Source organism: Cardiocondyla obscurior, linkage group LG08 (genome assembly GCF_019399895.1).
Source record: "Cardiocondyla obscurior isolate alpha-2009 linkage group LG08, Cobs3.1, whole genome shotgun sequence".
NCBI lineage: Eukaryota > Metazoa > Arthropoda > Insecta > Hymenoptera > Formicidae > Cardiocondyla > Cardiocondyla obscurior.
In genome coordinates this window covers 598,990-671,078 of record NC_091871.1, presented here as the reverse complement: position 1 = coordinate 671,078, position 72,089 = coordinate 598,990, and the positions used below count along the sequence as shown (strand labels likewise).

Sequence of the window (72,089 nt, the reverse complement as noted above, 5' to 3'; positions counted from 1 at the left end):
ATGTAAAGCGGTGAATCGACGAACGTTGCGTATTCACTTCCATTCCGTCGTATGCGTAACGTCGATAGAGAGAGAGAGATTGTCATCGTCGTCATGAAACCATCAAAGTATAAACCGTCTTGTTGGTGCGAGAATGCGAGTCGCATGAAGGAAGATAAAGCTACGCAAACGGATCCTAGATTGACGGATCACTTATTGAACAGAGGAATGACGAATCGAGTGACACCCTCGGGAAACACAGTGGTTGATGCATTCACGCAAACGGATAAGAAGTCGCGAACCGAACGACTTCAGGAACGCGTGACGGATTTTGTCTCGAAGCATTTAAAAAAGTAATGCGATTTAAAAAAGAGGGGGAAATTAACAAAACCAATGAATTTGCTCGCACGTATTCAGTATTGTAACTTCCTTCGATTGAGTCGCATCGTCAAACGTCATCATCATGTCCACACCAACGTTCGTCGATCTGCAAGGTTATCCCATTGGACGACGTTTCGTCGTGAAGGAAGCGGCGGTGCTGCGAGGTGGTGCCGTTTTCGCGCATTACGTCTTTACGACTCCTATGTCGTGGGGTGCAGTATCGCGAGATGACAGACGTCTCGTTACCTGGCTGGTACGAAATCATCACGGTATAGCGTGGGAAGATGGGGACGTTCCATACAGTCGGGCTAAACGCCTGATCATCAGAGCCCTACAGAATGAGGAGGACTGCTACGATCACGCCATCGTATACGTTAAAGGACTCGAAGAACGCGATTGGCTGCAAGATATGCTCGAAGAGGATTACTACGGCGACGACTATGATGATATCAAATTCTACACAGACAATCTGATCGTCAGGAACATCGAAGAGGATTTTGAAAACATTGAATCGCTCAACGATTTGGACGATTCGAATACTTTCCGCTGTAGAAGACATTGCAAAAATTGCGCCGTACAAAATGTATTTAAATTGTACAATTGGTGGCGTAACCATCAAAATGATGACGTATAATTTTGTATAAAACTTTTTTTGTATCACATATCTATACATGTACGTCTTTCGATTATTTTACCCTCTCCCCAATCACCCCCTCTCTTAATTACCCTCTCCAAAAATTTTTCTAACTGCGTTTTATATTCCCTCACTCTATGCAAAATTTAATTAATGAAAGAGGGGATTTTTCGAAACCGTCCTCGACTCGAGGTACCCTCAGATCGTGCGATCAGTACATTCTTCGCTTTGGCCGCAGCAACGACTACACACACCGCACAACGACTTCCTCTACGACTACGACTGCGAATACGATGATGTATTACAACGAGAGAAATTGTTACGAAGTGCGTCGAAATGATTGCGGTGCTGAAGCCTCATCTAGCGAGAAAAAATTTAACGAGTAAGTTTTTTATTCTTATAAAATTAATTACTTCCAATTAATATATTAATATTCATAATTGCGTTTATTTAATTCCCAGCATCTCGCCAAAACGATACGTGACGCGCTTACTCTGCCGGCGATACCCACTGACTCAAACGGGATACAAATATCTCGAGATCGGCGTAAACGTTGGTACGCGTTGTTTTGCGGAAATCATCATAGGTGATAATCGAGGAGACGAATTAACCATGTCGCTCGACACCTGGAAAGAACTGTGCGAGGATCGATGGACAATTCTGAATATCCTTCACGATCGACCGAAGCAACCGTACGACGTTGCGAACATAGGTTCGCTCACAGTACGAATTTGCCGCATGAACGAAATGAAACTTGTACGACTCGAATCGATCGACACACGTATGGCCATGACCGAAATTACGTTCACGCGAATGCTGGATTTCGATGATTGCGTCTCTTTGACTTTCAACGTACTTAACAAAGTCCTACCGAAGATCGACGACAAATACGAGCGATTTTGTAAAATCGCTTCCGCATCGAGGAATCGCACCGAGGCAGTGAGCGCTATACGCAGCAGCGATTCTTTCGACGAACAACAAATTGTAGATTGCGAACTACTTGCGCTTGTAATAAATGTATAAAAATGTGTAATATATTGTAACGCATATTCATAAAATAAATATATACTTTTGTAATCGGCACGTATCATTTTTAATCGCTTCTATTCCATCCTTCATTTTATTATAATTGTGAGTCCGCCTCGTTCGTATGCAACATACGTATCTGAGTGAGAGAGAAATAAGATAATAAGGAGGAGCGATTAGCCGGGGGTGTACGTGCAGCGTCACCCGCATTCGAATCGTATGAGCTTGTACTAAATTGTTGATAAACAATAGGCGGCGCGAACGGGTGCGAGCGAGTCGTAGTCGATGGTGACGAACGCGTGAACGAGAGCGAGCGAGAGGAAACGATAGGCGGCGCGAACGGGTGCGAGCGAGAGGGAACGATGGGCGCGCGATACTTTGGGATCCTCCGCCGCCCCGCCGCTCGCCGCCGACGCCATGACTAAGACTCGCGTGATCACCCCCCCTCCCTTTTCACATTTGAAAAAATGACCCCCCCCCTTATTTCCCCTTTGCAAAAAATCCAACCCTTTGAAATTCGCGATGCCGCAGGAAAATACCGCGGCGCGATAACGCACTTATCTATTTTAAAAATATCAAATTACGTAATTAAAATATCAAATTTCATAACTTTTATGTTATGGTTATATTTATAAACAATCTGTTCCGAGAATCGCAGACAAAGGGGCGATTAATGGAAAAACACCCCTCCCCGCGTGACGTCATTACCCCTCGCCCTAGGTCACACGGACACACTAATACGAATTGGTCCAGAACTGGCCTATACCCATCTACTAATTTAATTATTAAAAAATAATCATTTTTAGTGGAATCACAAAACCTCAGGAGTATTAAGAAAAGTCGGGCTCGCCGTAACAAGCAGCTGCGAAATTTGAAGAATCTCCTGCAGAGTTTCTTCGTTCAGTATTTACTCGCGGCGGCGCCAGGGGAGATTAAACCCGACTTTCCCCGTAGAAGAGGAGAGAGGTCGTGGACGCCTCAATCTCCTGCTCCCCCGAATTCGCCGGCTCCTGAAGAGGTTCCCCAGGAGGCGAATAATTCCGGAGAATCGGCCCGCTCTTTGAGTCCCCCTCACGTTAATGAGCCTGCAAGAGAATCCGAACCTGAGTCGGAGCAGTTCCGCTCTACGACTCCCTCCTATTTTCCGGACATTTCCGTTTATTCTCCTGGAGCTGCTCCTAGAGCATGCTTCTCTTCTATCCCGTCCCCGATACTTTATCCCGGGGAACCCGAGGAAGTCGACTCCGTTGCTGAGGACGACACTGTCTTTTGGCAAGAGTCTGACGGCCCGGGACGTTCCCCTTCCCCCGCCCCAAGTGTGGAGTTTCTCGGAGGGCAAGAGGAACCGAGAGAGATAGATGATCCTCTCCTCGAGCTTCTCCGGAGGACTTGCACTCCGTGGACGGATTCCGTCCCAGAAAGGGCTTTCACCATAGGCCCTGATTCCTTTGATCCTGAGGAAATCAGGAGAGAGGCCAGCAGGGCATCTCCTGACCAAAATATCCTCATATTCTATCCCGGGGTAGAACACCCTTTCCTAGCTCCGATCAGGTTGATTGATCGGGTATTTCCGAGATCGTCGGCCAGGATCTCGGAAATCATCGAGATAGACCTCGAATAATTTGTTTATAAATTCTTGTTTTTTTTTGTTTCTTTAATTCAATTCAAATATATTTTTATGTAAATTTATTCCAATTACTTTTGTCTGTACATCTGTGGCGGATCCCTCCGACGCTACACGTCGGATGACGCCACCTCACACGTTACCGACCATACGAAGAAGAAAGCAAATTCTAGTACCGCGGTCTTTCTTCTAATAATCATCTCCTCCATGAACGGACTTTGTCTCGGGACTTTACCCGGCTAACTTCCGGGACTCTCCCGATTTACCTTCCTTATACAATAGCTCTGTAGGCTCGTTGCGTCAGCCGAGCCCTCAGAGTCCCTCCGAGTTTCATAGCGAGCACATCGCTGAGCTGTCGTCTTCTACGACACTTTGTATTTTGTATTCCATTCGTTCTACCGCGTTCCGGTTTGTGCATCGAGTGCATGTGTGCGAAACACTCTGCGTTCTCAAGCCTGGCCAGGCTCTGTTGCGAATCACAAATTGTGAACGGCGAACCACGAGTTGCGAACCGCAAGCTGCGAACTGCGAGTTCCTTGCGCTTGCTGCCGACAGCATTCTTCCGCCGCTGCGGAATACAGATAAGTTTAACGCGGTCTATACCGATCCGCTTTTATTTCCTCAAATGAGAGGATTGCTTCTTTTTATAATTTGTACTCTACTTTTTATTGTGTTCATTATCGCTTGTTATTTTCTTTATTTGTTTATTAAATATATTTGATTTTGTTTGTGAATTTGTCAAGTGTCTGCCTTTATGTTTTAAATTGTGACCCCCTTATTCTGCGCGACTTGTAGCGCCGGCTGGATACCGTCAACGTCCACACATCTACCTTTCCAATTAAAATATCTATTATGTTGCTCAGAATAAATTTTTCGTTTTGAAAGTTTGAAATTTAATTACTTGATCCTTTATAATGATTGATTTTTTTGTTTTAAATAAAAAAAATGAAAAACTTAGATCTCAGTAATTGTTGAATATCCCCTTTAAATCCATTTGTTGCGAAATCACCTCCGGTTCTTTCCCTGGAAATAAGAAGAACATTCTTTCCCTTGTTAAGTCCTGTAACTCCACATCTCCTTTTTCCGACACATGGTTGATAAAGTAGATAATGAAAAGTATACCGAATGTATTGGTATCAAAGGAGAGGGTTCTAAGTTTCCAGAAAAATAGTTTTAACTGACGGAATATCCTGAATCGCCAGATGTATAAATAAAAGAAGGAACCTGAAACAATTGTACAACAGATGTGGAATATAAAAATCAAAACGAAAGGATTTGTCAAAATATTCAATAAAATAGCTCGGAAAGATTTGGAATATCTTAAACTAACAATAAATGTCTGGCGGTACACAAAGGAAATTCGGGAAGAAAAACAATTTAGTAAAATCAAATTTCGCCGTGGATCTTAGGGATTAGAAAACGGAGGCAAGAAGCCTGTAATAATAAAAATGGGATACGCGGCCGGAAACTATAAAATTCAGGGAGCAATTGCACGCTGCCGATAAAAGGAAGTTATCTAAACATTTTCGAATCTGTTATCTGGAAGCTTGGAAGGGCTAAAACCATGTAGAGGGGAGCTCATAAACATTTTCTCCTGGACCAATAGATATCGGGAACTCCTCACCAAAAATTAGAAACTAAGGGCGAAAACTTAGAAAATTAAGGAAACTGAGAGAAGGGCGACCAATAATTGTAAAGACGGAAAAGTGGAGGAATAAGCCTAACGAATAGAATTAAAATTTTGGATAAGACTAAGAATCTGGCGCTGGTCCTCCCCTTTTCCGAGCTTATAAAACCGAGCGCTTCGACGACGCTCGCTCTCATTCTGTTCTAAAAATCTTATTTGCTTAGTTTGCTCAGTTATTCTAAAAATTTTTAAGTGTTTGTGATTATCTTGTGTGGACGAAATAAAGGAAACGTCTCGAGAAATCATCCGAGAGAATTTGAAGCCATCAAATAATAAGTGTCATCATTTATTTATCCCCATATTTCCTTTAATTTTGAAACGGTTCCACTAAAATAGTTTTATTTAATTCATATATATACTTTTATATATAAAAATGAAAATTGAGGGAATGGTCAGGGTGCCGTTCACGCTTTATTGTTTCGCTATCTCTCTCGAATCCTCCCGTTTTTCGGGTGCCTCGACCTGTCTAGCGGGCTTCCTTTTGTCGGGGGTTGCGATATGCCGCCAATAAATGGTGACTATCAAAACCTTGACTTGAGTAAGGCTCCCTGATTCGGCTAGAGGAACCAGAGAAACTTAAGGTGACAACGGAGAGATCCGAAAGGAGCTGTGAGACGTGATGCCCAGGCATATTTTCCTCTCCATAATTCATTTATTAATTTAATTCATTAAAATGAAATCCTTTTAGTGGAATCATCGAATTTAAGAACCCTTAAGAAAAGCCGGGCTCGCCGAAATCGGCAAATTCGGAATTTGAGGAGCCTAATCCAGTGCTTCTTCGTGCAATACTTATTCGCGGCGGCGCCAGGGGAGATAAGAACCGACCCTCCCCGAAGAAGAGGAGAGAGGTCGTGGTCGCCTCAACCCCAGCTCCCCGACTTTACCGGCTCCCGAGGAAGTTCCCCAGAACGTTGAGAAACCCAGGGAACTTTCCCCTTCTCCGAATCCGCCGAGAACAAGCGTCAACGTGACCGAACCTGAGCCTGATTCGGAGCAGTTCCGCCCTACGACTCCTTCCTATTCTCCGGACATTTCGATTCATTCTCCAGGAGCTGCACCTAGAGCATGCTCCTCTCCTATTCCGTCCCCGATACTTCATCCTGGGGAGCTTGAGGAGGTCGACTCGTTTGCTGACGACGATACTGTCTTTTGGCAAGAGTCTGACGGCCCAGAGCCTTCCTCCTCCCCCGCCCCGAGTGTGGAGTCCCTCGGCGGACAAGAGGAACCTAGAGCGATTGTAGATCCTCTCCTCGAGCTCCTCCGGAGGACTTGCTCTCCGTGGACGGATCCCGTCCCCGAAAGGGCCTTTACAATAGGCCCTGATTCCTTCGATCCTGAGGAGATCAGGAGAGAGGCCAGTAGGGCATCTCCTGATCAGAACGTCCTCATATTTTATCCCGGGGTAAAACACCCCTTCTTAGCTCCGATCAGGCTGATTGATCGAGTATTTCCGAGATCGTCAGCAAAGATCTCGGAAATAATAGAAATCGATCTTGATTAAGCATTATTATTTTAGAATTTTTATGTTATTCCCCGCGTACTTTTGTTAAATAAAAAAAAATGTTTTCTTTTAACTTAGTATATTTAATTAAAATTTTTATTAGTTTAAAATCTCTTTGTTTACTATTATTATTAATTTAATTATATTCTATCATCTCTATTCAGCATCAATTGGAAAAATAAAAATGTTAAATTAAATCTCGCTAAAACAGAGTTCTGCAATTTTCCTTTTTAACGCACCTTTGAGCTCCATTTATTGCGAAAAACACCTCCGGTTCTTTCCCTGGGAAGAAGAAGTAAAATTCTTTCCCTCAAAAGAACAAAAATCGCGCTAACTCAAATCTTTTGTCGTTCAAATACATTCCTAGCGCTTAATACGCGTGGCGTTGTCTCGCACGCGTCACGCAAGAATTGGTAGTTGCGTCTCTCTCTCTCTCTACCCTTTACCTGCTCTCAATTTATTTCCTAATCATTGAGAAGCGGTAATCCTTCTACTAAAATTATTCCTAAACCTGACGTAACATACTACCGATTTTTGGGGGCTCGTCCGGGATAGTGAGCGTGGTTTTTCGCAAATGGAGACCAGAGCAAAATCCGATAAAGAAGAAGTAGATAAAAACTATAAAGCTGCGGTAGAACAATCGTCTAAACCAAAACAGACACAAACTCAGATACATACCTCGACACCTACTGTGTCCAAAAATCCACAACCTAAACAACCTATTCCTTTACAGACCATCACTGAAAGCGTATCTACTCCTTTGCCTGATATATCCGAGGTAACGGAGGGATCTACAATTAAATTAGACGATACCCGAATACCCCTGGCGCCAAAGCGACTACAAGCGTATTATAGCAAGGTTGAACCCGTAGTAGAACCTAAGAAAATGGCGAATACAAATCCGTTTGCCACATTAAAATACGCGGTAGAGGTGGTTGCCTTCTTAGATGGCAAAAACATCTCCATAAATTATTTTGTGGAAGGACGTGAGGAGGCAAAGAATATGTTGCCTCCCGAAGCCGAGGAACAATTCGCGAAAGTAATTCGAACGCGGATAACAGGCGAAGCTCGACGAATGATCCAGGGGATGGAATTTGATACCGTGGCTCAATTAACCAAATTTTTAGAGAACATTTTTGGACAAGATAAAAATGTTTATCAACTACAGGGGGAATTGGGCAGAGTATATCAAAAAAACGAAGAAGACGTAATCACGTATGCTAACAGAGTGAGACTTCTGGGAAACAGAATAATGGACGTGCACAAAAGAATGATTGATGATTATGAGCAATTAGCTGAAATTAGAAACACTTTAGAAAAAGATGTATGCAAATGTTTTATACGAGGGTTAAAAGCAGAAATAGAGCAAAGTGTTTAGATGTGCATGAAACCGTCAATGATGCTCTAAATATAGAAAGAGAGCTACGTGAAATTACCGAAATACGACACGGTAAAGTCTCAGCCACCCCTAAATTATCGAATACAGATCGTTCTCGAGAAATTTGCCAGTTATGCCTCAAGGAAGGGCATGTTGCCTCGAACTGTAGGAAATTAACGATATAAACAGGAAACCATTTTAATGCCCTAAACGAGATTTTAATTTGTCAAATTTGTAAAAAACGCGGACATAGTGCCGAAAAATGTCGGTTACGCGAAACCAATAACCGCCGGTTTATAAACTTAATTCAGGAAAATAAATTCAATTGTCAAATTTGTAATAAACCCGGTCACAATGCAAGAAATTGCAGATTTAATAATGGCAACAGTAATAATAACAATCAAGTCAGAACAACATTAATCTGTCAATGGTGCGACAAATCGGGGCACACCGCAAATAATTGTTGGAGGAAACAGCAAGAGTCGAGAACAACTGAGCATAAAACACGAATAACGTGTCAAATATGCGAAGGATTCGGTCATTCAGCCAAAGAATGCCGAAATAATGCGAGGCAAAACAGCTCTAAGGAGGTAGAGCACTGCCGCTACTGTAAAAAAGAAGGGCACATGTTAGATGATTGCGAACTAAGGATTGCTAATAACAAAAGGCGTAAAGCAATAAGTGCGGGAAACGCCAGTGGCCCCTCAAAGATGGGTGTGCAGCAGGGGTCCGGACGGATCTCACATCCAGTGGTAACTCTCCGGAAATGAGTCAAAGAATAGAGCCCGAAATTCGCCCGGTCACCGTAAACTTAGATAGGCATAGTCATGTACCCACGATTCAAGTAAAATTAAACAATCAAAATCAAAACGCGACTTTCATGTTAGATACAGGTTCATGCCCGAATATAATTAAAGAAAATTTAATTTCAGATAAATTAAAAATCGATTACGGAAATATTTTGAGATTGAACGGAATAAATGATTATCCGGTGTATACTCTTGGAAGAGTAATAATGCCGTTATTTAAAAAACAAGTAATTTTTCACATTGTATCAAAAGATTTTCCAATTTCTCAAGCCGGAATATTAGGTAATGATTTTTTCAAACAAACAAATTCGCGAATTGACTATGCTGAGGGACATTTAGAAATATCAGGGGAAAAAATTTCATTTTCTACTCCCGAAACAATTATCGCTCCACCGCAGGCCGAATCTCTATTCTTTGTACGAATTTCAAATCCAGAGATTGAGGTCGGATATGTACCGCGAATGAAAGTCGTTCACGGTATTTATCTGGGAGATACCGTCGCCACCAATGAAGACGGAAAAGCTTATCTAAACATAATCAGTACACTGAGCGAACCTATCGAAGTTCAGGTACCTACAATACAACTACTACCGTTAAGCGAGATGCAGGTAGGAAACATCGAGAAGAATAATAAAGAATGGCAGACCGTTGAAATGTCACGAGACTCCGAGGTCAAGAAAATCTATGACGGAGAAAATCACGATAGCAACGATCTCTGTCATCAAGACTTCATCGATGGAAAATTTCTTGAAGACAAAATCCAGAAGAAAATTAAAAAGAGAGAGGAAAATAAAATAAAAATTACACAGGAGAAGGATGCGAAGACATCGCCTGGTAAGAACCTTAATGAAATTAATAATGGGGGAAATTTCCAAACCCCGTCCAAAGAAGAAAAATATATAAATTTAATTGCCCAGAAGAAGGATGCCAGGACATCGCCGGGAAATATAATAAATAAAGAGGTAAATCTCCAAGCCTCACAAATAGAATCTAAAATTTCCAAAGATTCAACTCCTGTCAATCACGAGAAGGGAAATTTCCAAATCTCACTACGTGATCTGACCTCCTCCAGTAATTCTAGAATGGATCCATTGAAAACGATAAAAGAATTAAAATTTCCGCGAGTCAGAGAACCCGGAAATAATGAAGATACTCCCTTTCACATTACCTTAGAAGAAATAGCGAAGAAGTTGCATTTATATGATAAATGTAAAGTTAATAATAATAAAAATAAAATAACGATAAATAAACCGTCTTCAAGAATATCAACCTCCATGGAAAAACAGTCTCAACTAATAATAGAAGAATCCACGACCTCCCGTTTGGATAAAAAGAAAAGGAAAGATAAAATTAGTGCGCAATGCCTAGCTATAATAAACGAGCAAGAAAATAAGCGCCTTTCTGAGATAATGAAATTACTGCGCTTAGAACATGTAAGCGCCACCGAAAAGGAAAACGTAACGGATCTCATTAAAAAGAGCCAGGCAAGATTTCACATACCCGGAGAGAAGCTGACCTTTATTCAGGTACTGCAACACCAAATACCCACAACGGATGACCAACCTATTAACACCCGGCAGTATCGCTTTCCACAAAAACATAAAGAGGAAATAAATAAACAAGTGGACGAACTGTTGAAAGGAGGGATAGTAAAACCTTCACAGTCGCCGTATAATACACCCATATGGATCATGCCAAAGAAAGACGATTCACAAGGAAATAAACGATGGAGAATGGTGTTGGATTTCAGAAGCCTCAATGAAAAAACAATTGGAGACGCTTATCCATTACCTAACATCGTTGATATACTGGATCAGTTAGGCGGTGCTAAATATTTCTCCGTCTGTGATCTAGCTTCCGGATTTCATCAAATAAAAATGGATCCGAAGGACAGTCATAAAACGGCTTTCACAACTCCGTTCGGGCATTATGAGTTTGAAAGAATGCCCTTCGGATTAAAAAACGCACCTGCCACTTTCCAGAGGATAATGGATCTCGTGTTAATGGGACTGCAGGGCCGAGAATTATTTGTATATATGGACGATATAGTCATATATGCAAAAACATTAGAAGAACACGAACGAAAATTCAATCAATTAATACAGCGGTTGCGAGAGGCGAACCTGAAATTACAGCCGGATAAGTGTGAATTTTTAAAATCAAAAGTAACTTATCTCGGTCATGTAATTAGTAAAGACGGCGTAACGCCAGATCCGAAAAAACTGGAAGCCGTCAAATCATTTCCGCGACCCAAAACGCCTATGAACATTAAACAATTTCTAGGTTTGGCGGGATATTACCGCAGGTTCATACCTAACTTCTCAAAACTGGCTAAACCATTAACCGCGTTATTAAAAAATGACACAGCATTTAAATGGACTTCAAATCAAAAGGAAGCATTCGAATCGCTGAAGCAAAAATTATGTGAAGAACCCGTATTACAATTTCCGGATTTTTCACAACCGTTCATTTTAACCACGGATGCCTCAGGTGTGACGTCAGAAATTAAAATTTCCACTAAATAAAGTTCCTAGATCCTAGTAAAATCGATTCGACCAATAACACGAGAGTGAAGATTTTCAACCTGGTCTTTTGGATAGACGGTCCCTCTCTGTAAGAAATAATCTATGGTAGACTTTAAGAATAATAACCCATATGTTAATGATAAAACAGAACGTACAGCGACATTCTAAAATATTTACGCATAATGTCAATTTAAAGGAACTTGATTACATTAATACATAATTTTTCCATATATTAACAATTCATGAGCCGTGCGCGACTCATTCTCTTATACCACCGTATATTCTCGCGCTTTCGAAAAACTTGTTCTATTAAATTGATAAAATGCAACGCGTTCTGCCAAATAATTATAGATTATTAGAATAAGTATTTTTCCTTTGAACAAGAGCCAGCCAAGAAGGCGCCAAAAGCCAAGAGTGCGAACAATAAACAGCCCAAGACATCGGATCCTCGAGTCGCACACGCGGTCCCTAATTGCTTAATTTATGAGATACACAAAATGGAGGCGCCGCGCTCTATCTGCTGACATATGATAAACACTACGGCTAAGCCGATGTCTCTGGCTGACTATTGATCACCAAAGGAAAATTCCATTATTAAAACTCTAAGAACACGTGGAATAAACTAAAATTCAATAATTTAATAATTTAATGATTGTAGAAAGTAACATTCGTTTACTGAATTTTGTAATATTAAATCTGTATCACTTTCGCCAGCACTACCACCTTTTCTTAGAGTTTACCAAATTTAATACTTTTAGTGATACCGAACGATCCTATTTAAGGATATTTTACTTAAGTATTGAAATTACTTTTAAGAAAAGAGATCACCCATGTTACCATATGAGAGCACCCCAGTACATGTATTCAGCGCCTACCGAATGGCTAACTGGCAACCATGCTTGTCAGCCGCGCTGCCATTCCACAGGCGCAGCATTGCGATAATCATAAGCGCGCCGATAATTATTAATTAAAATTACTTGTCACAATTATATCACGTCCATTGTAAATGCACGTACACACGAACGCATACATCTTTCTCTTTGCAAAATTGAAATTAAGAATATTAACGAGTTTACTCTCATGTGTACCTGCATAATTTTTATAAATAATTATTTTAATATACCCGCAAGATTTATCTGTGACTCTGAATGCTTAAAACTTAAAACGCGTGAGAATAAACTTTTGCACGGCATTAGATCAGTCGCCAATTCTAGGAACGCATAGTTTCGCGATATCTAACAATAACATTCAGAGCTACAGGTTTCAATCGCACCGCTATCAACGCTAGGGGACCGAAACCCCCCAAATTAATAAACAGTACATGTACGAAGAATTCCATACGATTTCTCCGCCGCTAGCCGCGTCATACCGAAAATCTAAGACGCAAAAGGCCCCCTTCCCTGTCGTCTAATGCAAGGGATGCTAGACCTATATAAGCGGGCCCGCGGCCCGAGCGAGCGTTCAGTCTTTTTCAAAAATCCAAGAACGTGTGTAATTGCGGAAGCTACCCGAGGGTCACGAAGCCGCTGTAACCTAATCACACTGCGTCTGTCTGGACCAACCATCCGATTTGTAAAGGCGCCGTGTCTTCTTTTTAATAAACTCAAAGTAAGTTGATTAAATTTTGAAATAATTCTTCCCATCTCTAAACTCGATCCTCTTAATATTAAGAAAAATAGATGTGACTAATTATTGGTACATCTACAAGCCTTAGGGGCTTAAAGAGAACGATTAGAGCGTAAAAGTTAATATTGGCCGCTAAGTCGTTTTTCTCTTCCTCCTCTGTATTAAACCATACCTTTGTTTCCTAACAAATTATCAAACCGATTGCTCAAAAGTGCAGATTTGTTTTTCCGCTGCGAAGCTTGCATTACGACCTGAGGGTTGTCTGCAGTACTCGCCATCTCAAAATACAAATCCTCGCATTTTGCAAATCGGATCCCTCCCATTCCTCAATATTTGCTTAATAGTATAGATTTGTTGTTTCGCTACGAAATGTGCATCACGACCTGAGGGTTGTCTGCAATTACTCGCCATCTTAATTAACAAATCTTAACTTTTCGCAAATCAAGCCTTTCTTATTTCAATCATTAATTGCTTAACAGTGCAGGTTCGATTTTCGCTGCGAACAGTGCATCACGACCAAAGGATCGTCTGCAATACTCGCCATCTTAAATACGAATCCTGGCATTTCGCAATTAAATTTCCTTCTCCTTACAATCGTCTGTATCTCAATATACCACGATTCCATCTTTCCTTAAAATCGTCTGCAAGCATGTGCATAATCGAAACGCAGATGCACAATTGCATTACGATCTGAAGGATTGTCTGCAAATACGTGTAACTCCACCTCGATCTGCACACTTTTGCATTACAATTTCCCTTCTCTCCAATTGTCTGCGAGTAATGTGCTTAATTAGTATTTTGACGCATAGCCGCACCACGATCTGAACGGTCGTCTGCGATTCATGTAATTCAAAGACAATAGGCATACCTTCCGCATCACAATTCTCCTTTCTTATCCCATAAAATCATTTGCTTAATAGTGCAAGCTCGATGAAAATCGTCTGCATTTACGCATTATGATTCTAGATGGTATGGAGGAAAAAATATAGAGGCGGAAAGAAAAGGCGCGAAAGGGCGGAGATTTATCGGCGTTTGAGGGAGCTCATCGCCGCAGAGAAGGAGGCCGCCAACCATCCTTCAAGTTCTCCCCCTCCCAGTTCGTTCGGGGCACCCGAGAAGACCGCCCCGAAAGACCCGCAGCCTGGGCCATCGAAGCCCAGAGGCCCTAGAATTCTTACCATTCAAAAGGGCCATTTTATTACTGTTCACCGCCCTCCCCGAATAATCGAAACCATCGATCTTACTACTTCCGACACCGACGTGGAAGTCCTGGGCGAAAATCCTCCCAAAACAATAGACCGATTATTCAATAAGATAATTAGCAATTGTACACCTAAGGAGAATAAAAGCTAAGTTAAAAAAGATCTACTCTTGTAACTTCCTACGATAAGGCAGAAACGGCTCTTGCCATCCCGGGGTATAATCGGTGCATGCAGATTGCCCCTTAAACTAAAGAAGAGCAACTCCAACCTAGACCCTAGGGTACCTAGAGTGGAGAATTAAAATATCGACGCTCTGGTCCTTTTCACTATTTCCCTAGAAATCCCTAAATCTATAAGCCGAGACGTCACAGAGGTCGTAATTTTTGGTGGCAACGGTGGGATAGGAAGATTTCTGCCTTAAACGTTAACAATTCAAAAAGAAAATGGCTTAAAATCAATATAGTCTTCGTTCTCAAGGTTCCCAACCTCCCTCTGAAACCGGGGAAGCTTCTAACGCCGAAATCGAATTTATTCAACAACGGTTAGATAACAAAGAAAAACAATTGCAAGAACAACTGAATGCCTTAAAAGTAAGACAACGGGAATTAGACGACCGCGAAATCGCGCTCCATCAAGAAAGAAACGCCGCTGTTAGCATAGAAAGCCTTAGCGGAATACTAAACTCTTTGCAACAAGACATTGCTTCTTTACGCGAAGACACCAGTAACTTAAACAGACTACCTCAGCAATTAGATATCCTTCAGAGTCGAGTAAACGCTATTGCCGAAGCACCTGTTAACCGCGCTCCTGCTCCATTACCAGGACCTCCTTTTAATCAAACGTTTCCCATCGAACCTCGCAATGCACGACATAGCCTGCCGGCAGAATCAGTTTCACCTATTCGCTTTAAAGACGTAATTGACACAATCCCTCGGTACGACGGGCATAAAATGTCGGTATTTCAATTTTCGAAAATCTGTGAACAAGCACTCCGACTTATACCAAGTCAACAAGAACCTTACTTGATTCAACTAATAATTAATAAAATGCAGGGACACGCTTTCACCGCGGTAGAAGGCATTAGTTTTCCTTTTCTATCAACATTGACTGCACATTTAAAGAAAATCTTCGGACCGAATAAATCGCTTAATCAATATCGCGGAGAGCTAGGAAATTTATTCATGACTACAAATGAAAATATTTTTGATTACGTAGAAAGAACAAAAAATTTAAGATCTGCTATAATTGATGAAGAAATTAATGCATATGGTCCCTTGCGTCAAACCGACGAAGAAAGAATCGATAACGAAGTGCTTGGAAGTTTTATTAACGGATTACATCCCGATTTATTAATTCGTGTAAAATTAGAAGGTAATTATGAAAACCTAGAAGACGCTATAACCACCGCGATACAGTTGACTCAAACCTTAGAAACAGAAAATCGCCGCAAGAGATCAACTTTTTCTATAAAACCGAATCCAACGTCGCGTTCGGATTTCACTCAAAAGTACAACAATCAAACAGAACGACGAGTAAATGAACCTACACGCATTGCATCCCCTTCTAATACACCATTTATTAAACCTCTCATCCCAGGTCAACCAGGTCCTAACAGCCCAACCGATAAAGTATGCCGATATTGTAAAAACCCGGGACATCTTATAAATGAATGTCGTAAGTTAATGTATAGACAACAACAGTCGGGAAACGACAATCGGAATTACAAGAATGCGGGAAACGCGGTTCGCGTTCCGGAAATGAATGGCGCACGCCAGAACGCGACCTCATTAGAGCGCCCCTCCTCACATCAACATTCACCTTTGAATCAAAGCCACATCCGCACCGTCCGCTTCCAAGACCAAGCAGGAACTTCGTCCCTTCCCCCGATAGAAGAGTAGACGAAAGAATAAGAGCCAGCAAAACTTCAATTATACAACTATCCTCCTCTAATTTAAACGAGATTTGTATTTTCATGCTCGACTCAGGATCAGATGCCAATCTAATAAAGCAAAAATATGTAGATTCAAGTGTCACTGTAAATGAAAATGATACATTAATTTTACAAGGAATTTCTGCTGAACCAGTAACTACATTAGGATCCGTCAAAATACCTTTACTCGGGCAAATATTAAAATTCTATTTAGTTCCTGACAATATAACTTTCACGCAACACGGGATTCTAGGAATAGAATTTTTAAACAATGCGACACTTGATTTCAAAAGAAAATGTCTTCACTACAACCATATGACGATTCCATTTTCCGAAACAAAGTATTTAAATTTAAAACCGCGTAGCGTCACTCCATTTTTCGTAATTATTACCAATCCGGAATTAGATACGGGATATGTCCCTTTAATGAAAGCTATCGACGGTGTTTTTCTTGGCAACGCTATTGTAACAAATGTACAAGGAAAAGCTCACTTACCGATCTTCAATACCACTGAAACAGAATATTTATTAGAAGTCCCTTTCGTGACTTTGCAAGAATATGAAATAATTAATAATCTCGAAACAAAATCTAAAGTTCTCGGTATTCGTGATTCGCTTATAAACGACATGAAAAATTGTTATGCCTTTGAATCCAATGATTACACACTTTCGTCGGAAACAGAGCAAAATTACAATATTAATAACATAAAAAACGAAAACCGAGTTCGCGATAAAGATTCTTATAATAATTGTGACCGGGCGAAACTCACTTTTAATTTGCTTCGCACAAATCATCTAAATTCCGAAGAATTAAAAACGCTCCGTGAATTGATCCAGAACAATACCGATAGATTTCATTTACCATATGATAAATTGGAACACACTAATTTTACCAAACACTCTATACCCACTATCGATGATATGCCCATTCATACGAAACAATACCGCTTTCCTCCGGTACATCGTGAAGAAATAGACAAACAAGTTCGAACATTAATATCCGACGGTATTATTGAACAATCTACATCCCCTTATAATTCACCTGTATGGATAGTACCTAAAAAGGCAGATTCGGTCGGTAATAAAAGATGGAGGATGGTAATAGATTATCGACACCTTAACGAAAAAACGATCGGAGACGCTTACCCTCTGCCGAATATTACAGATATTCTCGACCAGTTAGGCAGCGCGAAATATTTCTCCGTTTTAGACTTAGCTTCAGGGTTCCATCAGATTCCTATGGATTCCAATGATGCCCACAAAACTGCCTTTTCTACTCCTTATGGACATTACCAGTTTAAAAGAATGCCATTCGGGCTAAAAAACGCTCCCGCTACCTTCCAAAGATTGATGGATAACGTACTTTCCGGTCTCCAGGGCAATGAACTTTTCGTTTACATGGATGATATAGTTCTTTACGCCCGATCCCTTCAAGAACATAATATAAAATTTAATCGATTAATGAAACGATTACGCGAAGCAAACCTTAAATTACAGCCTGATAAATGCGAATTTTTGCGAAAAGAAGTTGCCTATCTCGGTCATATTATTAGTTCCGATGGAGTTAGACCAGATCCGAATAAAATACAAGCAATTACTAAATTTCCAATCCCGCGGAATCCTAAAAATATCAAACAATTCCTCGGTCTAGTCGGGTATTACCGCAGATTCATACCTCAGTTTTCTAAGATCGCTAAACCTCTAACGGACTTACTAAAGAAAGACAAACCATTTCTATGGATCAATATACACGACCAAGCATTTAATGTGCTCCGCGAAGCCTTGTGCAAGGAACCAGTATTACAATACCCAGATTTTACACAACCGTTCGTTTTAACAACAGATGCCTCCGGATACGCGATCGGTGGAGTTTTAAGCCAGGGAAAAATAGGTAAAGACCTTCCTATTGCCTTCGTTTCTCGTGTGCTCAACAAAGCTGAACAAAACTATTCTGCAATAGAGAAAGAATGCCTTGCTATTATTTATTGTACACAACATTTTCGTCCTTACTTGTACGGGAGGAAATTTTCCATAATTACCGATCATAAACCATTAGTTTGGCTAAATTCTATTAAAGATCCATCTTCGCGACTTTGGAAATGGCGTTTAAAATTAGCGGAGTACGAATATGAGATTCAATATAAAAAGGGGAGTCTAAATTGTAATGCCGATGCCTTGTCACGTAATCCACCTCCAGTCTCTTCAGAAACTCTTAATTGCAACCCAATTTCCGACTCCCTCAACTATGATGTAAATAAACCTCTGTCTCGTAGTAAGACAATGAGAGATTTAACTGAAGTTGAACTTCCTTCCATGACATCCACATTACCTACAGAACGAATCCATTCTACATTACCAAACCCTGAAGAACCCCCTGATTCTGAGGAAGAAGCATACCTTAGCCCTTACTTAGCTAGTGAAGAAGAAAGTGACGATAGTATCGCTGCCGCCGAGGACATACCTCCGATACCCGGAAATAGAGATAACCCTATAGTTAATATCACTTTCAGTCGAGATAATCTTCTTAAGCGACGAGATAATTTGCTAATTTTTATACGCTCTGACGAACGAGCATTTGATGAGGGAGCGTTAGAATTAGAACGCGCGGAATTACTCCCTCAATATGAAGACATTATGTACGGTCGAGCCAAAGTAACTAATCTAGGAAGTAAATCCGTAATTGCCCTACCCGTGAAATTAAACGATCGAACTCCGGTAGAAACTGAAAATATTAAAGATTGTTTTCAATCGTTAGTCGACGTCGTAAGAGAACTAAATTTGACTACATTAAGAGTACGGAAAACTAACTACTTCGACGAAATACCGTGGGGCTATGTCGCGAAAAAATTAAAGCAATACCTTTACGAATTTCCTCTTACCGTAATAATCTGCAAAGATCTAGTACGCGTTCCAGAGGGACCAGAGAGGGAAACTCTGATTGAAGAGGGTCACACCTCTGCGTTAGGCGGGCATAAAGGAGTTACTAAAACTTATAATCGTCTTCGACCCCACTTTTTCTGGGGTACAATGAAACAAGACATTCAAGACTTCATTCGGAAATGCAGAAAATGCCAATTACGAAAGTTAGTGAGGGTTAAAACCAAGCAACCAATGGTGATAACAGATACGCCTGGAGCCGCTTTTGATAAAATTTCCTTAGACATAGTAGGGCCTCTCCCATTGTCACGATACGGGAATTCGTATATACTCACGATGCAAGATCTGCTCACCAAATATTCAGTAGCAGTACCCTTAAGCGAAGCTAGTTCACCTGCCATCGCCGAAGCATTCACCAAAAACTTTATTTGTATTTACGGAACCCCCAGGGTAATCTTAACCGACCAGGGCACTAATTTTCTTTCATCACTTATGAAAAATATTATGAAAAAATTTCACATCAAACATCTTAAAACTACTGCCTACCATCCCCAGTCTAACGGGTCTCTCGAACGATCTCACCATGTACTCATTGAATACCTCAAACTACAAGTAAATAAAAGTAATGAGTGGGACGATTATTTAACAATGGCCATGTTCTCTTATAACACTAGCGTACACGAGAGTATTCAATATTCTCCTTACGAATTAGTGTTCGGAAGGGTGGCGCGAATTCCTCGCTCACACCACGTTATAGAAGAAGAACCGTACGGAACTTACCATCAATATATTACAGATTTGTTCAATCAATTATATGACACTCAAGAAGAAGCCAGAAAAAATTTAATTCAATCTAAAGAACGGAGTAAATATTATTACGACAGACAAAACAACCCGCGAACATTTAACGCCAACGACATGGTATTTCTAGTGAAAGAACCACTCAGAGGAAAATTTTGTGACCAATATACCGGCCCCTATCAAATCCTTGAAATCCTTCCAAATAATAATGTAAAAATTTCATTCAAAGGAAAACCCCGTGTGGTCTACACGGATAAATTGAAAATAGCCCATCTTGACGCTGGCTGATCTAATAAATTTGTTTCGCTTACAGGATCATTCTAAAAGATGTAATTCCGGCATATAAAAGGAGACTAAAACGCGTTTTACACTTCCTCGATAGCTGAAGGCCGTCTCCTGAAAAACTCTCTTCGCGGGATAATTACGATAATATAATAAATGCCAGGAATCATTTTGAACGGTCATCCTAGCGGGCCAGCCTGCCCCGATTATTGCGTCAAATCAATCCGACTCGAAAGCTCTAGTGGCGACCAATATTGCATGACGTGTTTTAGCAGTTTATTTGACGATACAGCCAATCATTCCATTTCGATCGATCATTACTTGACCAACCACCCTACGCGTTTTCTTGAATGTAAAAATTGTAAACAACCGTTAGTAAAGAAAACATACGCCGAACATTGCAGTCTGTGTATGTCGCGATATACAAAACTCATATCTCTTCTTCAACGAGTACAAATTTGTAAAGCGCGCATTACGTATGTTATTAATACTACAACCGAAGGATTAGAACGCGTCAGAATTTACCAAGCGAACGAGGAGTAAATGTAAGAATGAACAGGCGCATGTTAACTCCACCAGAACACGCAAAACTGTATAATATGCGATGTATATTTACTTCCGGAATCTTGGACATTGATCGCGGAGAAATCATATGTATGCAGTGTTATATGTGTCTACAAAGACGCTTCGCATTCTATAATCTAAGATTTAAAGTTATGATCAGTCACGTAATTCTTAAAGGACGCGCAGAACACGGACGTTGCTCCCAGTGTCACCGGAGACTATTTATAAAGGGTAGAGCTAGCCAATGCACAACTTGTTTAACTAAATATATTTCTCTCATGCAAGAAATTTCTCGAAATGGAATGACTATAGCTGAAGTAGAATTCGCGTACGAGCATAAGACCAATAAAATGTTAATGTTTCAATCCCTTCGAAATGTGTCCCAACAACCAGCCCCAGTCCCAGTACCGGTATCAACCAGCTCCAATGTTACGGGATTATAGCTCTCTTCTTAGAGCCAACTGTCTTAAAATTTTGGGAAACTTTAAGGAGAGTTCAAGCTTATGTAAATTATGCAGTGTTCTTGATACTGATATTATTGAATACCATGGAATAATCCTGCTGAATTCAGCTACAAGAGACGATTTCCTTGGTAGAAACAGTACACAACTACATTGCAGCTCCTGTGGAAATCCTGCTTATGTAACAATACCCGCTATTGAATGTTCTGAATGCGCTTCCTCTTATTTTAACATAACTATACGTATAAGACAGCATGGATATAACCCGAGAAACATTTCTGAACTTTTATTCTGTCACTATACTCAAGAAGTTCTCGAACTCCGATTTTATGAAACGGAGTAACATAAAATTGCATGATGCAGACATACGCACTCATTTCATCTTAACAAATAGACGCTTAATACTTCCTTTACCAGCTCATTATGAGTAATTCCATCGACCCTATTTGCTTTACAGGTCCAAAACACGGACATCCACGCCGACCAGAACAAACATAAGGACCTCACTGCTTCTACTAAAAATCAAGAACCACTCACACTACCTCATCCTCGCTTTAAGGAATTCATTCATATTTACATTTACGCTTTATTTACATATATACATATTATACAAGTTATATTACTCGAACATCATAACTTAAATCACCATGACCTTTTGCCCGCGTGAACATGCCGATCGGTACGGCTTAGATTGTGTATATACATTTGGATTTTCGGAGGGCGACTCAGCATTAGTACTATGTGCCCCTTGCTATATACACCATCGTAGACAAACTATTATTCCGGTTGAAAGATTTGCTAATAAGGTCAGCCATCTATTAGTTAAAGGCCAAATGAATCCTAAACGATGCTGCAAATGCAACTGCTCTATTTCATCTCGGGTCTCAGCAAACGAATGCTTAGCCTGTTTAAATATATACCGCGAATTACACAAGGAAATGGATGAAAATAGAGTAGATGTAGGATCGTTGGAATTCGCCTTCGAACACCGAACCATGTCCTTTGTAAGGTTGTGCCACACATAGAATGTGCCCGAATAAGCCGTACATATACCGCCCTCACCCAGCGGTGAAGGAGTTCGGTACAATTATGAGAGCTCGTTGTCTTATCATAACTGGCGCACAGGATAAAGAAATGAGCATATGCGCAGTATGTGAAGACGACGAGCTCACCGGCCCTTATATGCAGTCGTGTTACTATCACGGACTCTCCCTTTCATTATCTCCTAACGACCCCCCAAACGGTAGTTATGGAGATATTTTGCGTTTACAATGTAGTTACTGTGACGAACCTATGTTCGCCACTAAAAGTATAATAGATTGCGTACAATGTTATAGAGCTTATTTTAGAATAATTTCCGCGCTTAGATTAGACGGGCTTAACCCGGAAGAATTGCTTGAAATCGAGTATGATCACATCGAAAAGAAAGCATCGAATATTGTAATCTTCTCCGACCTATAAGGGGAAATATATGCTTAATTAGTAACGTAAGTTTTATAGCGATTTTAGATATTAATGTTATATAATCACTAGGAATATACATATATATATATACATATAAAACAAAAAGAAAAAAAAACACAAAACAACAAAATAATAAAAAAGTGTGTGCTACTACTTATAAGCTAGAATTAGATTCAGTTTTTTTGTAATACATACATATAAACATACATATATACATGGAATACATTACCTTTTTATAGAATATGCTGTTAATTATTCTGGTCTCCTCACTCCAATGTGTGTACGGACTGATCGGTTATGACTGTGGTGGACAACACCTGAACATTACCACCGTATCATTATTGGGAACCAGCGAATGTGACCTAGGACACCAAAAACCTAATTCATCCCATGTTTATGTCCAACTTCTTCAACTCTCCGAGTATAATTATGCAGAAATTTACCAATGCAAAGTTGAGTTATCTAGAACGGTTCAGTATTGCGGCATGCATTCGCATATTTCTGCAGTAAGTAATGGGAGAATGGAATACCTCTTAGAAATTTCTCCATCGAAATGCTCACGTGCTATACAAGATGGCATTTTTTCTTTGGGAACTGGTGGAGAAATCAATGGGTTAAAACCGAATTCCACTAACACGCACAGCTTCATGCTTGCCGGTACAGTCGGATATGATGGTCGATGCGAAGGAACTCAATATTCTGATCCCTACGGCACCTGGAGTAATGTTATTGTCGACGCTTTAATTCGAATCACTCTGAAAACGGCGTATGTACCTGTAAATTTAAACTCAGGTAAAATCATGTTAAAATCCGGTACTGTATGCGACTTAACCAGAGGAACTTGCGTTGACTCTGAGGATGGGCACACATTCTGGAAACCTATACCTACCTCTTCTTGTAACTTCCACCAGTATGATGTATTATATGAAGGACTAGCAACCAAATTAACCAGCCAAGCAGAAGATTCTACATATGCCACAGTTTATTCTCTGGTGACTCAAGATCTCACTTTTGCCTTGACAGCTGCCCACCAACAGTCCTTATGTGGATACACTCTGCATAACACAGAACATCCAAAATTGTTCATATTGGAAACTGTGAAAGGTAACACCTTTACCCATCGAGGATCAATTCCTGTAGAAAATTTAGACATATTTACATATGTTAATTCTAAATTTGTCTATGTGGAAAAACATATTAAACAACAGATTACATCTCTTTACCACAATGTTATGCAGCAACGATGCGAGTTAGAAAGAGAGGTAATCAAAAATACACTCTCCTTTGCCTCATTACAACCAGATGAATTCGCATATCGCTTGATGAAAGGACCTGGATATATGGCAGTAAGTGCTGGAGAAGCTATCCATGTGATAAAGTGCATCCCAGTAACCACTACTATTCGACGAGTCAAGGAATGTCATCTTGAACTTCCTGTAATCATAAGAAATAATTCATATTTCCTAACTCCAAAATCAAGAATATTAGTTAAAAGCAGCACCGTACGAGAATGCAGTTATGAATTACCTACCTTGTACTTCATAGAAGACACTTGGGTACAATTTACTCCAGAGGCACATGTGCGTGAGACAACACCCCAACAATTGCAACCTATGACTTCTCTTACTTGGAAGTATCTCACGCCTGGATCATTAGCGACCAGTGGAATATACTCCCAAGCTGACATCGACAAGCTTCGCAATCACATCATGTTTCCCGCCGAGAAGCCTGCACTTCTTAATTCAATGGCACGTTGAATGACTGGCCAAAATATTGATGGTGAATCAGTATCATTGTACCACCTCCTCGATGAAGCATCACTAAAGAAGATAGCCGATAATACAGCTGCCCGCATCTGGGGCAACTTCGTCACTTTTGGATCTGCAACCGCAGGAATATTTGGAATAATGATCATTGTCCGCCTCATTAAACTCGCCATCGATACTCTAATCCATGGATATGCTCTTCACTCAGCGTACGGATGCAGCCTCTACGTTCTTGGAGCTATCTAGAGTTCACTCACCAATCTACTACTTCACTTTGCACGAAAACCACCCAAACCCAAGCCAAACACATCTGAGCACGAGGAAGACGACGTACACTCACCACTCCCCATAACTATGCAGCCTAATCGCAGTTTTCCCGAAGTACCAGAATCTTCAAACATCGGAAATAGAAGTCAAAGTGTAGGCACAAACACTACACCTATCGTTTACACAGACCTGAGAGAACGTTTAAACCAAATCGATTTAAATGAACGAATTACTCCGAAAACATCGTAAATCCGTTCTTAATTAAGGGGGGGGGTTGTGACGTCAAAAATTAAAATTTCCACTAAATAAAGTTCCTAGATCCTAGTAAAATCGATTCGACCAATAACACGAGAGTGAAGATTTTCAACCTGGTCTTTTGGATAGACGGTCCCTCTCTGTAAGAAATAATCTATGGTAGACTTTAAGAATAATAACCCATATGTTAATGATAAAACAGAACGTACAGCGACATTCTAAAATATTTACGCATAAAGTCAATTTAAAGAAACTTGATTACATTAATACATAATTTTTCCATATATTAACAATTCATGAGCCGTGCGCGACTCATTCTCTTATACCACCGTATACTCTCGCGCTTTCGAAAAACTTGTTCTATTAAATTGATAAAATGCAACGCGTTCTGCCAAATAATTATAGATTATTAGAATAAGTATTTTTCCTTTGAACAAGAGCCAGCCAAGAAGGCGCCAAAAGCCAAGAGTGCGAACAATAAACAGCCCAAGACATCGGATCCTCGAGTCGCACACGCGGTCCCTAATTGCTTAATTTATGAGATACACAAAATGGAGGCGCCGCGCTCTATCTGCTGACATATGATAAACACTACGGCTAAGCCGATGTCTCTGGCTGACTATTGATCACCAAAGGAAAATTCCATTATTAAAACTCTAAGAACATGTGGAAAAAACTAAAATTCAATAATTTAATAATTTAATGATTGTAGAAAGTAACATTCGTTTACTGAATTTTGTAATATTAAATCTGTATCACTTTCGCCAGCACTACCACCTTTTCTTAGAGTTTACCAAATTTAATACTTTTAGTGATACCGAACGATCCTATTTAAGGATATTTTACTTAAGTATTGAAATTACTTTTAAGAAAAGAGATCACCCATGTTACCATATGAGAGCACCCCAGTACATGTATTCAGCGCCTACCGAATGGCTAACTGGCAACCATGCTTGTCAGCCGCGCTGCCATTCCACAGGCGCAGCATTGCGATAATCATAAGCGCGCCGATAATTATTAATTAAAATTACTTGTCACAATTATATCACGTCCATTGTAAATGCACGTACACACGAACGCATACATCTTTCTCTTTGCAAAATTGAAATTAAGAATATTAACGAGTTTACTCTCATGTGTACCTGCATAATTTTTATAAATAATTATTTTAATATACCCGCAAGATTTATCTGTGACTCTGAATGCTTAAAACTTAAAACGCGTGAGAATAAACTTTCGCACGGCATTAGATCAGTCGCCAATTCTAGGAACGCATAGTTTCGCGATATCTAACAATAACATTCAGAGCTACAGGTTTCAATCGCACCGCTATCAACGCTAGGGGACCGAAACCCCCAAATTAATAAACAGTACATGTACGAAGAATTCCATACGATTTCTCCGCCGCTAGCCGCGTCATACCGAAAATCTAAGACGCAAAAGGCCCCCTTCCCTGTCGTCTAATGCAAGGGATGCTAGACCTATATAAGCGGGCCCGCGGCCCGAGCGAGCGTTCAGTCTTTTCAAAATCCAAGAACGTGTGTAATTGCGGAAGCTACCCGAGGGTCACGAAGCCGCTGTAACCTAATCACACTGCGTCTGTCTGGACCAACCATCCGATTTGTAAAGGCGCCGTGTCTTCTTTTTAATAAACTCAAAGTAAGTTGATTAAATTTTGAAATAATTCTTCCCATCTCTAAACTCGATCCTCTTAATATTAAGAAAAATAGATGTGACTAATTATTGGTACATCTACAAGCCTTAGGGGCTTAAAGAGAACGATTAGAGCGTAAAAGTTAATATTGGCCGCTAAGTCGTTTTTCTCTTCCTCTTCTGTATTAAACCATACCTTTGTTTCCTAACAAATTATCAAACCGATTGCTCAAAAGTGCAGATTTGTTTTTCCGCTGCGAAGCTTGCATTACGACCTGAGGGTTGTCTGCAGTACTCGCCATCTCAAAATACAAATCCTCGCATTTTGCAAATCGGATCCCTCCCATTCCTCAATATTTGCTTAATAGTATAGATTTGTTGTTTCGCTACGAAATGTGCATCACGACCTGAGGGTTGTCTGCAATTACTCGCCATCTTAATTAACAAATCTTAACTTTTCGCAAATCAAGCCTTTCTTATTTCAATCATTAATTGCTTAACAGTGCAGGTTCGATTTTCGCTGCGAACAGTGCATCACGACCAAAGGATCGTCTGCAATACTCGCCATCTTAAATACGAATCCTGGCATTTCGCAATTAAATTTCCTTCTCCTTACAATCGTCTGTATCTCAATATACCACGATTCCATCTTTCCTTAAAATCGTCTGCAAGCATGTGCATAATCGAAACGCAGATGCACAATTGCATTACGATCTGAAGGATTGTCTGCAAATACGTGTAACTCCACCTCGATCTGCACACTTTTGCATTACAATTTCCCTTCTCTCCAATTGTCTGCGAGTAATGTGCTTAATTAGTATTTTGACGCATAGCCGCACCACGATCTGAACGGTCGTCTGCGATTCATGTAATTCAAAGACAATAGGCATACCTTCCGCATCACAATTCTCCTTTCTTATCCCATAAAATCATTTGCTTAATAGTGCAAGCTCGATGAAAATCGTCTGCATTTACGCATTATGATTCTAGATGGTATGGAGGAAAAAATATAGAGGCGGAAAGAAAAGGCGCGAAAGGGCGGAGATTTATCGGCGTTTGAGGGAGCTCATCGCCGCAGAGAAGGAGGCCGCCAACCATCCTTCAAGTTCTCCCCCTCCCAGTTCGTTCGGGGCACCCGAGAAGACCGCCCCGAAAGACCCGCAGCCTGGGCCATCGAAGCCCAGAGGCCCTAGAATTCTTACCATTCAAAAGGGCCATTTTATTACTGTTCACCGCCCTCCCCGAATAATCGAAACCATCGATCTTACTACTTCCGACACCGACGTGGAAGTCCTGGGCGAAAATCCTCCCAAAACAATAGACCGATTATTCAATAAGATAATTAGCAATTGTACACCTAAGGAGAATAAAAGCTAAGTTAAAAAAGATCTACTCTTGTAACTTCCTACGATAAGGCAGAAACGGCTCTTGCCATCCCGGGGTATAATCGGTGCATGCAGATTGCCCCTTAAACTAAAGAAGAGCAACTCCAACCTAGACCCTAGGGTACCTAGAGTGGAGAATTAAAATATCGACGCTCTGGTCCTTTTCACTATTTCCCTAGAAATCCCTAAATCTATAAGCCGAGACGTCACACAGGAATAGCTGTAGGAGGAATTTTATCACAGGGAATAATAAACAAAGATCAACCCGTGGCATATGCATCACGAACATTGACGGAGAATGAAGTAAAATACGACACATACGAGAAAGAGGCACTAGCAATAGTCTATTGTGTGAAACATTTTCGACCATACCTATACGGTCAAAAATTCACTTTAGTCACGGATCATAAACCATTGCTTTGGTTCAAAAATGCGCAAGATGCAAATATGCGCATATTACGATGGCGATTAAAATTAGCCGAGTATGACTACGATGTAGTATACAAGGCCGGAAAAACGAATGTAAACGCAGATGCATTGTCAAGAAATCCTGTAGAAGAAAAGCAATGCAACATAATTAAGCCTATGAAAAAATTAAATCCGAACGATCCTAAAGATGCTGAACTAATCGCGCAAGTGCTAGAAGAATCCGATAATGACAATGAAGAAGACGATGATTACAAATTATATTTATCTGATGAGGAAGAAACAGAAAAGGAAATTAATAAAAATGAAATAAGCAAAAATGATTCAATACCATTTACGGAACAGGAATTAAATGAACCATCACAGGAGATTGTGGAAAAAGCGTTAATTCATGAACCACCAGAAGAACACCGAATACAAACACGAAGCCTTACAGCAAAAAGGGCAAGGACAGAACTATTAAAAGACAAGGAAATCGAAAAGGAGGACGAGCAGGTAGATGAATCTGACAAGGAAAGAGAGAGCGACAGTGGAAGTGAAGATGAGAGTGAGACAGAGGAAAATAGAAATTTACCCGTTGTTACAGATATTCAAGATATACCTAACAACATAATTGAAACACGTGACTTATTATTCTTACGAAAAGATAATATCACATACTTCACTGGCATTGAAGGAAATCCTTTGGATTCCGGTTCACAAAAATTATTTGAGAGAAATGAACTACCGAAAATTAAAACGCTTGCTTTAGGGGAAGCGCAACCGATTAAATACAAGAAACACTATCACATTATCTTACCAATCAGCGAAGGAGTCCGGGAAGGACCAACTTTAACTTTGCAATACATATCTACAGCCATAAAAAATTTGCGAATAATCTCCGATGAACTAAATTTGCAAACAGTTAGTATTGCGAAAACCGATCTAATAAACAATGTACCTTGGGGCGAAATTAAAAACCTGCTACATATAATCTTTTTAAACTCACCTACGAAATTAATAATTTGCAACGGAGCAATAAAATATCCTCCCAGAGATTTCCGATCGTCAATAATCGGAGAAATGCATTGCTCACCAACGGGGGGGCATCGCGGAGTAAATAAAACGTATAATAGAATTAAACATAAATACTACTGGGAAAATTTAAAACAAGAGGTTCAACTATATATTCAGCAATGTCTACAGTGTCAGTTAAAAAAATTAGTCAGGGTAAAAACTAAACAACCCATGCTAATAACTGACACACCGGGAGCATCTTTCGACAAAATTGCCATGGATATTGTAGGGCCTCTGCCAAGAACTGACAGAGGAAATGAATATATTTTGACCATGCAAGACCAGCTGACAAAATTCTGCATGGGCGTACCATTACAAAATCAGACATCCGAAACAATAGCCGAAGTTTTTGTAGACAGATTTATCTGTGTATTAGGCGCCCCAAAAGCAATTTTAACCGATCAAGGAAGGAATTTCGTGAGTGAATTAATCAAGAAAATATTTAGTGGCGAAAATATTTAGAATACGGAAATTTCGAACCACAGCATTTCACCCGCAATCAAACGGCTCATTAAAAAAGTCTCACCATGCTCTTGGCGAATATTTAAAGCAATACGCCAATGAACAAAAAGAATGGGACAAATGGGTCGGACTCGCCATGTTTAATTATAATACTTGTGTACATGAAGCAACGAAACATACACCATATGAACTAGTATTTGGGAAAATAGCCAGAGTACCGACGGACGAACCACTTGGTCCGGAGGAAAAATTAGCCAATTACGATGATTATTTGATAAGCTTAGTTACACAACTCCATAATTTGCAGGTTAATGCCTTCAAAAATGTAACTGAAGCAAAAGAAAAATCTAAAAAATATTACGACAAGAAAATAAATCCGAAAATTTTTAAACCCGGCGACTATGTATTTTTATTGAAAGGGCCAAAGCCAGGAAAATTCGGCAATCAATATACGGGGCCCCACGAAGTTTTAGAAATCTTAAATAAAAATAATGTGAAAATAAGAATTAAGAAAAATACGAAAGTAGTACATCCAAACAGACTCCGAGTATCATATATAAAACCAAACGGATAAGAATAAAAAAAAATTATATTTTCAGATGGATTCGAGATTTAAATGGATTATTGTCACGATCATCTTAACACATATTACTAAAAAAGCATACGGAATAATCGGTTACGATTGTGGATCGGCGAATTTAAAAATTACGACCTTATCGTTACTGGATGTTGAAAACTGCAATATACCGTTAACTTAGCCTCAGGTAGACCGAACCTACATACAACTGCTGCAATTATCTAAATTTGAGGGAATACCTGTAATACAGTGTAAAGTTTCAATAAATCGAAATGTATACCATTGCGGAATGCACTCACATATTTCAACGGTAGCCAATGGGCAAGCCAAATATATTTTCGAGACTACAGTTGATCAATGCAAGAAGATGCACGCAACAGGATCATTCTCATTCTCAACATATAATCACGTTTACGGATTAAAAGTAAATCAAACAGTAATGCGACCGATTACGCTTGCAGGAACTGCAAGTACTGATGGACATTGCTCCGGCAGTTATTATTCAGACCCTTACGGAAGCTGGGACAATGTTGTTGTACAAGCCATAATAACAATTACTTTAATTACTCATCAAGCTACTGTTAATTTGGAGGCGAATCAGATTCGCCTAAGATCAGGAACTGTATGTACTTACACAGATAATAATTGCATCGATATCGATGGGGGTTATACATTCTGGCAAACATTACCGACCGATTATTGCAAATTTAGTAACTACGATATTTTATATGAAGGATATGCAAACCGAATGCTCGATACACTCTATGAAAAACCGCAAATAGTATACTCATTATCTACGCATGATATAACATTTGCATTAACCAAGACAGGAGAAGAACCGTTATGTGGATATACTTTGACAAAAACCGAGCATCCTAAATTATTAATTTTGGAAACCACGAAAGGAGATTTATTTGCACAAAAGCGACCATTATCCGTCGAAAATTTAGACATATTTACTTATGTAAACTCAAAATTTGTATACGTAGAAAAACATATCCGCTCGCAAATGAATTCATTATATCGAGATGTACTAAAACAACGCTGCAATTTAGAACAACAAGTATTGGAAAATGCATTAAGTATCGCAGTAAATTCACCCGACGAATTTGCATATCAAATAATGAAAGGGCCTGGATATATGGCTGTTATCTCCGGAGAAGTAGTACACATAATAAAATGTACACCTGTTAACGTAAAAATTCAGCATATAAAAGAATGTTATTCCGAATTGCCAGTACTTAAAAATAACAAAACGTATTTCTTATCTCCACGAACTCATATATTAACCAGAACCGGAACTCAAATCTCGTGCAATCGAGTAATACCTCCTATGTATTTCTTAAATGACGGATGGTATCGAATGATACCCACACCGGAACGAACCTTACCCCCCACCACAATAAAACCTATGACTAAACCAACATGGCATTATACAAATCCAGGATCACTTGCAGCCAGCGGAATTTACAGTGAAAAAGATCTCGAACACCTAAGAGATCACATAATGTTCCCTGCAGAACGACCTGCGCTACTTAATACAGTGGCAAGGAGAGTAATGGGAGAACCTACAACGATTCATGGAGGGTTAATTTCTAATCTCATGGACGAGGCATCAATAGAGAAAGTAGCAACCTCCGCATGGAATAAAATGTGGAGTAAATTTCTGGTTTTTGGATATATCAGCGCCGGAATGCTAGGAATATTTCTGTGCATTCGCGGAGTTAAATTAATTCTTGACACTCTTGTTCATGGATACGCGCTGCATACGGTATACGGATGGTCTCTGTATTTAATCGGAGCCATCTGGGACTCGCTAACACAACTATTATTACACTTAGGAGAAAAGAGACAAAAATATGAAAAACCAAGCGCACCGAAAATGCCTGAGCCAGAGATTGAAAAACAACTAAAAAATGAATTGCCTCCTATTGAAGAACCTGAAATGAATCACGATGAGGAGCGGGAACGACATTATCCTCTTCTTCCAGCCCGAGAGAATGCAACGTATTCTCTACAACTACGACACTAAAAAACTTCAATTTAATCATATTACATGTAATACCATACATGCAACAGATTTTTCTTTACGACCGTATTTACTTCGTGTATTTCCGTACACGCAACAGACTTTCATTTTTTTTATAATTCATGTCCATAGAATCTTTAAAATAAAAATCAGAATATCTTTTTCTTTATTATTAAAGAAACATTTTGTTTTAGAATAAGAAGAAAGAAATAAGAAAGAAGAAAAAAAAGAGTAAGAAGAAAGAAAAGGAAAACTAATATGGCAACCATTTCCTATATCGATACCCATCAGCTGACTCGCTCCCCGCTAGAAGTGCAAGTGTTGGAGGTGGAGTCGCCAACCCTTTTCTGGGTGAAGATCAAAAATGGAGAGGGAAAGCTGAACGAGCTCCTCCAATCAGTGGTCTCAGATTGCAGACGGGCAACATACGCACACTAGGCACAATGCCGTGTCTGTGTACGCCCGCAGCGCCTCCAACGCCTCGGCCAGCGTCGGCTGCTGGAAGAGCGCAGACGTATGTCATATCTGACTCTGTCTCTCTAGAACTACAGCCGACGTCGTGATAAACTCATTTCTCACCGATGAGCAAACTTGTAATTTTTTCTTTTATTGCGCAACAGAACATTAATTAATTATGTACATACATATATTGATAAATAAAATTTCATTATAAAATTAAATATTGACCCCATGTTATATGTTATATGTGTACCGCAATTAAATAATCTAAATAAAGTAAAACAAATTAAATAACATTTAACAAAATTTTTTATTACAAAATTTAGTTCTTTAAAATATTTAAAAACTTTTTTAATTTTATAAAAACAGAAACATTTTGCAAAAATGTATATAATAATTATTATTTTACGTGAATATTTTACTTTGCGTAAAAAATACATTTGCTACGATTGTATCAAAATAAACTCCCTCCGATTATTCCGAGTACTTCGGCACTGCTATTCGGTGTTACTATGTCAAAATGCGAACACATACGCATACTGTTATGTATTGCGCACGTGTATATGTGTTGCAGCTCTTTTATTTCGATGCTTTGATCGCTTATCTAGCGCGATGTTTCCGCATTGTCACAAAGCGTCTAGACGTTCTGGTGATCGTTGCGAATTTAGAACTTTCTTTTCCATCTCAAGCCTTCATTCTGGTACTTATTTCTTTCTTATTTCATTTTTATTTCCTATTTCATTTTTTTACTTCTTTCTTTTACAACGTTTATATTTTTACTTTTTTTTCTTATTTTTTATACCTTGCTATTCTTTTATTTAACTTTGTCTTACTTCTTTACTATCTTTTTTCTATTCTTTTTATTATACATTTCTTCTTATTTTATTTCTTTATTTCTTATCTTAAAATGGAAACGTATGATGAACAAACAATCAAACCCAAGCGAAAATTTTCTAAAGCATGGCTTAATAATGAAAAATATAAATCTTGGTTACGTGAAGTACCAACAGATTGTACGCTTTTCCATTGCATTAAATGCAACAAAAACTTCTCATGTTCATCGTACGTTTCCAAGCATATGGATTCTGCGTGTCATAAAAAAAATACATTAGAAAGTTCACCATTAGACGAACAACAGGTACAACGCAAAAGTATTTTTCAATATAAATGGCTTTGTCGTCCAGATACTAAATTATGGTTGCGCGAAGTACCAAATAATTTAAATAAATTCTTTTGCAAAATTTGCGACAAAGAATTTACGGGTGGAAAATCTCAAATTTTAAGACACGCAGAATCCATATTGCACAAAAGTAACAGCGAAAAAAGTGATTTAGAAATAAGCAATTCGAATACCGATTTAGATACACAAACTGAAGAATCTCTTTTGTCGTTTGATGATCGGAAAAAATTCGCTGAAATTCGATTTGCAGGATTAATTGCTGAAAAGAATATTCCTCATCAAACAGCAAAAGAGATTCTCAGTCTTTTTCAAGACATAGGAAAAGATCCTAATGTCTTGAAAAGCATGAGCATGGGTTCGACAAAATGCCGAAATATTATTTCTAATGTATTATGTCCAGTTGAAACAGAAAATGTTGTTGATATAGTGAGAAACACAAAATTTTCGATTTTTATTGATGAGACATCCGATATTACTAACAATAAATGGATGACGTTTCTTGTACGGTTCATAGATCCCGAATCATTTAATGTCCGAACACAATTAATAAAACTAATTGATATTGATGCAAGAGATTGTAGTGCAGAGAAATTATTTAACGCGTTTAAATCCGAAATGTACAAACTACAAATTCCATTTTCTAATATTCTCGCCCTGTCATGCGACAATGCTTCCGTCATGACAGGAAAACATTTATCATTTAAAACAAAATTGGAAGAAAGATGTAAAAATTTACTAACATTTTCATGTCCTTGTCATTCTGCTGCATTGGCTGCAAACGCTGCATGTGCAGTAATACCTCATATTTGCGAAGAATTTTTAAGAAAAATTTCTACTTATATTAATAATAGCCCAAAACGTTTAGCCGTTTTCAATGAATTTACGGAATGTTTCCAAAATAATACGCATAAAATATTAAAATTGTGCGACACTCGGTGGCTGACACATTATTCTTGTGTCGACAGAGTTTTAGAATCGTGGGATTCAATACAATATTTTTTACATGACATGGTCGTTAATGAAAAATCAAAGTCTGCGGAATATTTATTATCTTTAATGATTAACGTAGAGACAAAAGCATATTTTCTGTTTTTAAAATATATTTTAAATGTTTTCAACACTTTTAACGCGTACTTTCAAGCCGCCGAAACAAAAATTCATTTACTACAATCTAAATCTGTCGATTTTCTTGTTCAAGTTTGTACAAATTTCTTAAAATTAGACGTCTTAGATAAAATTCTTACAAATTTATCATTTAATGAAACGGATAATTATAAACCTCTTTTCGAAATAACTTTAGGATCAGAATGCGAAGATTATCTCAGTGAATTAATGGAAGGACATGCAAATGTTGTTACAGTTATACGACAAAACTGTTTACAATTTTATATAACTGCTGCGACAGAAATTAAAAAAAGATTACCTGTTAATAATATATTTTTATATAAACTTCAAGTCTTTTTACCGCAGAAAGCTTTATTTGATAGTAATAGAGATTCGACATTCAATGATGTTTCGTTTATTGCAAAACGTTTATCCGGTTTTGACGAAAATAGTTTAAAGCAAGAATGGCTTGCGTTATATTCAGATTTTTCACCTGAAGAAAAACAATCTCTTGCAACAATTAGCTTTGATGAAATGTGGCAAAAAATTTTAAAACGCGAATCAAATCAAAATCCAAATTATCCAGCTTTAATTTCTCTTGTAAACGCGGTAAGATCACTTCCTCATTCAAACGCGGATCCAGAAAGAACATTTTCTATTTTAACTGATTTAAAATCAAAAAAAAGAAATAGGCTATCGTCGAACACGGTAAATGCATCTTGTGTATTTAAATCAGCGTTGAAGGCGAAAAGGGAAACAGCAATAAATATGAAATTAGGAAAAAAACACTTAGATTTAATGTCATCCGAAACATTATATGCACCCGCAGCTAAAAAGCAAAAATGTGCTTTAACACTTTATGCTGCGGGTGATACTAGTGTTCCCTCTTCGTCTAATGATACGCAATAATAATGTTTATGTTATAATTATTCCCAGAGTTTGTAATCGAGGACCAGGAGGTTGCAGGAAATTAAGAACTGCCGATGTACTTAGCCTACTCTCTATATTTCCTTCTTAATGATACACTTCTCTTTACGACCGTTTATAAGCGAGTGCCGAGCGTGTCCTCGGACACCCGTGCTCGAACGTCGCGCGTTCTCATCCCGCTCTTGCACGCTTACACCGCGTGCTCTTTACCTGATCGTCTCAGGCTGCTTGTCAGCTCTTCGAGCCGCCACCACATGTCTCTTTCTTTTGAAGCTTGCTTGCTTTCGTCTTTCTCTTTCTTACATTTGATCTCTCTACTTTCTACCCTTGACTTCACTTTCGCTTTTTAATTTCTAATCCCTAGACCGTACCGTATCGGCGGTTGTTTTATTCTATCGGAGCGCCGCAACTCCTGGCTTCTTTCTTTATTGCTTACTCTTGTTCTCCGTTCGGGCTGTGGTGGAGTTACAGGGTTTATTGTTCTCCGCGGTTCCGTTAAAATCTCTTCTACTGGCCCATACGCCTCATCGTCTTCTTCTTTGTCTAACGGTATATTCTTCCCTATTACGCGCATCTGATTTCTGTGTCGTTTCCAACTTCGATTATCGTCTAAGCGTATTTGGTAATGCAGTTTTCCTAGCCTATGTTCTGCTATTCCAAATTTCCATTTTTCTCTGCCTACATAATTCCTACACGCTACGCGCGTTCCTACCTCTATCTCTCTCTCTTTTCTATTAAGCCTTTTATTTTCTTCCGATTTTTCTTCCGGGAGTATCAGATCTAGCTTGGTTCGCATTTTCCTACCCAAAAATAATTCCGCGGGTGATTTCCCTGTCATTGTGTGTGGTGCTGCTCTATAATTACGTAAAACTTTTTCTATCTTTTCTTCTACGTTTTCTATCGTTGCGTTTTCTCTCTTTAATGCGTTTTTAAACGTTTGTATGAATCTCTCTGCCTGACCATTTGTCGCCGGATAATATGGTGCTGTACATTTGTGTATTATCCCGTATTCTTTCAAAAACTTTTTAAATTCTTCCGCAATGAATGTTCTACCGTTATCGGTTACCAACATTTTTGGTATCCCGTACGCCGCAAAAATACTTTTACATTCTTTTATAATGTTTTTCGCCGTAATATTCTTAACAATTTTGACCTCGGGCCATTTGGAGTACGCATCCACTAATACTAAAAACATTTTCCCCAAAAATGGTCCCGCAAAGTCCGCGTGTATACGCTGCATCGCTGTGACTGCTGGTTCCCACGCATGTTGTTCAAGTTTTGGCGGGGTATTTCGTACTTTATTACACATTTTACAATTTTCTATCTGATCTTTAATATCTTTATCAATTCCCGACCACCAGCAGTAACCGCGTGCTATCTCTTTTGTTTTGTTTATACCGAAATGGCCTTCATGTAGTTGCTTTAACACTTCTTTCTTTAACGTTTGTGGGATTACCACTCTATGTCCTCTCAATATAATACCGCTCTGTACATTAAACTCTTCTATATTTAAATTAAAACGGTCCTCGCTTGGTATCTCCTTTCCTGCCTGCAATGCTTCTAGTAATTTATTTAATTTTTTCTCACGTTTTGTTTCTTGGGCTATTTGTCTCGCGTTAATTGGGAATTCTCGCAATTCTTCTAGTTGAAATGCTTCAATTACGTCCATTCGTGGATTTGTCTCTGATAACGGTAACCTCGATAGGCAATCCGCGTTCCCGTGTTCATTTGCTTTTCGGTACTTAATTTCGTAGTTAAAACCCTGTAAAAAGATTGCATAGTGCTGCATTCTTAACGCACTATAGACTGGCAAACTCTTGTTTGGCGCAAAAATATGTATTAACGGTTTATGGTCCGTTAGCAACGTGAATTTGTTTCCGTATAAATATTGATAAAACTTCTTTACCCCGAAAATGATGCTGAACGCTTCCTTATCTATTTGTGAATATTTCTTTTGTGTTTCCGATAACGTTTGCGACGCGTATTGGAGTACTTTTTCTGTTCCGTCCGGATATACTTGCGATAAAACAGCCCCAACGCCGTATGGACTCGCGTCTGTTGCCAGGGTCAGCGGTAATTTCGTATCAAAATGCGCTAACACTTCTTTATTCAGAAACTCTTCTTTTGCCTTTAAGAATGCTCGTTCCTGTTCCTCTGTCCATTTAAACGGTACGTTATTGTGTAATAACTTGTTTAACGGGTACAAAATTAAACTCAAATTCCGAATAAACCGACCGTAATAATTTACCATACCCACGAATGCTCTAATTTCTTATTCGTTTCGCGGCCGCGGCATTTTCTTTATCGCCAATAACTTTGCTTCTTCTTTGTGAATTCCATCTTCCCGTATTACGAATCCACAGTATTTTACTTCGTCAACCATAAATTTTGACTTTTCTAGGTTTATTCTAATATTAAATTTTTGTAATCTATTTAACACTACTTCTAATCGTTGTAAATGCATTGCCTCCGATTCTCCGGTTACGATAATATCGTCTAAAAACACCGCTGTGCCTGGAATTCCCGTTAAGATATTTTCAATCGTTCTTTGCCAAATCGCGGGTGCAGACGCAATTCCGTACATTAATCTTTTAATTTTAAATAACCCGCGATGCGTATTTAGTGTTAACATCTCCTTACTTTCCTCATCTAATTCTAATTGCAGGTACGCCTGCCGTAGATCTATTTTTGTAAACTGTTTTCCTTTACTTAGTTTCGCGAATAATTCATCTATCGTCGGTAACGGGTGGTCATCTATTCGTAATTGCGGATTTACCGTGGCTTTGTAATCGCCACAAATTCGTACTCGACCATCCGCCTTTAATATGGGTACAATTGGGGTAGCCCATTCCGCCGTTTCTACTTTCTCTATTACCCCTGCTTTTGATAATTCTTCAAGTTCTCTATCTATTAATTCTATTAATTTGAACGGTACCGGTCGCGCTTTTAAGAATATCGGTTTTGCTTCCGGTTTTAATGTTAATTTTGCCTGAATTCCTTGTATTTTAGCCCATTTTTCTGAACGTACTTCGCTATACTTTTGTAATAGCTGTTTTAATTTTATTTTATTCTCGCGCGCTTCCAAAGCATTGCAGTTCAGGAAATTTGATACTCCGCCGGTAATACATAATTGACGGATCCATTCTCTACCTAATAATGGTTTTCTATCTATTCCTGTAATGTAAATATTTAACTCGCAACTTGTTTCTCTACTTACAACCGTCACTGACATGTATCCTATTATTTCTATGATTGTCTTACAGAACGCCACTAAATTTAAATTTGTTTTGTGTATAATCGCGTTTGGAAACAACTTTTTCGCTTCAATTTTATTCATTACGGTAACCGCGGAGCAGCTATCCACCTCAAATTGTACTTGCTTTTCGTTGACTTGCAGCGTGTAAAAGAATTTGTCCCGATACTGGGGATGTTCAATGTAAAAGATTTCCTCCAGCTGATTCGTATGCTCCTTTGCCTTGAAGCAGACTCTTTTTAGGTGTCCCTTTCCACCACAGCTCGCACATCGAACATCTCTATTTATCGTACATTGTGATGCTAAATGCCCTCTACCGCATCTGTAACATTTAATGTTTTTACGACCTAACGCGTTTGAGTTACTTAAATTTTGCTCCGGGTAATAACTATTTGACCTCACTTTTGGTCCAAAATTTACATGTTTGTTAGTACGTTCCGAAAAATTATTTGAAAACCTTCCTTTTTGCGCTGCCCCTGGATTATTTGGTCCCGATCTCCTTAACGGCTTCTTCCCCGCCTGCATCACATCCACCTGTGCCATTGATTGCACTCCCGATGCTTGCAGCGATGCCGAGCCCTTCTCCGACAGCTCCATCGTCGTGGCCACTTTTAGCGCCTCCTCGTACGTCAAGTCCTTTTTTTCCAGAAGTCTCGTCTGTATCTTCTTACTCGCCAGGCCAAACACTAATTGATTCCTAAGTGCCGTCTTCAAATAATTTCCAAATTTACAATGTATGCTCAACTTGTGCAGTGCCGTCACAAATTGTTGCACACTTTCGCCACTCTCCTGACGACGTTGGTGGAACCGAAAATTTTCTGCAATTTCTAGCGGTGGCGGATCGTAATATTCCTCCAGAATTTCTGTTAGTTTCTCGAAGGATTTTCTAAATGGATCCTCCGGATCCAATCTATCGCACAGAATGTCGAAGGCCGCGGGTCCCACGTAATGTAATAAGTAAGGTACCCGCTCCGCCTCTGTTATTTTAAAAATCATGAATGCTCCCTGCAGCCTTTGTAACCAGCGTCTCCACGTTGTATTTCCAGCATCGAACGGCTCAATCGTTAGTGAATTTGGTATCGCCGTTTGCGCCTTCTGAGTCGATGTTCCTGGTTGCTGCGTCATTTTACTTTATTTCTATGTGTAAAGTCTTCTTAAATTGTCCGTTCTCCGTTTCTCGTCGCCACTGTTATAATTATTCCCAGAGTTTGTAATCGAGGACCAGGAGGTTGCAGGAAATTAAGAACTGCCGATGTACTTAGCCTACTCTCTATATTTCCTACTTAATGATACACTTCTCTTTACGACCGTTTATAAGCGAGTGCCGAGCGTGTCCTCGGACACCCGTGCTCGAACGTCGCGCGTTCTCATCCCGCTCTTGCACGCTTACACCGCGTGCTCTTTACCTGATCGTCTCAGGCTGCTTGTCAGCTCTTCGAGCCGCCACCACAGTTTAAAAATTAATATATTATTTTAATACATTATATTTTTTTTATATTGTTTTTATTTTATTTCATAATATATATTTTATATTTTTTTTTAATTTTATTTTATAATATATATTTTATAGTTTTTTTTATTTTATTTTATAATATATATTTTATATTTTTTTATTTTATTTTATTATATATATTTTATACTTTTTTCGATTTTATTTTATTATACATATTTTATAGTTTTTTCTATTTTATTTTATAATATATTTATTTTAGAGACATTTCTTTATTTTATTTATTTTTTTTGTTTAATTATTATGTATAATAATAATATTTATTATTGTTGTTATGATTATTAGTTTAAGAAAATGTGTTAATTTTTAAACATTATTATTAATTATATATTATATTACATGAATGTAATGTCTATTACTGTTTCTTCTCAATTTTCTTCTATGTCTATTTTTGTATTTTCTTTTTTTTTATTCTTGTCTCTCTTCTCACATCTCTCTTTTCTCTTCTCTCCAGCTCTTTTTTTTTCTTTTTTCACACTAATTCTTTACCAACATTACTATTCATGTAATATAATATATTATTTTAATGATATGCAGGTATACAAAATCTTAGAATATTTTTACACACATACATACACAGTACATCAGTGGCATAAATTACAGTGAATAGTTTTTTTTTAATGACAATTATAAAATAAAATCATTTTAGTAAATTATGCGTATTACAAGAGAAAAAGTTTTTTCTGAATCAGGGTTTAAATGAGGAAGTGACCTTACCGCGTTTACAAGAGAAATTAAAGCTGGATAATTTGGATTTTGATTTGATTCGCGTTTTAAAATTTTTTGCCACATTTCATCAAAGCTAATTGTGATATTTCCCCGCAGTAATTTTCCCCGTAGTAATGCGTATCTTTTAGATTAATTTCTTAGTCACTACGTAATGTATCTCCGACTAGAACTTTGATACGTCCTTCATCATTTAGAATGATAAAACACGCGTGCATCTCTCAGCTGCGTTTCCAACAAATTGATACCTGATATCAATAGACAGACAATGAAGGATGTGTCAACAGGATCGCTGCCTTGGACGTGTATCGGTCCAGGGCAGTCAGTCGCTCTCTAATAAAGCCATCGCACAGACATCGCTCCAGTCTCTTTCTTTAATTCGAACCACCTTCCATAATATCCCATAAAATGACAACACTGGCGACGAGGATGGGATTGTGCATTTTCCCTCTTGGGTGTGAGGTCTTTTGTACTTAATGCAGAAAACCGGTAAAGACCAAGAGCAGAAAGTGACCGTTAAAATTGAACCACAGACTTCACCTTTACAACCATACGTTACGACTGGAGCAGGTACAAGTACGGAGTCTATGGAAACTATCGAGCCTTCCAACATGACTGAGATTCCCGGCTCGTTTAAAATTGAAATTTTCGACGCCACTAAACACCGGTGGACTACGTGGTTACAGCGACTACAAGGAGCCTTCGAGGCTTTTGGCATTACCACCGAGGCAAAGAAACGTACTTATCTTTTACAATACATTGGCATGGATACTTACACCAAGCTGGAGAGTACTATGGATAATACCAATCCCTACACCGCTCCCTGGGCTACGTTAATTGACAAATTGAAAGCGATACTGGAGCCGGAACCTCTCGAAGCAGCTGAAATTTTTGTTTTTCATAAAAGAAAGCAACAGGAAAACGAGTCGGTGCGCGATTTTGTTAATGATTTACATAAACTCAGTGCGAAGTGCAATTTTGGGGCTTATTTGAAGACAGCCTTACGTACACAATTGATAGCCGGCCTCCGCAATCCAAATATTCAGGCAAGGCTTCTGGAAACCAAAAATCTGACTTTCGATTCTGCAATTTCTACAGCCATCACCATGGAACTTGCTGAAAGCAGTACCACGCAATTGCGCAACCCTTCTCAAACAGCCGAAAGTATACAATACGTGAATTCGGAAACCAATCGATACAAAGGAAACTCGCAGAAAAAAAAATCAACAAAAACGGAATGTGAAATCATCATCCGTCAACTACAAGAAGAATTTCAGAAGCCCCACGCATTCGAAACCGGACCGGAAATTTGAGAATGTGCCATCATCAATTAAAAATGTGAAGTGTTTTCGGTGCGGAAAAGAGCATTACGCAAATGAGTGTACACTTCCCAAAAATGTGGAATGCAGCTTCTGCCAGAAAAAAGGGCACCTAGCACGGGTGTGCTTTAGGAAAAGGAAGGAATCCGCCAATACTGTCGAGGAAGTCTGCACCATCGACACTGCCAATGCAAGGAGTAAATTCATCATGCCGCTTCAAGTCGAGCAACATCAGATGACTTTCGAAGTGGACACGGGAGCCGCCGTGAGTCTCATTAGTGCGGAAGACGCGAAGAAATTCTTTCCGTCGCACCGTGTCTTTCCGCCGAATGTAAGATTACAATCTTTTAATAAAGATCCGATTAATACAATCGGTTACATTCAAGTGCGAGTTAAATCGGATAAGCGTAGCGTTAATTTAAATTTATACATTGTTAAAATTCATTGTAAACCTCTTTTGGGCAGAGAATGGTTTCACGAACTAGTAAATACTAAAGAAATGAACGGTTTATATACCGATGACGAAATCACAACGCCATACATACATACAATTAATGAAAATTCAATAATAAAAAAATTATTACAAAAATACGATATTGTTACGGAACGCAAGGGAGCAATCAAATCTTACGTGGGTAAATTTACACTATTAGATAACGCGAAACCAGTTTTTATTAAGCATCGAACCGTTCCTTTCAAAATGCAAGACAAAATTAAAACTGAACTTGATAAATTAACCGCGAAAGGGATTCTACTACCCGTTAAATCATCCGAATGGGCCACGCCCATTGTCCCGGCACTAAAAAAAGATGGTTCAGTACGAATCTGCGGAGATTACAGTGTGACACTTAATAAGCAGTTACTTATTGATGAATATCCTCTGCCCAAATTAGAGGAACTATTTTCGTGCATGTCAGGAATGACTATATTTTCTAAAATAGATTTAAAAAAAGCGTATTTACAATTACGTATAGACGAAAAACAACAAAAACTACTCACTCTCTCCACACATTGCGGACTGTATCAACCTACGCGTCTTATGTTCGGTGTAGCTTCTGCCCCCGCGATTTGGCAACGTACGATCGAAGAAATCTTTCACGATATTAGCGGGGTCAAAATTTTTCTGGACGATATTCGAATCGCTAGCGCAACAAAAGAAGAACATATTAAGAAATTAGAAATTATTTTCCGTAGATTACAGGAATTTAATATACAGATAAATTTAGAGAAAAGCGAATTCTTTAAAGATAGTATACACTTTTGCGGTTACATAATAGATAAAAATGGAATTAATAAAGATCCGGCAAAATACGCGGCAATTAAAAAAATGCCTAGACCTACAAATAAAACAGAGGTACGCGCTTTTCTAGGTTTCGTTAACTATTATGCGCGTTTTATTAAAAATCTCTCGGAAATTTTACATCCACTTCATAACTTATTACGAGATAATGTTCAATTTAAATGGAATAATTCTTGCGAACACGCATTCAACAAAGCTAAACAAGCATTTAGTGAAAATAAAATACTTGCACACTACGACCCCGAATTACCTTTAATTTTAGCAGTGGATGCAAGTAATTACGGAATTGGCGCAGTACTTTCCCACGTGTACCCCGATAAATCGGAAAGAATCATTCAATGCGCATCGCAGAAATTAAACCCTACACAGCAAAAATACACGAACATTGATAAAGAAGCGTATGCCATTATTTTTGGCATTAAAAAATTTCATCAATTTCTTTTCGGTACCAAATTCACTCTTGTTACGGATAATCAAGCGTTAACACGAATCTTCTCACCGGATAAAAACTTACCAACATTTTCAGCATTACGTATGCAACATTACGCATTATTTTTACGTGCCTACAATTACGATATTCAATATAAGAAATCTGAACTTAATGCAAACGCGGACGGCCTTTCTAGATTGCCTTTGGAAAACGAAAATGACACACATGAAGTAATTGATATTTTTCATTTAGAAACAATTAACTTCCTACCACTTACAGCAGAAGAAATTGCAAATTGTACAAAAACGGATACAGAATTACAAAAAATTTACAAAGAAATTACAACACATAATTACACAGCTAATCGCAAGAAACAAAACATTAACATAGAAGAATTCTCAATTTGTAACGGAGTTATATTACGTTCCGATCGGGTTGTTATCCCAGAAAAACTAAAACACAAAATTCTTCTTGAATTACATTGGGGACATTTCGGAATTTCAAAAATGAAAAATTTGGCCCGCAAAATAGTTTGGTGGCCATCATTAAACAAGGATATAGAAAATCTTGTTAAAAATTGTACAATTTGCAACCTGCACAAAGATAATCCACCAAAAGTGGACGTACATTTCTGGGAAGATTCTACAAAGGTTTTTGATCGTGTGCACATTGATTTCGCGGGACCTTTTATGGGAAAACTTTTCCTTATCCTAATCGATGCATATTCAAAATTCCCCATCGTTAAAATCGTCAACTCAATGTCAGCTGAATCTACTATAGCAACATGTCGAGAAATTTTCAGCGAATACGGTTGTCCGAAAATGATAGTAACGGATAACGGGAGAACATTTATTTCTTCTGAATTCAAAACTTTTATGCAAGAAATTAACTGCACATTAAAGTATACTGCCCCATACAATCCATCTACGAACGGACAGGCTGAAAACATGGTCAAAACAATTAAAAATGGATTAAAAAAAATGTGTGCAGAAAACAAATCCATACACTACAATTTATGCAAATTACTCTTACAATATAGAACTTGCGAACATTCACAAACAAAACAAATTCCTGCAGACTTATTTTTCGGAAGAAAAGTTAATTCACCGTTAGATTTTATTCACCCTACTTACAAATTACAAACACCGTATAAAAATACAAATATTTGTAAAAAAATTTTTCAAGCGAGGGAAAGAGTGAGTGCGCGTAATTATACTGGTACAACTAAATGGCTCCTCGGTAGAATTAAGTCTCGAATTGGCGCTTTACATTATGAAATAAGTTTAGATAATGGCATTATCGTTCGGCGTCATGTAAATCAACTTCGTAAAATTGGGGATAAAACCCCGGCAGTCGTTTCGGATACGATCCGTTCTTATGCTCCACCACCTGGACTTGAAAAGAGAAACAGTACCCCGCGGAGACTTCCAAGTAGCGCGAATTTACAATCCGCTGCTGAGAATACGCTTGCGGATGTTCCACCCGCAGAAGATTCCGAAATAACGAGAACACCCGTAGTTTTTCGTAGGGGACCAATACGTGAACGTAAACCACCTACCCGGTTACAGTATGATAAATTCTAGAAAGCCTTTTGCACGTTTCTCTTTTCTTTTCTACGAGGGGGAGTGTGATATTTCCCCGCAGTAATTTTCCCCGTAGTAATGCGTATCTTTTAGATTAATTTCTTAGTCACTACGTAATGTATCTCCGACTAGAACTTTGATACGTCCTTCATCATTTAGAATGATAAAACACGCGTGCATCTCTCAGCTGCGTTTCCAACAAATTGATACCTGATATCAATAGACAGACAATGAAGGATGTGTCAACAGGATCGCTGCCTTGGACGTGTATCGGTCCAGGGCAGTCAGTCGCTCTCTAATAAAGCCATCGCACAGACATCGCTCCAGTCTCTTTCTTTAATTCGAACCACCTTCCATAATATCCCATAAAATGACAACACTAATTGTTGCAAGAGATTGTTTTTCTTCAGGTGAAAAATCTGAATATAACGCAAGCCATTCTTGCTTTAAACTATTTTCGTCAAAACCGGATAAACGTTTTGCAATAAACGAAACATCATTGAATGTCGAATCTCTATTACTATCAAATAAAGCTTTCTGCGGTAAAAAGACTTGAAGTTTATATAAAAATATATTATTAACAGGTAATCTTTTTTTAATTTCTGTCGCAGCAGTTATATAAAATTGTAAACAGTTTTGTCGTATAACTGTAACAACATTTGCATGTCCTTCCATTAATTCACTGAGATAATCTTCGCATTCTGATCCTAAAGTTATTTCGAAAAGAGGTTTATAATTATCCGTTTCATTAAATGATAAATTTGTAAGAATTTTATCTAAGACGTCTAATTTTAAGAAATTTGTACAAACTTGAACAAGAAAATCGACAGATTTAGATTGTAGTAAATGAATTTTTGTTTCGGCGGCTTGAAAGTACGCGTTAAAAGTGTTGAAAACATTTAAAATATATTTTAAAAACAGAAAATATGCTTTTGTCTCTACGTTAATCATTAAAGATAATAAATATTCCGCAGACTTTGATTTTTCATTAACGACCATGTCATGTAAAAAATATTGTATTGAATCCCACGATTCTAAAACTCTGTCGACACAAGAATAATGTGTCAGCCACCGAGTGTCGCACAATTTTAATATTTTATGCGTATTATTTTGGAAACATTCCGTAAATTCATTGAAAACGGCTAAACGTTTTGGGCTATTATTAATATAAGTAGAAATTTTTCTTAAAAATTCTTCGCAAATATGAGGTATTACTGCACATGCAGCGTTTGCAGCCAATGCAGCAGAATGACAAGGACATGAAAATGTTAGTAAATTTTTACATCTTTCTTCCAATTTTGTTTTAAATGATAAATGTTTTCCTGTCATGACGGAAGCATTGTCGCATGACAGGGCGAGAATATTAGAAAATGGAATTTGTAGTTTGTACATTTCGGATTTAAACGCGTTAAATAATTTCTCTGCACTACAATCTCTTGCATCAATATCAATTAGTTTTATTAATTGTGTTCGGACATTAAGTGATTCGGGATCTATGAACCGTACAAGAAACGTCATCCATTTATTGTTAGTAATTTCAAATGCGTCGTTGATAAAAATTGAACAATTCGTATTTCGGATAATTTTAAATCAGTTTTTTATGCTACTGAAACACGCACGCACGCGCACACACACACACACACACAGAGAGGGTTTGGAGTCATAAAATACTGTGGGAGTGACGAACCACGGGGTCCTGATCTCTGGTGTGACACATCTTGACACACACACACACACACACACACACACACATACCCACACACACACACACAGAGAGGGTTTGGAGTCATAAAATACTGTGGAAGTGACGAACCACGGGGTCCTGATCTCTGGTGTGACACATCTTGACACACACACACACACACACACACATACCCACACACACACAGAGAGAGGGTTTGGAGTCATAAAATACTGTGGAAGTGACGAACCACGGGGTCCTGATCTCTGGTGTGACACATCTTGATTTTGTAAACCTTCATTATCATTAAAATATTGAATATTCGATTTGTTTATTTTTTTCTTAATTTTTTGGAATAATTTTTCACTCGAAAATTAAAAAAATATAATTATTTGAAATAACGATTATGAATTAAAATTCTTTTTATGGTTGCCACAAAATGAATGTTAATATAAGAAACAAAATGTCATTATTTTTAATTGACAATATTATCATTATCTTTTAAAGTACCATTTTAATAGTTTCAGTGAAATTTTATTCCAAAAAATTAAAAGATTTTATGCTTTATTTAATACAATATATATACAAGTAATATTCATATATTAATTACAAGACCAAATAGAGAAAAAGATTGTTTTTAATTTTTAATGTGTAGATAAATAAAATTGTTTTGTTTTTTTATTGACAAAAATATATAATTTTATTGAAAGTGTTTGCTTTAAAATTTAACTAATAAAATTAGATTTTTTTGGCAAATTTTATTTACATAATTATCAGAAATTTAGACTTTAATTTTTAAGATTTTTTAAGATTGTTACATAAAAATAAATTCCTGCCATACTTCTGCGTAACACTTGTTTAACTAAGACTACGTTTATTGTTAAGCGATTGGGAATTTTTCTTGGGAACACGGAAGACAGGAGTTATAGTTAACAGTCTGAAAAGAACCGTCGTCACGTTAGCCGCAATGTCCTGCGGATGATTGGCTTTATCTGGTTCTCCTCTCTTCTGTATGAAAGCACATGCCGGTTAGTCTGTTTCTGCGCAAATGGCGATCACTAGGAAGGAAGTTCGTTTTTCCTCTTTCGATAATGCCCTTATTATCAGCTAGGGTGTATATCGCAAAAGTCGTAGAAAACATAGAATGCGAGAGATTGGGATTTATGAATACATGGATAGTTTCAAACATTCATGCGCATTAAAGAGATTTGTACGACATAAATCAGAATTGAGGTATCTATTTTAATTAATGATATTCTTCTGGGATAGTTTTAATTAATTTAATCAATAGCACTTTGGAAATTTTTAATTTTTTTTTTTTTTTGCTATGCAGACTATATAATTTATTTGAGAATTTAATGGCAAAGTTATTAACTTTCGAGAGCTATTTTAATTTCTACTATCTCCAGCTCGGATCTCAGAAAATAGATGCAATAACGGGAGTAAAAAAATTATAACGCTTTATATGTTAACGTTAATCAGAAAGATTATGAAAGACAAGTTTGTATTAGTAACGAATATCGTAGCCTCGTTAATAGAACTACTTCCTCTTTTTTCGTTATCATAAAGAAAAGATTAAGTTACAATCAGAAGCACAAATGAGAGGATACTAATATTCTAGATAAGAAAGAAAAATAAACTTCTATTAAAAATATGTCCCATGTGATAGCCAATGTGTGTTAAATCATGCGTGGGGATACTCGATCTTAATCGTCTATAATTTATGAGTTGTCAAGTCTCAAAATTTATCTATTCAAATTTTTCTACTAATTTTACATAAAGAAAATAAGTTGAAAAGTAAAAAAAATTTTACACTCAAGTGTCGTATATTAAATGTTCTTTCTCATAATTATAATTTAAAGAAAAGAAAAAAAAACAACAGCATTTGGCATACTGATAGAGAGAATGTGTACCTCATTTCATTAAATATATTTCGCAATAATGAGGAGCACCGGGTGTATTAATCGGTTTGCTCTTGAGTAAGATATCGGAATGCTGTTTTAATTAACTAATCGGTATTCGTTGAATATGTTTCTGCGTCGTAAATCGAGTAAAATCCTTCTGCAATACTAATATATGTGACTCAATGGCGACCACGTGACTGTGCTACGCTTCAGTCGAGACTCTCCTTGTTCAGAAATGATCCACATTAAGTATATTATATTAATTACCTTCGCAGACTATTAAGAGCACTAAAATGTGAAATCGTACGTAATACGGCACCATTGTCACTTGTCGCGCACCTTATGTTATCTTTTCACATTTTCACGTCGACGTGACGAAAGTTTCACACCGACGCGGCACGGTTAAAAATATACTATTTTAAGATAACTCTATAATTTAAAAAAAAAATGAGTACTAGTCATTAAGATTATGATGTGCACAATGAAAATCAATTAAATCAAATGTTTATATCGTTAATGTTGATTTCGAACGTATATTTTGAATTATATGAAAGTTTGAATTAAACTAAAGTTATTCCTCAACTTCATAATCATTCCATCGATATTATATAATACTCCAAAAGAAATTACATAACATTAAGAATACTGAAGATATACTATATCAACGTAAAATAAAAAAATACGTCAATCTTGAATTTAAAGAATTGAAGAAAATTCAAGGAATTTAAGAAATTGAATAAAGATAAGAAAGTAAAAAAATTCAAGGCAGTCAAGAAATGCAAGACTGTCAAGAAATGCAAAACTGTCAAGAAATGCAAGACTGTCAAGAAATTCAAGACAGTCAAGAAAATCAAGAAGTTCAAGAGATTCTAGACATTCCAAAAAGTTAAGAAATTCAAGAATTTCAAGAAAGTCAAGAAATTCAAGAATTTCAAGAAAGTCGAGAAAATCAAGAAGTTCAAGAGAGTCTAGACATTCCAAAAAGTTAAGAAATTCAAGAATTTCAAGAAAGTCAAGAAATTCAAGAATTTCAAGAAAGTCAAGAAAATCAAGAAGTTCAAGAGAGTCTAGACATTCTAAAAAGTTAAGAAGTTCAAGAATTTCAAGAAAGTCAAGAAATTCAAGAATTTCAAGAAAGTCAAGAAAATCAAGAAGTTCAAGAGAATCAAGACATTCCAAAAAGTTAAGAAATTCAAGAATTTCAAGAAAGTCAAGAAGTTCAAGAAATTCAAGAATTTCAAGAAAGTCAAGAAGTTCAAGAAAGTCAAGAAGTTCAAGAAAGTCAAGACATTTTAAAAAGTCAAGAAATACAAGATTGCTAATAATTATCAAAAAATGAAAAAATTTAAGAAGTGGCCCAATGTGGAAAAGTACTATTTACATTTTCTGCATCTTTACAAATAAAAAAAATTATGATTTGAAGAAGATTCAAAACTGTTCTCAGTTCAGCAAGATCTTCCTTCTGGCATTTCTGGCTTTGGCTAATATGAAAGTATAGCTATGTATACTTTTTAGCTGGGTATACGAAGATAACACTCGTATTCTGTGATCATATATTCAAGTCATATTTGACAGACCTACCTAGCTGAAATCAAGAAATATGCCACAACCCGGAGTAAATAAAAGTACAAAATAAATAAAGGACAAAAAACACTCTTAAAATGGAAATAATTTAAAACAATATTTTATCAAAATTCAGAAGTTTCCACACTCATTTTGAAGAATATGGATGCACTTAGTTAATTCAAACTGAAGATACTTTATTAATATAACTTAATGCAAAATCGCGTTATACAATTTTTCCTTGTGCACATTGAATAATATTAAATATTGTACTCCTTTTTCATTTAAAAAATATAATAACAATAAAATGACAAAGTATAGAGTTAACTTTAAATAGATATATAGAAAATAAATATAAGATTATTACTATATAACAAAAATGTAATTTAAAAAGTAACAATAACTTTTGCCAAATAAATTTAGTTTTTTTATTTTGTTAAAATGTATTAAACAATTATATAAATTAATTATATTTATAAAAAGCAAAATAATTTTTTTGAGACACAGAATTTTGGAAAAAGTATAACATGTTATAAATATAACATTAAAACGGAATTTATTCCTTGTTAATAATATATAAAACACATTTTATTTTTTGTTTTCTCTTTTTGGTCTAAAACTTTTTTCTTTGAAAATTAAAACAAAAAAAAATATTAAGATGGAAAGTTTTAAAATCGACACCATCAATATACAGGGTGTCTCACCCCATGTGTCGAATCCGTTAGGAATAGATAGAACTCGGGTAGACAAATAAGAAAGTCCCACACCATTTTGCAAAATTCTCAATGGTTATTGAGAAAAAAATTAATTTGTCTAGCGCAAGAGCAACAAGGAAGCTGCGGGCGAGTGAGCGTGACAGGCGAATGGCTAGGAATGGCGCCGTCGCCTGTCGCGCTCACTCACGCGTGGCTTCCTTATCGCTCTTGCGCTAGACAAATTAATTTTCTCAATAACCATTGAGAATTTTGCAAATGGTGTTGGAGTTCTATCTATTCCTAACGGATTCGACACATGGGGTGAGACACCCTGTATATATGTATATATATTGCAGAATTAAATAAAGCATGTATACGCTTTTTTTAATGTGAGGATCACTTTAGACAATTTATAAAAAAAAACAGGATATTATTCTGTTAATAGCTTTGTATATTATTGTATGGATATATAATATTTATAACTTATAATAGTAAACAGTTCATTCATATATGTATACATTTATATATACATATATATGTATATGGAATACTGTTTCTAATCTTTTTATATATTATAAATTGTATAAAGTGATCTTAATTAACAATCATAACTGTTACTTTTGTTGCTCTTCTATACTTATCTTTTTCTATTTTCTTTACAACTATTGTATACTATGTTTGTTCTCTATCCTTTAAATCTGTTCACTTTATCTATCCTTTTGCTTGTTCTTTTTACCTATCCTTTTATCTATTCTTCTAATCTATTCTTTGTTCTCTTTTCACTTCTTCTTTATTTGTAGGAAATATAAAAAATTGTTTTTATTATTTAATTAAAATTTTTTAATTATTTTATTATTTATTTATTTAATTATTTAATTATCTAATTTAATTTTAAATAATAAAAAACAATTTTTTATATTTCCTCCTGACGGAAGAGACCACCACCTTCTCGCGGTTTCCGTTGAGCAACAACGTGTGCGTATGTACAAAAAAAGGTGTACACAGCAGAATTATTAATTTTTTTATACTTTATTATTATATTACATGTAATTATTTTTTAATATATGTGTATTAATAAGTAATTTGTTTAAAAACAATACGTACACGTTGGCCAAGAGTGGATTTTATTTATTCTCTTTATATTTTATTTTTCTTATTATTTTAATTTTTATTTAGATTATTTAATTGCGGTATACATTATATATCATTTAATATGGGGCCAGTATTTAATTTTATAATAAAATTTTATTTATCAATATATGTATGTACATAATTTAATTGAATAATGTTCTTTTGCGCAATAAAAGAAAAAATTACAAGTTTGCTCATCGGTGAGAAATGAGTTTATCACGACGTCGGCTGTAGTTCTAGAGAGACAGAGTCAGATATGACATACGTCTGCGCTCTTCCAGCAGCCGACGCTGGCCGAGGCGTTGGAGGCGCTGCGGGCGTACACAGACACGGCATTGTGCCTAGTGTGCGTATGTTGCCCGTCTGCAATCTGAGACCACTGCCTCCAATACTTGTCGATTCGAATGAATTGTATAGGGAAGAACCTAACGCTGGCGCCGGATTGCGTCAAGGTGGGGACGACGGTCGCTGTCAAAGAGAAAAGACGGTGGCAGAGGGGGATCGTGACGGAAGTAACCTCGCACACTGACGTCACGATCCACTTACGAGATTGGGGGCGGAAAATTCACCGGCGAAAATTTGATTGCTGCCGCCTGGAAGAGAGGTTTATGGAGCAGCCGTGGCAAGCCGTACCATGCGGGACGTATGGTATCAGGCCCATCAACCCCTCCGGATGGACCGAGCGGGACATTGCCCTTGCTAGGGCTCTATTAGAGAAACAATGGGGCCAAATCCGAATAATCCGGCCATCCTGGGGAGAGTTCGCAGAGGTGAAATTCTCCATCCAGGGCAAGAGCGATTTCCAGGACCGAGACCTGACAAATGCGCTCGAACACATCGAGGTTGCGCACAAGAGCCCCGGAGTGATATTGAATTATAGATCCGGGCCCAACAATGTTGAGCAACAGGTCAGCCTGCGCCGGCTAAGAATGGCGGGGCAAATCTAATTTTAAGTCATTATTATCACTTTTAATACTACTATTATTAAATCACATATACACGTAATTATAATTTATTATAAACACATATATATATAATCGTATGTTACTCATTAGTAAGTTAAGGATTTTTATATTAGGCATATAATAATCATTTATAAAAAAAAAAAAAAAAAACCTTAGTAAGAAAAGCAAACTATATAATAAGTATGTATTTGTTTTTTTTTATCATTATAAATATACAAATATTTTTTTTTTTTTTTTAATTTGAAATAGTTATTCTTTTTGAGAAACACCAACCCGATATGAATAATCTTAAGCGTAAAGTAGTGTTACGTCCTCGGACTCCACATCTCCTTTTTTCCGACACGCGTACAATAAATTAGATAAAAGGAGTAAACCGTGACTATTTGGTGACGAGAGAGAACTTCCAAGCTTTCAGAAGAAATAATTTACACTCTGAAATTCTTATCGCCGTATGCTTAAATGAAACTTAGAACAATCACAGCATAGATACCAACGGGAAATATAAACAGAAAACTCTTTAAAGAATATTAGAAGGAACCTAAAACAATTTGGAATCGATATCAAATATCTGGCGATAAGTGAAGCACTTGAGACCGCGACTACGAAACGTAAATAAAGAGGGTGAAAGCTCCACAGTCATAAGAATATGACACGCGACCGGATCCCATAAACAAACGCGACCCGGTGATAACGGAAAGGGGGTCCTTAGGAATTTTTCCCCAACTATTAATGACAATATTCTGGAAGGTTGGAAGGGGAAGCCATGCGGGCGGAGTTTCGTACAACCGAGTTTTTTCTCTCGAGCCAATAGATATCGGGAACTCCACACCACTAATTAAAAAAGCTAAGGACGAAAACTAGAGCTTAAGAAAATCAGAGAAGGGATAAGATCGGAGTAACCAATAATTAAGAAAAGGAAAAGTGGGAGGACATGGCCGCCAAATCAGAGCACTGACTTTTCCAAAAATGGAAATCCGGCGCTAGCCCACCCCTTTTCCGAGGTTATTAAACCGCGTGTTCCTGCGGGACTCGCTCTCATTCAGTCTCTGAATTTTTCCACGATAATATCATTGTACTATGTGTGACTTGTGACCCTCTGCTGAGCCGATCTTAATAAAGAAGTTGCAAGGGACTCGTCCAAGAGCAACCGAAGACATCGAAAAGTAAGTCTCGTTATTTCATTCAACCTCATTACTTCCTCCTTTTTTTAAAATGATTCCACTAAAATTCTAAAGTTCTAAAATTCTTATTCTTGAAAAATGAATGACGTGGGTTTTGCCAGGGTGCCGTTTGCGCTTTCCGAAGTAGGTATCACTCTAGTATCCTTTGGATTCTCCCTTGATTCGGTTCGGTTAATGGGTCTCCTCCTGACAGAGGTTACGATATGCTGCCAGTAAATGGTGACTATCTAAACCTTAGCTCGAGTGATGGCCTATCCGGACAGAGGTACCGGGAGAATTTTCGAAGCGATCAATTGAGAGATCCGGAAGGAGGAATGCAGCGTGTTGCCCTGACATATTTCCCGCTTTAATCATTTTATTAAAATTAAACTCAAATTCATACCTTTTAGTGGAATCAAAAAATCTTCGATCCATCAAGAAAAGTCGCGCCCGAAGAAATCGCAAAATACGCGAGTTGCGAGAACTGGTTCAAAGCTTCTTTGTCCAGTTCTTATTCGCGGCAGCGCCAAGGGAGGTCACACCGGAACCTCCGAAACTCAGAACTGAGCGTTCATGGTCTCCTCTGCCTTCCGTGCCTCCCAACTCGCCAATTAGCCACGAAGATTTAGAAACGGAAGAGAATACTCCGGGGCGAACACCATCGCCGTCGCGTCCGAAATCGACCTCGCCCCCTCAACCTGAACCGGAGCTATTCCGCCCCACTACTCCCTTCTATACTCCGGACGTTTCTTTGAACTCGTCCGGACCTTCTCCTGGAGTTGCTCCTCAGGCATGCTCTTCTCCCGTCCGGTCACCGACTCCTTACCCTGGGGAACCCGAGGAGGTCGACTCTTTTGCTGAAGATGAGACCATCTCTTGGCATGAGCCTGACAGCCCGGAACGTTCCCCTTCCCCCGTCCCGAGCGTAGAGTTCGTGGAGGAGCAAGAGGAACAGAGAGAGGTCGTAGATCCTCTCCTCGAACTCCTCCGGAGCACCTGCACTCCGTGGACGGATCCCGTCCCCGAAAGGGCCTATACAATAGGCCCTGATTCCTTTGATCCCGAGGAGATCAGGAGGGAAGCCAGGAGGGCGACTCCTGACCATAATATCCTCATTTACTATCCCGGAGTAGAACATCCCTTCCTGGCTCCGATCAGGTTGATCGACAGGGTATTCCCGAGGTCGACGGCCCGGATAACAGAAATCATAGAAATTAATCTAGAATAATGTTCACCAATCGCTATTATTATTATTGTTAGTTTTTTTTATTATTTTATTCGTAATTCATTTTCTTTCATTCCTTTTTTTATATTTAAAATGTTTAAATTATATCTTTTATTAAGCCCTCTTCCTCTTTCTTTTTACCTCATAATCTCTTTAAATTCATTAAATCTATTTTTCTATTCAAAATTTGTATTCTAATTAAGATTAAAATTACGCATTTCATTACTAGAATTTCTGAATCAGTTATTTATTTTTAACCCTGGTATCCTTGTTGCGAAAACCACCTCTGGTTCTATCCCAGGGAATAAGAATTAAATTTCTTTCCCTAAAAAGAACAAATATTACGCACTAGTTCCTCCACTCAACCGACTCGATCCCATTCCTAGTGCGTTTACGCGTGGCCCTCTAAATACGCGCCACGCAAGGATCGGCTGTTACGTCGCTCTCCAAGCCATTTCCTCCTCTTTACCTACTCTCGTGCCTTTTTCCTAAGCATCCGAGTAACGGTGAATGAACCCATTTAAAATTTCCAACCTCTGACGTAACTGTAGTTTGACTAGAATACATAAACGAACAATGAAAAGGTTGTTATTAATCTAAACATATAAGTATATATATATATATATTGAGGTAGGATAAAATAAATCAACTGAACCTTTAAAAATATTTCTATATAAGGAACTGCAAAAAGAAAAAAAATCAGTATCACCACTCAAGGAGAGTGGTGGGAAACAGACGCGTGCCAGCGGAAAACTACAAGAAGGTTGTGGACGAATAGATGAAATTATCCTCCACATGTTTGACGGACTTGACCGAAGTACCTGAAGGACCTATCGAGGAATGAGATTTAAACGTGTAAGTAATAAAAGATGCTGCACGGTCTCCTTTGAGCTAACATGGTCCAGAAATGTTCGAAAACATAAATCGAACCATTCAAAACTCTATCCGTCAAGAGGAAGTCCCAACCTTCACGTCACATACAAACTAACTGAACACGTGCAAGGAATAAAATAAAATAAAAAAAATCTTTTCCTAAAAATTATTTTAAATAAAAGTATGTTAAATATACATATAAATACATAAATATATATATATATATATATATATATATGTATATATATATATATATATATATATATATATATATATATATATATATATATATATATATTCAAAAGGATTCATTTACGTAATAATCAACAGAATAAAATTAAAAATTGTGAAGTGTCGAAAAAAGGAGATATTTTTGTCTATGCAAATGTTGCGTAACATACCCCAACATTTGTCTAAGTCGGGGGGTGTTACGTCCTGTAACTCCACATCTCCTTTTTCCGACACATGGTTGATAAAGTAGATAATGAAAAGTATACCGAATGTATTGGTATCAAAGGAGAGGGTTCTAAGTTTCCAGAAAAATAGTTTTAACTGACGGAATATCCTGAATCGCCAGATGTATAAATAAAAGAAGGAACCTGAAACAATTGTACAACAGATGTGGAATATAAAAATCAAAACGAAAGGATTTGTCAAAATATTCAATAAAATAGCTCGGAAAGATTTGGAATATCTTAAACTAACAATAAATGTCTGGCGGTACACAAAGGAAATTCGGGAAGAAAAACAATTTAGTAAAATCAAATTTCGCCGTGGATCTTAGGGATTAGAAAACGGAGGCAAGAAGCCTGTAATAATAAAAATGGGATACGCGGCCGGAAACTATAAAATTCAGGGAGCAATTGCACGCTGCCGATAAAAGGAAGTTATCTAAACATTTTCGAATCTGTTATCTGGAAGCTTGGAAGGGCTAAAACCATGTAGAGGGGAGCTCATAAACATTTTCTCCTGGACCAATAGATATCGGGAACTCCTCACCAAAAATTAGAAACTAAGGGCGAAAACTTAGAAAATTAAGGAAACTGAGAGAAGGGCGACCAATAATTGTAAAGACGGAAAAGTGGAGGAATAAGCCTAACGAATAGAATTAAAATTTTGGATAAGACTAAGAATCTGGCGCTGGTCCTCCCCTTTTCCGAGCTTATAAAACCGAGCGCTTCGACGACGCTCGCTCTCATTCTGTTCTAAAAATCTTATTTGCTTAGTTTGCTCAGTTATTCTAAAAATTTTTAAGTGTTTGTGATTATCTTGTGTGGACGAAATAAAGGAAACGTCTCGAGAAATCATCCGAGAGAATTTGAAGCCATCAAATAATAAGTGTCATCATTTATTTATCCCCATTTTTCCTTTAATTTTGAAACGGTTCCACTAAAATAGTTTTATTTAATTCATATATATACTTTTATATATAAAAATGAAAATTGAGGGAATGGTCAGGGTGCCGTTCACGCTTTATTGTTTCGCTATCTCTCTCTCGAATCCTCCCGTTTTTTCGGGTGCCTCGACCTGTCTAGCGGGCTTCCTTTTGTCGGGGGTTGCGATATGCCGCCAATAAATGGTGACTATCAAAACCTTGACTTGAGTAAGGCTCCCTGATTCGGCTAGAGGAACCAGAGAAACTTAAGGTGACAACGGAGAGATCCGAAAGGAGCTGTGAGACGTGATTCCCAGGCATATTTTCCTCTCCATAATTCATTTATTAATTTAATTCATTAAAATGAAATCCTTTTAGTGGAATCATCGAATTTAAGAACCCTTAAGAAAAGCCGGGCTCGCCGAAATCGGCAAATTCGGAATTTGAGGAGCCTAATCCAGTGCTTCTTCGTGCAATACTTATTCGCGGCGGCGCCGGGGAGATAAGAACCGACCCTCCCGAAGAAGAGGAGAGAGGTCGTGGTCGCCTCAACCCCCAGCTCCCCCGACTTCACCGGCTCCCGAGGAAGTTCCCCAGAACGTTGAGAAACCCAGGGAACTTTCCCCTTCTCCGAATCCGCCGAGAACAAGCGTCAACGTGACCGAACCTGAGCCTGATTCGGAGCAGTTCCGCCCTACGACTCCTTCCTATTCTCCGGACATTTCGATTCATTCTCCAGGAGCTGCACCTAGAGCATGCTCCTCTCCTATTCCGTCCCCGATACTTCATCCTGGGGAGCTTGAGGAGGTCGACTCGTTTGCTGACGACGATACTGTCTTTTGGCAAGAGTCTGACGGCCCAGAGCCTTCCTCCTCCCCGCCCCGAGTGTGGAGTCCTCGGCGGACAAGAGGAACCTAGAGCGATTGTAGATCCTCTCCTCGAGCTCCTCCGGAGGACTTGCTCTCCGTGGACGGATCCCGTCCCCGAAAGGGCCTTTACAATAGGCCCTGATTCCTTCGATCCTGAGGAGATCAGGAGAGAGGCCAGTAGGGCATCTCCTGATCAGAACGTCCTCATATTTTATCCCGGGGTAAAACACCCCTTCTTAGCTCCGATCAGGCTGATTGATCGAGTATTTCCGAGATCGTCAGCAAAGATCTCGGAAATAATAGAAATCGATCTTGATTAAGCATTATTATTTTAGAATTTTTATGTTATTCCCCGCGTACTTTTGTTAAATAAAAAAAAATGTTTTCTTTTAACTTAGTATATTTAATTAAAATTTTTATTAGTTTAAAATCTCTTTGTTTACTATTATTATTAATTTAATTATATTCTATCATCTCTATTCAGCATCAATTGGAAAAATAAAAATGTTAAATTAAATCTCGCTAAAACAGAGTTCTGCAATTTTCCTTTTTAACGCACCTTTGAGCTCCATTTATTGCGAAAAACACCTCCGGTTCTTTCCCTGGGAAGAAGAAGTAAAATTCTTTCCCTCAAAAGAACAAAAATCGCGCTAACTCAAATCTTTTGTCGTTCAAATACATTCCTAGCGCTTAATACGCGTGGCGTTGTCTCGCACGCGTCACGCAAGAATTGGTAGTTGCGTCTCTCTCTCTCTACCCTTTACCTGCTCTCAATCCATTTCCTAATCATTGAGAAGCGGTAATCCTTCTACTAAAATTATTCCTAAACCTGACGTAACACCCTCAAAGGAACCATAAATCGCGCTAACTCAAACCTACGGTCTTTTAAATCCATTACTAGCGCTTAATACGCGTGACGCTGAACTGTGCTCGTCGCGCAAGGATCGGCTGTTACGTAATACTCCTAATTTTTCTTGCCTCCCTACCTGTTCTCGAGCCTCTACCTAAGCTCATAAAAAGAGGACAACCAATCTTGAAATTATTTTTCCACCCCTGACGTAACAGGATGAATCTCATCGATTTCTTCATCAACTTCAATTTCTTCATCAACTTCGATTTCTTCGTTGTTCATTTCGTACATAGTCGTCGATCGCTCAATCACTAATGAGATTCACGCATTGTGACAAAAGAGGTATAACGAGTGCGTTATATCCTACCCCCTAGTACCAATTAATCATGTGATTTCATTTCGTACCCTCTCTCAAATTATATTGAGTCATTTACTAATATTCATGGTATTAAAAACCGTTAGTAAAAAACCGTTAGCTTATCTCTTTCAAATAAAAAATTCGGTTACCCTCGTCTAAAATTATTTTACAAACTTTTACTTCTCGGAATTAAAAACGTTGACTTATTTCTTTCCGACAAAAGAAATGTACACCCATCGAATAGCAGGTACCCTCTGTTTTGCAGAGTCTTTGCGTTTAGCCGCACAGCTTTTGGTCTCTGCGTAGTCTATTTTATAAATAAGGGTTGAAGCAAGTGCGCATATGTTTACGAAAGCAAAGTGAGTGAGAACGAGAATTATAATTTTTTATCTCTATAAACATGAAAACAATTTGGATCAAGATGAATCCTTCAACTGTCGAGCAGTCAGTTTCTTGCAACCACTCATCAGTAATTGATCGTCATTGTTTGTCACCAAAAATTGTAAGTATATTCTTATTGTTCAGGATTAAGTCATTGTTTTTTTTTTTTCTAAAAAAAGATTAGAGCTCTGAGTCAGTTCAGTGTCGCATTGCCCTGCCGGATTATTGTCACTGCGCATCCGGGACAACTCATGCGGTTATCAATTTATATTTCAATACGTGCTGTATCGCGCCCAGTAACGGGAATATCCCATCGAAAGGACCTAAGTGCAAAGGTTCTTCTTTGTCAAAAGACAAAGGCACCAATCATTCCAGCCTAATCGCGCGGCCGATCCCGGCAGTCTACCGCTAGCACTCATCATAAGCGCATCGCAGTATCGCGTATTTAGCTTTCCTTGTTTTAATCCGCAGTGATTTTAACTGTTATTTGCAAATAACAAATTCGCCGTAGTTTATCCCTGCTGTACATACATATTTAAAAATATAGTCCATTGTTAAAAATAATTTGCTAAAATTATTTTTTCAACTTTCCGCGTGCAATCGTGAACATTTTGGTCCTTCGAGCCGGATAGCAGTATCCTAGCTTTTACGAAAATAATACGTGCTAGCGAGTCGCGGTACCGTGTGTACGTTAAAATTTAGTCGCGCATCAAGTTGAATTGTGCGTGTGTGTTGAGTTAGTGCTTCAGTGCAATTATTTTTGTAACTCAAAGTTAAAATGGCTTCAATTTGTGAAATGCTGTTTCGCGGCCAGTCAGATCTGCAAGATCGAATTCGTCGGGCTCTGGCAAAACTACACCACGCGGGTGAGAGCCAGTATAACGAGACTGTATTCGAGACGCGGATCTCATTGCTAGACCAGTGCTGGCGACGGTTCCAAGCGAACCATTTAGAATTAATAACCCAGCATTGGGATGAGGTCTCAAAACTAGACTACTGTACAATGGATACCTTCAATCAAACTGAGGAGGAATACATCCATCAACGCTCTGGGCTCACAGAACTGCTCTTGAAGCTGCGCAAAAAAAGGCCGAGGCCGTTGCAACACCTCCTAGTCCCGTCGCGCATCCGCGACCAAAGGCGACGGTAAAGTTTTCGGGGCGACTCCGAGACTGGAGTGCTTTCCGGACCACGTTCCGAGCCACTATCCTAGAGGACGAGAGCTTGTCCGAGCCACAGGAAATAGAGCTCCTGGACGATAGCCTTTCAGGAGAAGCGCTTAAAATATTTGATAATGATCTAGCCATCGGCGGCAACCTCCAGAGCGTCTGGACAAAATTAAATGACTATTTTGCGAATAAGCAGATCCAAGTCAGAAGCACTGTATCTAGCTTCATGAATCTTCCGGTTGTGCGTTCCGGATCCGAAGCACAGTTACGCGGATTGATACGAAAAATTAAGGAAACGCGGGATTTCTTAAAGCGTCTCGATTGAGACTTTGAAAAGAATGATTTTTTCATTTATGCCGTCATCTCGAAAATGAATCCCAGTCTATTCCAAGGCTGCAAATCTGCACGCGCTACCTGCCAAAAGCCACCAAATCTAGAGGATGTACTATATTTTCTGCAAGGAAAATTCGAGGAAATGCAGCAGACTTCAGGAAAGTCAACCGCAACAAGGACTCCGGCGGGCGTCCAAGAGCTGCGCACCTCACAAACATTGCGATCTGGAAATCTCGCGCAGATTTCCGAGAAAAAGCCGAGCAAGTGCTCCCTTTGCTTAGGAGCCCATTATATCTTGGCATGCGGAACCCTAGCCAAAATGGCGCCTCAGGCTAGGATGCAGATGGTCCAAAGGTCTGGACTTTGTATTAATTGCTTTGGAGAGCATTGCATTGCCGCATGCCCCTCAACTAGATTTTGCTCAGAGTGTGGAGATCGCCACCACACTTCCGTGCACGACGCCTGCCTTGGACAAAGGTCTAAAGCATCTACACCGCGATCTTCACCAGCCTCTTCTACCGTCATAACTTCCTGGGCCGAGGAATGCAGCAACCATCCGGACATCGAGGCCGAAGCTATTCTACCAGCCGGTAGTGAAAAAACAATATCCAGATCCTCCAGGAAAACAAGTGGGAGAACAACTCCGGAGGATTTGAGGGCGGATTTTGAAAAGGCCACTGTTACGTCAAAGGTTGGAGATTTTAATTGGGTTCATTTACCGTTACTCGGATGCTTAGGAAAAGGCACGAGAGTAGGTAAGGAGAAGGAAAGGGCTTGGAGAGTGACGTAATAGCCGATCCTTGCGTGGCGCGTATTTTGGAGGGCCACGCGTAAACGCACTAGGAATGGGTTCGAGTCGCTTGAGTGGAGAAACTAGCGCGTAGTATTTGTTCTTTTTAGGGAAAGAAATTGAATTCTTGTTCCCTGGGATAGAACTTGAGGTGGTTTTTCGCAACAAGGATACTTAGGTTAAAATGAAATAACTGTTTTAGAAATTTCAGCAATGTAATGGGTAATTTTAATCTTAATTAAAATACAATTTTAGAATAAAAAAATAGATTAAGTGAATTTAGAGAGATTATGATATAAAAAGAAAGAGGAAGAGGACTTAATAAAAGATATAATTTAAACATTTTAAAGAAAGATGAAAGAAAATGAATTAAGAATGAAATATAAAAAACTAACAATAATAATTTAGAATGGAGAACATTATTCTAAGTCTATTTCTATTATTTCCGTTATCCGGGCCGTCGACCTCGGGAATACCCTGTCAATCAACCTGATCGGAGCGAGGAAGGAATGTTCCACTCCGGGATAATAGATGAACATATTATGATCAGGAGTCCCCTCCTGGCTTCCCTCCTGATCTCCTCGGGATCAAAGGAATCGGGGCCTATTGTGTAGGCCCTTTCCGGGACGGGATCCGTCCACGGAGTGCAGGTGCTCCGGAGGAGTTCGAGGAGAGGGTCTACGACTTCTCTCGGTTCCTCTTGCTCCTCCAGGAACTCTACGCTCGGGGCGGGGAAAGGGGAACGTTCCGGGCTGTCAGGCTCATGCCAAGATATGGTTTCATCTTCGGCAAAAGAGTCGACCTCCTCGGGTTCCCCAGGATAAGGAGTCGGTGACCGGACGGGAGAAGAGCATGCCCTAGGAGCAACTCCAGGAGAAGGTCCGGAGGAGTTCAAAGAAACGTCCGGAGTATAGGACGGAGTAGTGGGGCGGAACAGCTCCGGCTCAGGTTGAGGTGGCGAAGTCGACCTCGGACGCGACGGCGATGGTGTTCGCCCCGGAGTATTCTCCTCCGATTCAGTGTCTTCTTGGTTAGTCGGTGAATTGGGAGGTACGGAAGGCAAAGGAGACCACGACCGCTCTGTTCTGACTTTCGGAGGTTCTGGTGTGACCTCCCTTGGCGCTGCCGCGAATAAGAATTGGACGAAGAAACTCCTGACCAATTCTCGTAATTCGCGGATCTTCCGATTTCTTCGGGCGCGGCTTTTCTTTACTGACCGAAGGTTTCTTGATTCCACTAAAAGGCGTTAATTTGAATTTAATTTAACGAAATGATTTTAGTGGGAAAAATGTCAGGGCAACACGCCGCATCGCTCCTTCTGGATCCCTCTTTACATCACCTCAAAAATTTTTTCGGTACCTTTGACAGGATGGACCCTTACTCGAACTAAGGTTTTGATAGTCACCATTTACTGGCGGCATATCGCAACCTCTGACACGAGGAGATCCATTAACTGAGTCGAGTTAGCGGAAAACCTAAGGGATTCTAGAGAGATGCCTATTTCGGAAAACGCGAACGGCACCCTGGCAATACTCACGTCATTCATTTTCAAAGATATGAATTTTAGAAACTTAGTGGAACCATTTCAAAGGGGCGGAAGTAAAAAGGTTGAATAAATGATGAGATTTACTTCTTGTTGTCTTCGGTTGGTCTTGGACGAGTCCTCGACAACTTATTTATTAACTTCTCTTGTAGACACAATGAAGTCACTTGTCACAAACTCGAAGGCGATAGCTCGGATATGATATATGTAAATTCAGAGACTGAATGAGAGCGAGTCCCGCAGGAACACGCGATTTTATAACCTTGGAAAAGGGGTGGGCTAGCGCCGGATTTTCATTTTTGAAAGAGTCAGTGCTCTGATTTGGCGGCCATGTCCCTCCACTTTTCCTTTTCTTAATTATTGGTTACTTCGATCTTATCCCTTCTCTGATTTTTTTAAGCTCTAGTTTTCGTCCTTAGATTTTTAATTAGTGGTGAGGAGTTCCCGATATCTATTGGCTCAAGAGAAAAACTCGGTTGTACGAAACTCCGCCCGCATGGCTTTCCCTTCCAACCTTCCAGAATATTGTTATTAACAGTCGGGGAAAAATTCCTAAGGACCCCCTTTTCGTTATCACCGGGTCGCGTTTGTTTATGGGATCTGGTCGCGTGTCATATTCTTATGACTGCGGAACTTTCACCCTCTTCGTTTGTTTACGCTTCGTAGTCGCGGTCTCAAGTGCTTCACTTATCGCCAGATATTTGATATCGATTCCAAATTGTTTTAGGTTCCTTCTAATATTCTTTAAAGAGTTTTTTGTTTATATTTTCCGTCGGTATCTGTGCTGTGATTGTTCTAAGTTTCATTTAAGCATCCGGCGATAAGGATTTTGGAGTGTAAATTATTTCTTCTGAAAGCCTGGAAGTTCTCTCTCGTCACCAAATAGTCACGGTGTACTCTTTTTATCTAATTTATTGAACGCGTGTCGGAAAAAAGGAGATGTGGAGTCCGAGGACGTAACACCACCCTCTAAATATATTCTTGCTGCTGTCGTCGCGTGCCAGCGACGGAATCTTCACGGCCTGCTGCGACCCTGCTTTGCATGTTCTACGGCTGGAGCCGTTGAACATCGTCGCCGTCGCGTGCCAGCGACCGAATCTTCACGGCCTACTGCGGCCCTGCTTTGCATGTTCCTCGGCTGGAGCCGTTGAACATCGTCGCCGTCGCGTGCCAGCGACGGAATCTTCACGGCCTACTGCGACCCTGCTTTGCATGTTCCTCGGCTGGAGCCGTTGAACATCGTCGCCGTCGCGTGCCAGCGACGGAATCTTCACGGCCTGCTGCGGCCCTGCCTTGCATGTTCCTCGGCTGGAGCTGTTGAACATCGTCGCCGTCTCGTGCCAGAGACGGAATCTTCACGGCCTACTGCGGCCCTGTTTTGCATGTTCCTCGGCTGGAGCTGTTGAACATCGTCGCCGTCTCGTGCCAGAGACGGAATCTTCACGGCCTACTGCGGCCCTGTTTTGCATGTTCCTCGGCTGGAGCTGTTGAACATCGTCGCCGTCTCGTGCCAGAGACGGAATCTTCACGGCCTGCTGCGGCCCTGCCTTGCATGTTCCTCGGCTGGAGCTGTTAAACATCGTCGCCGTCTCGTGCCAGAGACGGAATCTTCACGGCCTACTGCGGCCCTGTTTTGCATGTTCCTCGGCTGGAGCCGTTGAACATCGTCGCCGTCGCGTGCCAGCGACAGAATCCTCTCGGTCTGCTGCGATCTTGCTCTGCATTGTTCCTCGATCGGAGCCGTTGAACATCTTGCTGTCGTATGCCAGCGACGGAATCTTCACGTCAGCTGCGGCCCTTGCTGTATTGTTCATCGGAAGGAGCCGGTGGACGACTTCGCCGTCGCTTCCCAGCGTCGGCCGCCTGCGGCCAGTACGGCCAACTTTTGTCATCGGCAGAAGGAGCCGAGGGACATCTTCGCCGTCGCTCCCCAGCGTCGGCCTGCTTGCGGCCTGCTACGGCCATCCGTGTCATCGGCAGGAGCTGATGAACATCTTCGCCGTCGCTCCCCAGCGTCGGCTTGCTTACGGTCTGCTCCGGCCATCCGTGTCATTGGCAGGAGCCGATGAACATCTTCGCCGACGCACTCCAACGTCGGCCTGCTCAAGGTTTGCTGCAACCCGCTTCAATTCATCGGCAGGAGCCGGTGGACGACCTTGCCGCCACTTTCCAGCGTCGGACAGCTTAAAGCCTGCTATGATCATCCGTGTCATCGACAGGAGTCGATGATCTTCGTGTCATCGGTAAGAGCCGATGATCACCTTAGCCGTCGGGTTCCAGCGTCGGCCGGCTTGCGGCCTGTCAAGGCTCTGCTCAGTTCTTCGCGTCGGCCGCCTGCGGCCGGTATGGCCATTCATCATCATCGGCAGAAGCCAATGGACGTCTTCGCCGTCGCTTTCCAGCGTCGGCCTGCCTGCGGTCTGCTATCATCATCCTATGCCATCGAAGGAAGCTGATGGTCGTCGTTCCCGTCGCGCTCCAGCATCGGCCAGCTTACGGCCTGCTTCGGCCATCCGTGTCATCGGCAGGAGCCGATGAACATCATTACCGTCATGTGCTAACAACGGATCTGTGGCGGCCTGCTCCGATCATCCGTTTCCTCGGCAGGAACCAATGAACGTCAACATCATCATCTCCCAGAGTGAACCTACTGCGGCCTGCTGCGGTCGTCGGAATTCTTCGGCAGGAGTCAATGAATGCTTGCCACCGCATTTTGGCAACAACTTTGCTACGAACTTATCTCGCCCATCAAACATTAATAAATATCTTCCTTGTGTCATTAATAATTATTGCAGATAGTTATTAATTACCGCCACGGCGGGCGAATTGCAATTTTATTTTCCTTTCAGCATTTACCATATAAATAAGCCTTTGTTTTACTTATATCCATGCGTAACTAATTACCGCCACGGCGGGCGGGTGCTATTTGTTTTTTTATTTTTTAGTTGCGTAATTTTTTAATTAAAATAAGCGTAACTTAAATAATGTTTGCGCAATAATTATATTACCCCAAGGCGGGCGGCAAAATTATGTAAAATAAACAATATCTATTATATGTATTTGCTTGTAATTTCGTTAGCATTAACGAGGCCTGCGGAATGTTCAGGATTAAGTCATTGTTTTTTTTTTTTTTCTAAAAAAAGATTAGAGCTCTGAGTCAGTTCAGTGTCGCATTGTTCTGCCGGATTATTGTCACTGCGCATCCGGGACAACTCATGCGGTTATCAATTTATATTTCAATACGTGCTGTATCGCGCCCAGTAACGGGAATATCCCATCGAAAAGACCTAAGTGCAAAGGTTCTTCTTTGTCAAAAGACAAAGGCACCAATCATTCCAGCCTAATCGCGCGGCCGATCCCGGCAGTCTACCGCTAGCACTCATCATAAGCGCATCGCAGTATCGCGTATTTAGCTTTCCTTGTTTTAATCCGCAGTGATTTTAACTGTTATTTGCAAATAACAAACTCGCCGTAGTTTATCCCTGCTGTACATACATATTTGAAAATATAGTCCATTGTTAAAAATAATTTGCTAAAATTATTTATCCAACTTTTCGCGTGCAATCGTGAACACTTATATATTCTTATATATTCTTAAATATTTTTAATATTTTTTAAAAACCATTTAATACATAAAAAATTTATAATTTTATACTTTTTTAATTTTTTAATTTCTTTTTTCAGATGATTTCCAACATCGACGTAAGACAACTGTCCACTTGGCCAATTGAGGTACGCGTGGTACGCGTACAATCACCTACAATGTTTTGGGTGAAATTAATCAACGATGAAGCAGCTCATAAGGAGATGATGGAACGAATGGCCTTACGCATGAGATTTGCAGCACCTCAACTGATACTGTCACCGAATGAAATAATAATAGGAACTCTCGTTGCCATCCGCGAAGGTTCAAAATGGCAAAGAGGGATCATCGAGTACGTCGGTGCTACTTCGATTACTGTAAATCTTCGCGACTGGGCTCGCACAACTGAAAGAATGCCGCATGAATGTTTACGACTAGAGAGCCAATTCCATAAAATGAGGTGGAAGGCAAAACCATGTGTTTTAAATGGAATCTTGCCTCTGCGAGCTCAGGTATGGACGGAGCAGAAAGTTGTGCACGCAAAAATCATCATGGAAAAAACGCGGGGATGGATCATTATCAATGATGTTCTCAGTGACAATGCTGCACTTGTTTCATACCTCAGAGGTAGACAAACGGAAAACGTGCCTATGATAGATGTATCTACATTATTTATACAAATAGGTATTGCAAAAAAATTTAAATGGGATAAAACGTCGACTGAATCAGTTGCACCGCAAACACAGTGAAAAAAACAATGTCGTTATGTGCTGTGTGTAAAAAAGGGTGTTAAAAAAGGACCTTAGGTTCGTTCATATGTATATCCGCTTCTAATCATGAGCGCATTTACGAACACACTTATGGAAGCGGGGGTGGGGATAGAAACGCAGCACATATTTTTTCTCACTGTTCACTTGTCAGTCGGAGAGTGTAGACTACAGATAAAAATTGCTTATATTGTTTATAAATGCTAATGTCGTTTTATTATTATTGCTCCTGTTGTTTTTATATGCTCTTTGTTGTTTTTTAATTTTTTTGCTCTTTGTTGTTTTTTGCTTTTTATTGTTTTTTTTTTGTACTCTTGTTGTTTTTTGTGCTCCTGTTGTTTTTTTTCCAAATTGTTTACCATCATGAGTTGTCGGGATTACTTAATCCGGGTATGTTCGAGAGCGGAATGTAAAATGCATCATGAAATCCGGCGGTGCACAAAGACATCGTGCTTAGCCGGTTGGTCGTGCAAATTCGTCCACCTCACACAAGATGAGGTGGATGATATTAACAACCTTGTGCGGCCGATGACGATAAGGATACATCGCGAAGTGAAACGCGTTGCATTTTTATTACGAGAAACGTACCCGAAGGAAGCACAACCGCATACCTGGACGAAACTATTAATCGGAGAATGTATGTGGGACTGCATCTCATGCCAAAATAACAATTTTCAAAGTAAGTTTTTTTCTATTTTTAAAAATAATTTTTTTATTTTTTTTAAAAACTATTATTTTTTTATAAATTTTTTTATTAAAAAAAAATATTATTTTATAATTTTACAATTTTATAATTTTATAATTTTATAATTTTTTTCATTTACAGAAGATCATATACCTAGATGCAATTTTTGCATGGTGCCGCATATTACGGCAATACAAGGCCTATTGTATGGGCACACATATTGCACACTGTGCATAAATGAACTGCCGTTCAATTTGTTCGGCCCTGTACCGGCATATCGTTGCACAGTGTGCAAAGAGTTTAAGCTAAGAATAAATTTATGTAAGTACATATTTTTTATTTTTTTTATTTTTTTATTTTTACATATCTTTTTAATAAAACATTTTTTTTGTTTCAGATCACGATAAAAAAAAAAACGTCAATTAGTTGTAAGTTTTAGTTGTAAGTTTTAGTTGTAAGTTTTAGTTGTAAGTTTTAGTTGTAAGTTTTAGTTGTAAGTTTTAGTTGTAAGTTTTAGTTGTAAGTTTTAGTTGTAAGTTTTAATTGTACGTTTTTAGTTTTTTTTAATTTTTATAAACATTTTTTTTAGTTTTTAATTATATATATGTAAATTTTTTTTGATAATTTTATATGTAAAAATTTTTTAGTTTGTAAATTTTAGTTAATTTGATATGTTTTTAATTATAAGTTTAGTTTTTTTATTTATATATGTACATAAAAGAAAATAATTTTAGTTTTATGAAAAAATAAATTTTATGTTTTAAAATTATAAGTTTAGTTTTTAATTATATGTACATAAAAGAAAAAATAATTTTATTTTACAAAAATAAAAAAATAAATTTTAATTTTTTATTAATTAAAATGTATTTATTCTTTTAAAAAAAAACATCATTAAAAAAAATATCATCAAATCTAATTATCGCAAAAAATATTAAACTTATATACTAAAACGTGGTGGATACATTAACTTATATATAAAAAAAAAACATCATTAAAAAAATATCATCAAATCTAATTATCGCAAAAAAATATTAAACTTATATACTAAAACGTGGTGAATACATTAACTTATATACTAAAAACGCAATGTTATCTTATATACTATGTCATATTATAATTATCTTAAATTAAAAACGCAATATACTACAATAGCGTAAAAATCAAAAAGCGGTGAAAAAACATCAAAAACGTGAAAAAAACAACAAAGACGTGAAAAAACATCAAAAGCAATAAACATAACTGTCAAAAAACAACATTAGCCTTAATCTTAATGTAACTGTTCATAGCCGCCTACGGACTGACATACCGGACACACCACTGTTAAGATGTTATTGTTTTGTGAAGGCCCCTCACATTTCAATGCACAGGTGTTGCAAAATATGTGCCCACAATTTGCTGCACCAAATGTGTCTCTCACAATAGTGTCGCAGCACACCACACATTCTAACACGTCCCGGTGCGCGATATGCCGGCGCTGACAATTTTCGCGTGAACATTGGCCAGTTTTATAATCACCACAAATGTTAGTATTTTGTAAAGTACGCCCAACCTCGTACCTCAACTGGTTCGTCACCACACCAGTAGTTTCATAACGAGCCTGTGCTACGCTCGTAATATGTAGATATTTGCAATTCGCGTTTGTACACCTAGTGTTTTGATAGTTAAAACAGTATTTATAACTGTGTACAACCGCGCAGGCTGCATTATTGCAACTGCCTTTCCGATAATTGGCACACATCTGTTGCTTTGCTAAAAATTAAAAAATAATATA

General features: G+C 38.7%; 6 protein-coding genes across 6 annotated transcripts in view; all 6 read left to right on the top strand.

Moving 5' to 3' along the window:
• The window catches only part of LOC139104592 (uncharacterized), a 3,690-nt gene extending 1,299 nt beyond the window's left edge, over positions 1-2,391 (top strand). The window contains exons 1-2 of the mRNA XM_070660163.1: positions 1-1,376; positions 1,456-2,391. The exon at positions 1-1,376 is cut by the window's left edge and continues 1,299 nt beyond it. The gene's annotated coding sequence lies outside the window, so the exon portion shown is untranslated. The remainder of the gene's footprint in view (positions 1,377-1,455) is intronic.
• Positions 2,392-8,976: 6,585 nt separating this feature from the next.
• On the top strand, positions 8,977-20,268 carry LOC139104820 (uncharacterized). Its single transcript, XM_070660532.1, has 3 exons — positions 8,977-11,509; positions 14,850-16,000; positions 16,063-20,268. The coding sequence occupies exons 1-3, from the start codon at positions 8,977-8,979 to the stop codon at positions 20,266-20,268; spliced, it is 7,890 nt and encodes a 2,629-aa protein (XP_070516633.1).
• Positions 20,269-23,046: 2,778 nt separating this feature from the next.
• LOC139104826 (uncharacterized) lies at positions 23,047-25,696 on the top strand. Its single transcript, XM_070660538.1, has one exon. It carries the CDS (start codon positions 23,237-23,239, stop codon positions 24,506-24,508), a length of 1,272 nt encoding a protein of 423 aa, XP_070516639.1. The 5' UTR covers positions 23,047-23,236; the 3' UTR covers positions 24,509-25,696.
• A 5,448-nt stretch (positions 25,697-31,144) lies between these two features.
• Positions 31,145-32,748, top strand: LOC139104867 (uncharacterized). Its single transcript, XM_070660596.1, has one exon. It carries the CDS (start codon positions 31,347-31,349, stop codon positions 32,628-32,630), a length of 1,284 nt encoding a protein of 427 aa, XP_070516697.1. The 5' UTR covers positions 31,145-31,346; the 3' UTR covers positions 32,631-32,748.
• Positions 32,749-34,164: 1,416 nt separating this feature from the next.
• On the top strand, positions 34,165-36,279 carry LOC139104819 (protein FAM200A-like). Its single transcript, XM_070660530.1, has one exon. It carries the CDS (start codon positions 34,165-34,167, stop codon positions 36,277-36,279), a length of 2,115 nt encoding a protein of 704 aa, XP_070516631.1.
• A 14,500-nt stretch (positions 36,280-50,779) lies between these two features.
• Positions 50,780-51,325, top strand: LOC139104817 (uncharacterized protein DDB_G0290301-like). Its single transcript, XM_070660529.1, has 3 exons — positions 50,780-50,888; positions 51,003-51,086; positions 51,201-51,325. The coding sequence occupies exons 1-3, from the start codon at positions 50,780-50,782 to the stop codon at positions 51,323-51,325; spliced, it is 318 nt and encodes a 105-aa protein (XP_070516630.1).
• Positions 51,326-72,089: the final 20,764 nt, after the last annotated feature.

Bases quoted from the DNA above. Each gene is read 5' to 3' on its own strand.
- LOC139104820 (XM_070660532.1), top strand. From the start codon at position 8,977: ATGAGTCAAAGAATAGAGCCCGAAATTCGCCCGGTCACCGTAAACTTA. The intron at 11,510-14,849 runs GTGTGACGTCAG...TTCGTTCTCAAG, and splicing joins TTTAACCACGGATGCCTCAG to GTTCCCAACCTCCCTCTGAA. The intron at 16,001-16,062 runs GTATGCCGATAT...GTTAATGTATAG, and splicing joins CTAACAGCCCAACCGATAAA to ACAACAACAGTCGGGAAACG.
- LOC139104826 (XM_070660538.1), top strand. From the start codon at position 23,237: ATGCATTCGCATATTTCTGCAGTAAGTAATGGGAGAATGGAATACCTC.
- LOC139104867 (XM_070660596.1), top strand. From the start codon at position 31,347: ATGCTCGATACACTCTATGAAAAACCGCAAATAGTATACTCATTATCT.
- LOC139104819 (XM_070660530.1), top strand. From the start codon at position 34,165: ATGGATTCTGCGTGTCATAAAAAAAATACATTAGAAAGTTCACCATTA.
- LOC139104817 (XM_070660529.1), top strand. From the start codon at position 50,780: ATGCAAGACTGTCAAGAAATGCAAAACTGTCAAGAAATGCAAGACTGT. The intron at 50,889-51,002 runs GTTAAGAAATTC...AAGAAATTCAAG, and splicing joins GATTCTAGACATTCCAAAAA to AATTTCAAGAAAGTCAAGAA. The intron at 51,087-51,200 runs GTTAAGAAGTTC...AAGAAATTCAAG, and splicing joins GAGTCTAGACATTCTAAAAA to AATTTCAAGAAAGTCAAGAA.